The sequence below is a fragment of the Rattus norvegicus genome, chromosome 2 (assembly GCF_021556685.1).
Source record: "Rattus norvegicus strain SHRSP/BbbUtx chromosome 2, alternate assembly SHRSP_T2T, whole genome shotgun sequence".
NCBI classification, from domain to species: Eukaryota; Metazoa; Chordata; class Mammalia; order Rodentia; family Muridae; genus Rattus; species Rattus norvegicus.
The window spans coordinates 224,860,289-224,932,377 of record NC_141535.1 but is presented as its reverse complement, the minus strand read 5'-3'; the positions used below and the strand labels follow the sequence as shown (position 1 = coordinate 224,932,377).

The window sequence follows — 72,089 nt, the reverse complement described above, 5'->3', positions numbered from 1 at the left end:
TACTTGCTGCATTTCTCTCTCCTCTTTGCCAACCACCGGCCCCTTCTTGCCCTGGCTCCAATGCAAAGCATGGTTTTGCTCTGTCTTTCGTTTAGAAGATGGAAGTTATTGAGAAAATCTGCCAAGCGCATTTCTAATCTGAGGAGAGAAGTCTCCCTGACTGGTTTCTCTCCTTTTCTGAACACAAGATACATGTTCCGTGGGAAGTCCGCCTTCATTCACCCTGTTTCTTTAAAGTGGGCGTTAGGGTTTTGGCAAGTATTCAGTGACTGGTCTTAGAGTGTGTAGAGGGTTTTATTGATAAACTCTTGTATTTTTAATGTCAGGAATCTGTATAGTAATTTTTATAAAAGTCAGCATAAATTATTATATGGGGCATTGTATATCCAAGAAGAATATTCTAGTTTATGGGTCGTGTTGCATAATGCATAGCAATAACATTAATCTAATGTCCCTTATCTTTGCATTTTCCTTTACACTGCATTTCCAGAAAACAGTCTTAGCTTGTGATTCAGATAACTACCATGAGTGTGTGAAGAGAATCCTGCTATAAAGCCATCTCCTATTTTCAAACTGACCTCACCACCTGAATCTCACTGAAAGTGAAAATTGTAGTCATTCTCCAAGAGGGAGGTAGAAGTCTTTGATCATGGTTCTTTTAAATCATTGATAATGGGGGATTACATATGGGAAAAAAATTAACTATAGTAATAAAATAGTTCCAGAATAAAGAATAAATCAAGTTTATCAAAATATCCCATGGAATCCCATACACACACACACACACACACACACACACACACACGCCCGCACGCACACACACATACACATACATACACACATGCATGCACTCACGCACACACATATGCATATATATATCAATTCTTATTTTAAAATAAAAATAAATGAACACAAACATACCTAGATCTTAAGAAACACTACAAAGTAAAAGCTAAAAAAAAAAAAAAGAAACCCAGTGTTCAAAGATGTAAAATATGGTGGCATTCCTCAAAATAAAATGTTCTACATTGACACATTACTAAAAATAGACAAACATTTCTATCACTTGGTTCATTTCTTATGGGTCCCAAGTGTACTTTGTTTATATCTTCCTGTATTTTAATATTGTCCTATATCCATAATGTTTGCTAATGTAAGGACAGTGAGGAAACTATGTGATAGGGAAAGCATCAAAGGTTTTGGATATTATCCTCATTTTTACTGGTTGGTGGTGTTCAATATGTTTATTCTATAAACTAGTGCCTTCATTTGTAAGGTTGAAAACCCAAGATGTCTCTAACCTAGGGATATGACAAAGAGCTGGTAAGACCCATGTTAGTGACTGTTGAAAAATCTACCCTATCCTTTATTCCAAATAACTGTTCCAAAATCATACCTTAGATTTTGCTCTACTGTCCCTGTCATCAACAACTAGTAGCCCCAACCATTTCCATGGCAACAGTGACACCTGTTTGTTATGATGCTCTAATCCATGTTATTGGTCCAGAGTAAGTTCTCCTTGCATTTGATAAAGAAACTCAACCCCAAGTAATTGAGCTAACTATCTCTCCTTCCTGTTTTACCTCAGATCCTATTCTCTGCTTAGGACAAAATCACCAAGGCAGCAACCTGGAGATCTCAATGGCTCTTTTTCTCTTTGCTGCCATCCCCAGCGCCCCTGAAAGTTTTCTCAGTCTTACCTTCACACATCACTGTTGCTGCCATCGGCTGCTTATCTTCTTTTGAATCTCTTTGTTATCCGTATTCTATCTTCTCCTGTCAGTGGGACCATTGTCATCAAGTGATATGGCTAAAGACACAACTAAGTTGTCCACTCCTTAGAGTATAATCTTCTGTGGTCACACTGACATATAAAACGAACCACTGAGATCTTTAGATTGCTCCAAGTGCATACTAGTTGTCATAGGTTCCTTTCTATTGCTATGATTAACAATAGAAGCAAGGAAATTTAGAGTAAAGGATTTAGTTGGCTTACAGTCCATAGTCTATCATAAAGGGAAGTCATGGTAGGAGTGCAAGGCAGGAACCCGGAGGCACAGATTGAAGAAAAGGTCATTGAAGAACACTGCTTACTGGTTTGCTGTCCAAGCTCATGTTCACTGACCGTTGTCATACATTCCAGGCCTACCTATCCAAGGATGGCCCTGGCTACAGGAGGCTGGATACTCGCACATCAATTAGTGAAGAAAATACCTGACAAACTTGCTTCCAGGTCAATCTGATGGAGGTATTTTTCAACCAAGTTCAACCCGGCTGACCCACTTTGTACCGAGTTGATGAAAACCAGGATATTATTCTCTCACTGTAAACTCTAGTTATGGAGAATTTATAACCTGCCTAAGCATGAAATAATGCCTCTTCAGGATGGGTCATCTGCACAACTATAACTTTACCCTTTCTTTGGTCAGTCCATGGGCAGACAGTCTCTATAATACTAATTGCCTTTTTAGTGGGGCTTCTATGGGCTTTATACCTGATTCTACAACAGGTCTTATAACTCCCCAATTCTTCCTGTCTTTTGATGGAAACTTTAACTCTAAGTCTCAGTGACTTGAAGCCAACCACTAATCGCTCAACGTTCACATCAGTTATTATTGGAAACTGATGCTATAATCATTTTGTGATCTGAACAGTCTTTAATAGTGACAGTCACCATTTCAAGAGGTTGAGGCTCCAGGTCCACAAGTTCAAGGCCTGGTTGGGATTCAAATGTAGCCTGGGTAACTTAACAAGACCTTGTTTTAAAACTGACCTAACTAATTAATTAATTAATTAATAAGTAAATAAGTGAAGGGGCTATAAATGTATCCCAGTGATGAAGCAACCTCCCAGCATCCAATTCCTAATGTTGCTAAAAACATGAATTAATAATTGAATAGACTCATCAAGGCGTGCAAGCTGGATTTTGAGAGGTAAATAAAGGATTAGTCTGAATTTGGAAAATAACGCAGAGAAAAGGACGTCATTCCAGACTCAAGGAGAGTAGCAGCACTGAATGAGAAGCATGTTCCTGTCTATAGAGATGCTGGGAGTCCAAAACAAGCTGCACATGAAAGAACAATAAATACCCCCTCCTTGCTAGTGACTTTCTTCCAACGCAACCAAGTATACGGGAGGAAATGCACAGAAGCTACTGGCAGAGTCAATTACAGATGTCCTGGAAGAGGGGAACAGGGTCCCAAGCACAGCAAAACAACAAAGAAAATATATAGTGCAAACTCTAAAGACTCTCAGAGATACTAATTACTTGCATGATAAGTGTTGAATAAAAAATTCACTGAATGATTATTTGTGCGACACTAAAATCTGCACACACAAAAAATGGACAGTGAACAGTTAAATACAAAGGCTCGGGAACAGAATTTCTGCTAGCTCTATACAGGATTATGTTGTGCAGGCACTTAGCTGCTTCAGCTGAGACATGCTTTAAAGGGGAAGTGCAGAAAACACTGGGAAAAAAGGTTTTGTCATGTTTCCCAGGGGAGAAATGTGTTGCTGGTGGTGTTACCCAGAAGGCGGTCCTTTTTGACAAAATGGTGAAGACAACCGAGGGTGGATGCGAAGAAAACTCGTAGGCTCTGCATATAAATGCAAATAAACAACTAGACACAACAAGAGTAAGGATCCCAAGTAAGAATCTCCAGCAGCACCGAGGGGGAGGGGAGCTTCTATAGAAGGAAGGCAGAATGACTAAGAAGAAATGAAAACAGGAGGACTAAAGTGAGATAAGAAGGACAGTAAACAAGCGGGCGGTGGTATCAGCGGGAGAATGAGATGTTTGCAGAGGGAGTCTGTAAGTCTCCCACAAAAAGTCAGAACAACCCTGAGAGCTGTGGAACAGCATGTCTGCCAGAGTGGAAAGGCTCTCCTGGAAATGACAGCTCGCTCATCAATCAGAATGTGCAAGGATGATGTAGGCTCTAAAGGAAAACAAGGAAGTAAAACAGGAAGACGAGAAGGACTAGCTTGAGACCCACCCTAGCCAAATCAAGACTAATGCATTCCAAACAATTAGTTAGAAGTGTCTTTCATTAACCATACATGTACAAATTAATTCTTTGCTAAACTGATTATCATTTTAACGTTCTCTGTATACAGAAGTAGCTTCAGATAAATCAAATAGTTGATTAAGCTCCTAATCATGAGTGGCTCAAAATATTACAGCTGAGTATTGTCTAAGGGAGGAATTTGTGACTTCGTGGATGCAACCAAAGAAAAGACATGTAAAACCATATGACACAAAGCCAGGGATGGGAACTTTGGTGTCAGACAAAACTTTATGTCAATTTCTGCTGTCATGTCAAGTAGTTATGTAAGCCTTGTGTCAGTTTTAACTTCAGGACGATGCTTCCCCCCACAAAAGGCCCCCCAGTCACTGGAGTCACTTGAAAACTTAAATGGTTAATAAAAGTTGATACTGTGCCTGGCACACGCACGCACCCATGTCCTAAACTGTGGTTTCTATTAAAGCTTACTGTTCATGTGATTTCCATGAAGTGTGTAGGAAACATGGAGTGTTGATTGATCCTTACAGATTATAAGCTATTTCACAAATGTTAGATCCTATCATTATATGTAATTATTTATGATATGTAGGGATTGGCTTTTTAAGTGGTTGAGGGTTACAATTCTTAGATCATCCAGAATCCGTGTGTTTGCTGGCTTGCTATATAAATTCACAGCCTTATAATTATAGCAATAGGTAAATAGAGGCTATTATTTTGTAAACTAGTTATATATTTGTAAGTAATCTGTAGTATCATAATGTATCCAGTTATTTCAACTATTTTAAATTATATTTTCTTTCCTCTAAGGTCTACTGCTTGCTGTATTATAAAATATGGAAATAATAAGACAAAATATATACTTGATTACACAATACCAGGTAATTCAAAAATAAAATAAAACTATAAACACCAAGTATAGGGGCTTGAAATTAAAGAAAATAATCATTATATAGTAAACCCTATATATTATTTGTGTGTGTGTGTGTGTATGAGATGTTAAAGAGTATTGAAATTAAATTAAAGGACACCTATTTTATCTCAGTGTAACAACTAATATTTATATTTATTACAAATTTACAACAGTTGCTGTCTCTTTGGGCACCCTGTTTGTGATGGTGTGTTTATGCTTGACCCAGGGAGTGGCACTATTAAAAGGTGTGACCTTGTGGGGGGAAGTGTATCACTGTGGGGTGGGCTTGGAGACCCTCCTCCTAGTTGCTAGAGGATGCTCAGACTGTTCCTGGCTTCCTGTGGGTGAAGATGTAGCACTCAGTTCCTCCTGCACCATGACTGCCTGGATGTTGCCCTGCTCCTGCCTTGATGATAATGGACTGAACCTCTGAACCCGTAAGCCAGCCCCAATTAAATGTTGTCCTTTATAAAACTTGCATTGATCATGGTGTCTGTTCACAATGATAAAACCTTAACTAAGACACTATTACAGCATTACAAAGTACCCAGGATGAGTGGCACTGCCACCACAGTGATAAGAAGAGGAGGGTGACCAGCTCTTTCCCAAAATAAAGCACAAACTGTAGCTGTATATGTCACTCTCACAGTATGAAATGGAAACACTAAGTATTGTTTTCATTTTTAAAAATGCTTGCAAATGGTGCCCATTTTCCAAAGGCAGATTAAAAACATGTATTTACCAAAAATGTTCTTTATAAACCAACCGATAGCCATTCTATTTCTGACACTCTTTTCTCTGAGTTACCCACGTTGGTGGTGTGTTGCCAAGAGAGCTTTTGGGAGGTCTGTGGGCTGGCTGCTTCTGAGATGAGTGGAGCTCAATGCTGCTGTACATCAAAGCATCTGTCTAGGTAGCGAACAAGAACCAAGTACCAACTCGGGCATGTTTTTCTCTCAACATCTCCATACTTAGGTGAAGCATGAAGAGTGGCTTCTGAAATACCCAAGTCTCAATTCATGCTGGAGGCTGGATCTCCACAAAGCAGGATCTGAGTGGGAGGTGGGTGTACCAAGAATTTACTAAGAAGGAGTGTTACTAAGGAGTGTCTTTGTGAAGCAGGAAAAAGAAACAGGAACATACAGGAAGCCATGCTGCATGCCTAGTTTCAGACTCTGCTAACTCCATGAACAAATACATGTGAAAACCGAAATGGTTAGTCTCATATTTTCAAGCTACATGTTCTTGAGTCATACGACTTTTAGAAATAAATTAAGAAGGATCATATTTCACACATCCAGATCATGTTGTTTATTTATAAAAAGGTATTTAACAGTCTTAAACTCATATTGAGTGCATATGTGGATACCTAAAAATGCCAGAGTGAATAGGTGAGGCTCAGTTTGACCCTGATAACAGTTATCTTAAAAGAGTCGAGCACAAGGAATTCAAACCTCAGTGAGTGATCATTTTAGCTGGATAAAAAAAATCTTTGTAAATATAATTGATATCCCTGACTGAAAAAAATGGCTTTTAAATATTTTATTAGTGAGTTGGAGCCAAAACAGGCCAAGCTGCCTTTCACATTCTCGTCATCTGCCCCTCCCCCACTACCTCACCCAACAAATGAAAGAGTGAGCAATGTCAAAGTCACTATCACATCAAGTAATGTATTTGACTCAACATTGAAAGGTCTGAGTCTTCTATTCTCTATACTGGGTGTAGAAAAGAAAAGTTTGTGAGGTGTCACCCAGTTACCAGAAAAGCAAATGGCCAAACGCACCCTGGAGCAGCAAACTGGAGATCTGGAAGACTGTGGCGGCCCAAGGAAAGCATGCCCCATCCCCACCACAGGGTGTTTGTTCCATTCTTTACAACACAGACTGAAAGAGCAAAGATGCCTGAGGTCAAATATGTGAGCTCTTTTTATCCACAAGGGAAACATCTCTGTCCTCTGTCTTAGAACACCTATAAAATTAAAATCCAAACTACTCCACTCTCCCAAATCCCTGCATAAAGTGTCATCATGCACTTTCCTTTCTCTAACACTGTTCGCCATAACTCTGGCCAATTTCTAAGGAAAAGGTATAAGAGGGAAGTCAAACATCTATATTATTTTAGGAGATGGAAATCATGTATGGCAATAAACATAAACATGATAGATAGATGATAGATAGATAGATAGATAGATAGATAGATAGATGATTGATAAATGATAAATAGATAATAGATATAGGTAGATGATTGATAGATGGTAGAAAATAGAGATAGGTAGATAGATAGATAGATAGATAGATAGATAGATAGATAGATAGATAGATAGATAGATATAGAGTGAGCGATAATCTTACCTGCTTTCTAGAAAAACATAACCTTTTCACACTTTTCCCTACTAAGTGATTATGTAGAGTAAAAGAATGAAATGATACAAAGAAGGGAGGAATGGGAGGAAGAAAAGAATGCAGGAGGGAAAAGGGAAGGAAAGGGGGAAAGGGCTATTTTTAATCTTTGTAAGCTAAAACTTTACTGTGCAGAGCTTTGTGAATGGAGTACTAGGCAAGGAGGGATGAAATACGTCATTATGAATGGAGATCAAGTTACTGGGAGAAGCATGGTGTAAACTGTTTGACTGGAGAATCCAAATCATGATATGTTGTAGCAAAATATAAACCGTTTGTAACATACAATATATACAATTTATGGCCTTATGCCACCAAACTCTTGCCTATGCTGCCAAGGCTGATACTCTATGTGTTCTTTCCCTGTTCATCTTCTTCAACCACCAAGGACTCACTCACCTTACCACCGTCTCCATCAAGGCTTCTGAAAGAAGCAAATGGTGTCTGGTCTGTACTTTCAGGTTAATGATAGACATAACCACTTCAGAGCTCTTTGTCTACTCCTTTCCAGAGAGCTACCACAGACACCACATGCTCTTTAAATCCTACTGCTTTAACACTCTCTAGCCTTGATAGTGGCTCTTCACTTAAACCTGTCTCCTGAGCCTGATGAAATGGAGGCAGTGTAGCAGGTATGTTTTAAACTGTGGTTAAGTGGTCTATTATTATATCAAAGTTATAGTCATATCAGCAATGCGCAGTAATAGATAAGGACCATCTAAGGGACGATGAAAACCTAAGTAGAGAACAAAACAAACCCAGAAACTCCCTTTTTCAACTTCCTGTAATTTGATTCATTAATAGATTCTACTTCTTTGAGTACTTCCTGTGTCAAGGACTATATTAACTACTGAAAACATTTTCCCTAGTCCACTAGGAACAGATAATCTAAAGGGAAAAAAGCAGAGCATAAACCAAGCTATTTAGAACAAATGTGATAAGGACCACAGCAGTAACGTTAAAGGAATGCACTGTGGACTGAAGTTAATTATAAAATACTGCTAAGGGAAAGGGGTGCCTGACTATATAGGTCTCCGATTGGGTGATGAAAAGAAATTCAAGGACAGGAAAGAACCCAAATGATGTCAAGGGTTAATATTTGAGGATACCAACTAAGAATTTCTTCTTATAGAGCATTTCCTTTACTGTCTCCCTGCTTCTTCTCATCTCATATTGGAAGGCAAGATAAGATTTTACACCGTGAAGCCAGGGCTTTTCAGTGAAAGAAGCTAAGGCCTCAAGCACTCAACACCAGCTAAGATCAAAGTTTATGTTATAAACAGGGAATAAGGAGCCAGAGCTTCCTTCTCAGACTACATTAAAATTCCAAAGAGAACAGAAAATGACTAACGATATAGGAGAAAGCTAGAGTTTAGAGGCTAGTATGTTCCTTGAAAGATCACTGCATTCCATTGTGTCCTTTCTGTGGAAGGTATATTTAAACCCTGACACAGGGCTGAGATACCAGAACCACGATGGGAGCTAGGCAACGTGAGGATAAGAACAGGGAGAACAAGGTAAGAGCGGCTTTGCTAAAATACTTATCAGGACCAAGCAGTATTATTCTTATCGAATCTTATTTGAATAAGTTCCTAATTATAGAATTATCATGAAGGCATCCCTATTTTACAGACAATAACAGTAGGTCACAGAGAAGTTATGTGAGCTGAGTCATGACATTCATGTGAAAATAACTGAGTTGGTATTTGAATCTTATCATAGGCAGAACTCATAAGCATGATGTTGAGGGATACCCAGAGTTACCGAAGATGTTGCTTTTAGTACAACTTAGAATCATGATCAATAGAAAAGCAAGATCAATTACAGAAACAAAAAGCAAACTACTTTTAAGTGAAAGATTTATATCATCTGAGGAGAAACCAGAGTGCACCACAGGTGTTTGAATGGGTAACCTGTAGACATAATTATAGTATCACATCACTAATGTGAAGGACTTCTTTTAATCCAATTAAAGAGCTATTTGGTGGGTGAAATTACTGATAATCAACTTAAAAAGTTCACAAAGTCAAAACTCATCAAAAGATCCGTAGTTAACGATGATCAATCGATATGTGTCTGTGACCACGTGGTGTGACTTCATTGTCCTTGATCCGTCTATGTTCCTACTTATCCTGCCATTGTGTTCAGGACATAACAACTGTATCCAAGCTTGTGTGTCCTGTGATGGTTACTGAGTTTCCAACTACTAGCCTTCTATCCCTACTTCTGCATCCATTCCCCCTGGATACCCTATCCAGTGACTAAGCATGTCTCAATCATATATCACTCTCCCAATATAAATTTTGACTCCGCAAAACTCCCCCTGCTGTCTCTTTTCTTGTTTAGCACAACTGTCAAACTTAAAATCCCAAGCAGCTCTCTCTTCTTTCTTTCTCCACTCAATCTCCTACATCTCTAACCCATCCTTGGCATCTGCTTCTCTGGGGATCCAAGTAACTTGAGTGGTATGTGATGATAGTGAGTTGAGGGGAAAATATCTTAGATGTGGGTTTGGTTGGCTCACAAGTCACTCGCTCTACACAGAAAGACAGTCCATGGCACCAGTCCCAAATGATAACATTCTCACAGTGTGATGACAGGTGATGATCTGCTTTACAGGTGTCATGGTTCAGGGATTGGAAAGGCAGAGGGGTTGTCTGGTTACGTTAAATTAAACTCACACTAACAGTTTGCTGAGACAGAGAAACTGAGAAACTGAGACCCATTAACAAACTTGCCCCAACTGTGTCCAAATGTAAGAGCAGTTTAATTTAGTAGTGGACCAGTGATCTGATAGACTCAAACTCTAGAGATTTCAAAGCATCCACCAAAGCCAGACTTGTGTTAAACTCAAAGGCGAGATTTAGAAACCCCAGGATCCTTAAGGAAGGATGGGAAAATGCAGATGAGCGCTCCTGGAGGCTCCTGTTTTGTTTTTTTTGTTTGTTTGTTTGTTTTGTTTTGTTTTGTGCAATCTTCTAATCCCTCAGAATTTGGAAAGTTGCTTTACCACAATCTAACACTAGAGAATGCTGCAGTGGACATACGTCTTCCAGGCAACATTAACTGTATACACATCTTCTTGACTTCAGGCACCTAAACCAAAATCAATTCCAACATTATCTAGCAGACAGTTGTTGGACTTGGTAAAAAGAGGGATGAAATTATTTTCCAACGGACTTTCAAAAGTTAGCTGCCATGTACAAAAGGGAGCCCAGGAAGTAACCCTGGGGTTATTTAACAAAGTGCTTACTCAAAGGGGCTGGGAAGTAAGAACAGATAAGGAAAAAATTATCTACTTGACAGCATTTTCTCCAGACCTAATTTTCTTCCAATTTAACACCCTGACGAGATTCCTCAAGGAGAAGACAAGTTTGCTGCACTTAAAAATCAGCTTGAAGTTAGGGCAAGGACTGTAGGAGCTGAAGGGGTTTGCAACCTCATAGGAAGAACAATAATATCAACCAACCAGATGCCCCAGAGCTCCGAGGGACTAAACCATCAACCAGAGTACATAGGGTGTACCCATGGCTCCAGTGGAATATATAGCAGAGGATGGCCTTATCTGGCATCACTGGGAGGGGAGCCCCTTCGTCCTGGGGAGACTTGATGACCAAGGAAAGGGGAACACTGGGCTGCTGAGGCAGGAGTGAGTGGGCTGGTGGGGGAGCACCCTAATAAAGGCACAGGGAAGGGAGGAGGGGATAAGGGGTTTGTGGAGGGGAAACTGGGAAGGGGAATAACATCTGAAATGTAAATAAATAAAATAACCAATAAAAAATCAGCTTGGACAGCTATCTCATGAAGCCAGGCTGAAGCACAATACTCCCCAATCAAATCTCCCATCCTACATGCCCTGCTTGCCCGTGTCAGCCACCATGACACTCTGAAGTTTCCTCACTTTCCAGTCTTCCTCATGACAAGGTTTCGTTTCTGCTTTTGAGTCTCATAATCATCTTTGTTCCTAAGTGGACCCATAAGACATAGGAACAAGTACATGAAATAAGACTCAAAACTAAGGCCTGGAATGATGGTATATCCTGAAGGTTAGAAAGAGAAAATTTATCCTAACCCAGAGCGAAAGCTTGGAGACATAAGTTTGGTGTTGAACATAAACAAATACTTCGACATTAGAATAATTTTGGGTTGAGGGTAGGGGAAAAACTATTAGGAATCAGAGATTTTTTGAAGGTTGTATGTAAAACTTCAGAATCTGAGGTGTTGACATGTGCATCCTTTGTGTTAAGGTACAAGACAGCTATATGGAAAGACCCCAGTAAACAATGATGTGTGACAAAGACCATTAATTTTTTTTTCATGTGGTCTTGAAGCCTAGTCAGGGCCACTGCCATTTAGCTGTGTCAGCGGTGCTTAAGTCAAGACAGTGTAACCTGTTTGAAGTGGTTAATGTATTTGTAAACAAATGTTCTGAAACTATGAATCTATTGGTGCCAGATGAAATATCACTAGGTAATAATTACAGAGTCCCCTTTGCCACCAAAGGGAACGGCATTTTAGCTGAATTCCAGGTGAGAGAGGAATCTCAGTAGGAAGGCTTCTTTCAATGCTGGACAGCAAGTTTGTTTACATTAGACTTCTTTTTCTAAAAGGATTTCCAATTTCTAGAAACATGAGTTTGCTTAAAAAATGAAAAATACATATTTTATCAATCATGCCATTATAAAAAAATAAACTGAATTAAGTCATGCCTATATGAAGAGCATCTAAGATAGATGATAGGTGAGGCTTATTCCAAGGAATGTGATAGATAGATAGATAGATAGATAGACAGACAGACAGACAGACAGATAGATAGATAGATAGATAGATAGATAGATAGATAGATAGATACTTTTCCAATGAAATATGAGATGTCTAATAATTTGATAGTATGTCAGTGTTTATGGGACACAAGTTAGTTGTCTGAAGGGAACTGGCCTTTTAGAAATGACTAGAACACAAAATGATTCATTGAGTTGGCTTCCTTCTATAGAAGCACTATTTAAGCACTGATTTAACAAGAGATTATGGCAAACGTTGTAGATTAATAAAAATCATTAGTGACCCAGATGTGGTGGCACCCGGAGGATGAAGTAGAAAATGGCAAGTTCTAACTATCATGGGCTACACAGTGAATTCCCATTTCCCAAACAAAGACAAGACAAACACACAACAAAACAACAAGAATAGATATTTGAACAATATAACTTTAAATATTACAAAAATAGGTTTTTTACTCAACTATTCAGTTAGGCTTTTAAATACTTAAAGTTATGACTATTATCAATTATGCAAACATGAAAGCCCTGACTTTAGAATGCATAACATTTCCTTTTAAAAAAATCAGCATTCATATATTTGCATACTTACAATTTACTAACATATCAAAATGACAAATACTTTAAGAATTCATAAACACAGATAGGGACGTAGTAATAAGTCTAAGGGTTTATCTAAGATGTTACACTTAGATTTATGACTACTGTAATATACAAATGACAAAATTTTTCTACAAATGCTTTTATAGGTCAACCAGAAAAATAAATCAATAGAAAGTGAAATAAAGAAAGTTCACATGTAGATTTCACAGCAGCATCTCTGATCAGGGTTTTCACATCGATATCTTTAGTGAAGCTTTACCTATTCTAGTCACCCAAATTGTTTCTTAGTACTGAAGTTTTAAGAGAAACTTAACTCAAAATTTTACAAATAATTATTTCTTAGCATTGTTTGAATTTTAATCGCTCTACTTATATATTTTAGATAAAAAAAGACAGAAGTCACATATACTTTTGTAGTTTTTCCTCTATATTAAAGAATGAGAAAAGGGTTCTGTAAGTCTAGAAGTGCAGGGTAAAATACATCTTTATAAGGCAATTAAATACTTTTAGTTGTGGTCTTTTCCAGTTAAACATTTATGTGTGGGGTGACAGAGGGAACACGGGTTCTGATACTGGAGGACACTGCTTTCTCTGTCTAAGAATATCACAGGCCTTGCTTACCGTGTTTTTCTTTCTTTGCATTGTGCTAAGACCTGGTGAGCCTCCATTTCTCCATGCAAGAGGCCTACACTCTGTCTGCTCTGTGCCTGCACCTCTTACGGTCTTAATGAGTTCCCACCTGCCTCTGGACACTCACTCTCCTCTTTCAGTGGTCTGATTAGCAAGGGTGGTCCATTACCTTGAGTCAATAATTCAGGGACAAGAGCAAGTGCCATGCTGAGCCAAACCAGGGTATTGTTTTTGTCCCACTTTCTTTAAGAAACCACTAGAAGATAAGAACCTCTCTTGGTGCTGAGCAGAATTACAGAATATGTTATTCTGGAAGTGGATCATGTTACCAACCAGAGTGATAGCCTCCATTGCTTGCGGATCGTAGTTTGTCACTTAATAAGCACATCTACTTAGGCTGATGCATGAAGAGCAGGAGAAGACAGTGACGTGATGCTGACATAGACTTTACAGAAGCCACAGCTTTGTCAGCAAGGCCTCAACAAACACGAATCTGCTCATCTTACAAAGCACCATGAAATCAAACGCATTCCTGTGTCTTTATAGCTTAATTGACAGCTGCCATTCAAACAAACCACACGTGCAGGAGGGCTAACCTTTAATTAAAAGCTATTTGAATTGCCAAAGGAAGTGGCATCTTATTTTCTAAAGGGTTTCTGAAATGTGCCTTTTAAGTTAGTGCTGTCTTTCAAATACTTACAAAACACCTTCCATCTCACATGTAAGTCGACCTTGGCACATCAAGTGTGTAATGGTTATCCCAAAGGACCCTTTATACACTGGATTTAAATTTATCTCTGCTGGTGTCAGTCAGTTTGCATGATTTCTGTCCTTCTTCATGACCATGAGTCCCTCTTTCCTCAAATGTATCAAACTGACCAAGGTGGCCAGGGCAGGCACACTTCCTCCGTACCATGTGCTTCGTTTCTGGAGGTTGGCCTTGATTGTCCCATGTAGTATGTACATTTGTTGACATCACTAGTCAGGTACTGGGTGCGGCCCATCTTTTCGATGACAGCTCGTGCTGGGCTCCGTTTCTTCTTAGTAAGTGGGGACTCACATCTCATCTTCGTGAACTTGTGGGTTGTTAGTTCCCATGAGAAGCATCCTGAGAGGTTCAAGAATGTGGCGATTTGTGTGGGCTTTTCATTCTTCTAACTGTAAAGCCGACAGCGGTAGCATCCTGGTGCTTTGCCTTCGCGGTGCATGGAGTCTGGTGGTATTTTCAGCTTTGTCAAATTTTTCCAACTTTCTCTTCTAGCAAGCTTAGCATCACACATCCCCTATTGTGAGGTGTGCTTTATTACTATTAAACGAAATTATAGCGTAGAAAGGGGGTTGATTTCGTTTCTGGAATAGGAAATTTTCTCTTAAGCATGATTTTGTTTCTGGAATAAGAATTAAGTTCAAGATGTAGGAATGCTGAAATCAGAAAACCATTGGCTTCGTCTAACCCCGTGGTTCGATGGTAAAAACAACAAATGTAATGAAAAGGAAAACTCTATAAAAAGCCGTGTTAGAGTTAGTGGCTAAGGCCTGATTTGTATTTTGTGACTTTGATGTTGTTCTGTTACTTTTCTGAAAAAAAAAAACTCATTTCCTGTATAAATCCGTTCCTTGCATTCTATATAATCAACGTTAGCACAGATTTCTGTAAGGAAATGGACTGACTACAACGGATAGAATATTGCTGGAAAGCTTATCAAATTGATTGCAAGTTATAATCTTCATCTCAGAAACTGTGCTCGCACAGCCCTAGTCATGGGTAAAAGGCATTGCACGTGTCTGCCTGTTGTGTGTGTTTATGCATATACATGACTAATTAATAAAAATGAATCTTCTGAGTTAACCAAATCGAGTTATCAATTATACAGAAATTAATGACTCTATTAGGATTCTAACTAAGATCTCAGTTTCTCTGCTTCCTCTTGCTGCTGCTGCTACCTTAGTCATTAACCCTTCAATAAAAACTTCCTGTAGATACTCACTGGCGGCTCTCCCTCCTTGCCCCAAATGTCTTTGTAGCACTCTTTTTTGTTCTCTATTGTTAAGCCTTCTCTCAGTTATTTTTCCTTTTATTCATATTCTTTGCTAGTTTTCTTTACCTCTTATCCAATCCCACTTTTCTTATCATCCCATCCCAATTTTCTCTGAATAACTCTTCCTTCATTCGTTCCCAATAGGATGAAAATGTATACCACCACCTTGATCACACACACTGATTAAGAAGCATGACCTCCTTTAGCCTCCATCAGAGCTGTTTAAATGCTGGGCATAGGATCCTAGTCAACCAATTAGGTCCACCAAAACAAACCTAATTGTTGGATTGCTGCCAAAATTGAGAGAAATGAAATACAATATTCAGGAATTCCTACAGACAGGAAATCTCAGGCATGCTAGAGGACACAGTGGGGACATATGAGGGTCAAGATAAAGCTGAGCGCGCTGGAGGGAGGGAGCAGGAGAACAGGAAGTGTGTGCCTCTTAATTTGGCCTTTCTTCAACCTCTCCTCTCAGAAATAACTCCCCCTGTCTTTGTTTAACCTCTTGTCTGTGGTGTACTTTCCGCCTTCTTTGTGCTGTAACTATGGCACTATTCCCAACCGTTCTGTTCTTACAGGAATTATTTATAATCTTTAAGGAGTTAAGAAAGATAGTTATAGGGAATCTAATCGCCATACCTACGAATTCTAGAGCTGAAGTACAGAGATGGCAAAGTCGGAGACAAGGCTGTGGCGATAAACCTATATCAATTTTAGAGTACATTATTCATTTTTTCACTTTCAATGTACAACTCTTATAAATTACCATTTTCCTGTAAGCATTCACATAGATAGTGTGTCCTTCTTACTTCACATCAAGGGAAATTCCCTTTCAAACTCCAGGTTGTCCTACTAAAAACCACTTCCTCTTAAGTCTCTGAACAAACTAGTAAGTGATCTACTAAATTAGACCTACTTGCAAGTCATGTTTTACTTTTGCTAGTTAAAGTAACCATATGAGATAGTCGCCAGCCATTTGTCAAACTATGAAGAACGACTAGTCATTCAAGGAACCTTGTGATAGCGTGACTGGAATAACATTTCCAAATAGTTCCTGCCTTAACGTTTATAAAGTGAGTTGTATGGAGTCCACCCCATAAACAAAATAAAAGTTTATCTCCCAGACAAAATTATATCTTCAGGTTTACTTTGGGTAGCCACTCTAGAGACAACTGACGAATTCTAACTTAAAGCTACTTGATTTACATGATGACCACAGACAGTACCACAATCGAATGCAGTTCTAGTCTTTTAAAGACATAAGAGAACCAAAGCTGTTTCAAAAGCCTCAATCAGAAGCAGGTTTGTTTGCCTACTATGTGTTATTTCCAATAAGAACACAAAGAAGCTAAACATGGTCTATGATTTGAAGACTACAATGTACAATATTGGCAATGTATATGATGATTACTGATAAGAATTAATCATCACTCCTCCTTCTGTACACAGTGCAGACCAAATAGACACAGCAGGTCTGGTCAAGCTATTCAAAGGGACAAACAAGCAAAAGTCTATCGTCAGCCATGGTGTAAACCACATTTGTAAATTTTGTGCCAGCTTCCTTTAAATATATCCTTTTAAGAGGTTGGTATAATATGTACTGTGTCTTCTCAGGCTCACTATTTTGTCATATTGTGGGAATATGCTAAATAATTCAGCTTATAAACTAACCCTTACATGTTTCTGTGAACATTTATTTATGTGACTCTTTTCCTCAATGATAGAACCTGTAGGTAACCTTCAGCTGTGTGACAGCCCTTCCCAACCACACATTTACTTTATAATCCTTAGCAGTTTCACAAGAGTCTCAACTTTCACTGGGCAAGCATTCCAATCAAGCATTTATGTGTTTATCATAGCTGGTTTCTTGCTCTGTAGATGTCCTTAGGGTTACAAAGGACAAAACAATGGCCCTCTGATTCTTCTGATATGGAGCAGATGACAACTTAGTCCGTCCTCAGAACTATGTTCCTGGGCCCTAAGAAACTTCTGTTAAATAGTCAATTCAAAAATCAAAGACTAAAGAAGCGGGGGTCTTACATTTTTTGCTTTTCAAATACAAAATACAAACGCTTGTCTTTCTACCATCCTCCCTGGAGAGAATTTCAACTCCTAGTGAAAATGCATATAATTAACTCTGTAAAGAATGGCAAACTAGAAACAAGAAAGGAAATTAATGAATAATTTACATTAAGTATATTTTTCATCACAAGTCAACTTTTTCCCTTGCGAAGGGTCATTTGGGCAAATCTGAACATCTTATTCCCCATTTTTGTGACTGGAACTTGACAAAGATTATTTTTAATTTTCACTATCTATCCACATTCAATATCTATTAGAGCAGTTGAGTCCCTCGATATATCAAATAACTAATAAGAATATTGTTCACCTCTAAGGGACTAGCATCAAGATTTACATGCACAGAAATATGAAGTGAAGCCAAATTTAGTACAATTGTGCTTAATTTTTCAAACATCAGTTATCATATTAAATTTTTAAATCACTGCACCTATGCATTAGAGAAAAGATTAGCATGCGTAATTAATTAGAACTGTGTGTGGATAAACATTGCTAACTATAGGCATTTTGCATGTGATAGAGATTTGACTGGGATAACAAAAGATCAAAAGAATGAGTCCTGGGGAAGGGAGGGTATCTGGAGCCTTTCACTGGTTCTTAGATTTCCATTTATTTTTCTAGGTTTGTCGAGCTGGAATACAGGTCCCCAATTTAAAAACTGATTACAATTAAAGTAAAGATATAATTATTGTAGAAGAGTCCCAGACCTGCCTTTCATCTCTCTCTCCCAGACCTCTCATACTCAGCCCATCAAGAATCCCCCATATATCAAACTTAGAATGTCTAAAACACAAGTATACCTTTCCTGCATGTCAGCAAACATTGATTTCACTTCTCCAGCCATTTATATTAAGATCCAGGAAGACATTGCTAAGTCTTCTCTTCACTACATATTTAACCCTTCGCATGTCTACATCGAATGTCTACGGTCGTCTTGCCTTTACTACATTTCAGTATAAACTAAGTTGGCCTGATGCTATGGCTTTCACTATCACTGTCCTGATGCCATGTGCATAGCAATAGGTTTAAGGTTTTAAGCTGCTGTCCCTTCCTACCACTTTGGCCATTTACACTGTAAAGCTTATGAGTGGTTCTTGGGATTCCTCTCTTACCCTCAGTGACTTTCCATTAATCTCAGCAAATCCACACATGTGATCTACAGGGTCCTCTGTGATTGGACTCTGCAATCCCATGACCTGTCTCATTCCCTCCTCTTCTCTATGTTCAGCCACTTAGACCATCTCATGTTTTTTATATTTACAAGACAGGTTTTCCGCTCAGAATAGGACAGTACCTCCACACTGCCTTTAATGTCTAGAGTGGTCCCATTCTGCCTGGTGTTATCTTCTCATTTCTTTTTTTTTATTTTATTTTATTTTATTTTTTAACTTGAGTATTTCTTATTTACATTTCGAGTGTTATTCCCTTTCCCGGTTTATAGGCCAACATCCCCCTAATCCCTCCCCCTCCCCTTCCTTATGGGTGTTCCCCTCCCCATCCTCCCCCCATTGCCGCCCTCCCCCCAACAATCACGTTCAGTCTTAGCAGGACCCAGGGCTTCCCCTTACACTGATGATCTTACTAGGATATTCATTGCTACCTATGAGGTCAGAGTCCAGGGTCAGTCCATGTATAGTCTTTAGGTAGTGGCTTAGTCCCTGGAAGCTCTGGTTGCTTGACATTGTTGTTCATGAGGAGTCTCGAGCCCCTTCAAGCTCTTCCAGTCCTTTCTCTGATTCCTTCAACGGGGGTCCTATTCTCAGTTCAGTGGTTTGCTGTTGGCATTCGCCTCTGTGTTTGCTGTATTCTGGCTGTGTCTCTCAGGAGCGATCTACATCCAGCTCCTGTCGGCCTGCACTTCTTTGCTTCATCCATCTTGTCTAATTGGGTGGCTGTATATGTATGGGCCACATGTGGGGCAGGCTCTGAATGGGTGTTCCTTTTGTGTCTGTTTTAATCTTTGCCTCTCTATTCCCTGTCAAGGGTATTCTTGTTCCCCTTTTAAAGAAGGAGTGAAGCATTCACATTTTGATCATCCGTCTTGAGTTTCATTTGTTCTAGGCATCTAGAGTAATTCAAGCATTTGGGCTAATAGCCACTTATCAATGAGTGCATACCATGTGTGTTTTTCTGTGATTGGGTTACCTCAATGGATGGGTTACTCAGGATGATATTTTCCAGTTCCAACCATTTTCCTATGAATTTCATAAAGTCATTGTTTTTGATAACTGAGTAATATTCCACTGTATAGATGTACCACATTTTCTGTATCCATTCCTCTGTTGAAGGGCATCTGGGTTCTTTCCAGTTTCTGACTATTATAAATAAGGCTGCGATGAACATAGTGGAGCACGTGTCTTTTTTATATGTTGGGGCATCTTTTGGGTATATGCCCAAGAGAGGTATAGCTGGATCCTCAGGCAGTTCAATGTACAATTTTCTGAGGAACCTCCAGACTGATTTCCAGAATGGTTGTACCAGTCTGCAATCCCACCAACAATGGAGGAGTGTTCCTCTTTCTCCACATCCTCGCCAGCATTTGCTGTCCCCTGAGTTTTTGATCTTAGCCATTCTCACTGGTGTGAGGTGAAATCTCAGGGTTGTTTTGATTTGCATTTCCCTTATGACTAAAGATGTTGAACATTTCTTTAGGTGTTTCTCAGCCATTCGGCATTCCTCAGCTGTGAATTGTTTGCTTAGCTCTGAACCCCATTTTTAATAGGGTTATTTGTCTCCCTGCGGTCTAACTTCTTGAGTTCTTTGTATATTTTGGATATAAGGCCTCTATCTGTTGTAGGATTGGTAAAGATCTTTTCCCAATCTGTTGGTTGCCGTTTTGTCCTAACCACAGTGTCCTTTGCCTTGCAGAAGCTTTGCAGTTTTATGAGATCCCATTTGTCGATTATTGATCTTAGAGCATAAGCCATTGGTGTTTTGTTCAGGAAATTTTTTCCAGTGCCCATGTTTTCAAGATGCTGCCATAGTTTTTCTTCTATTAGTTTGAGTGTATCTGGTTTGATGTGGAAGTCCTTGATCCACTTGCACTTAAGCTTTGTACAGGGTGATGAGCCTGGATTGATCTGCATTCTTCTACAAGTTGACCTCTAGTTGAACCAGCACCATTTGCTGAAAATGCTATCTTTTTTCCATTGGATGGTTTTGGCTCCTTTGTCAAAAATCAAGTGGCCATAGGTGCGTGGGTTCATTTCTGGGTCTTCAGTTCTGTTCCATTGGTCTATCTGTCTGTCTCTATACCAATACCATGCAGTTTTTATCACTATCACTCTATAATACTGCTTGAGTTCAGGGATAGTGATTCCCCTTGAAGTCCTTTTATTGTTGAGGATAGTTTTAGCTATCCTGGGTTTTTTGTTATTCCAGATGAATTTGCGAATTGTTCTGTCTAACTCTTTGAAGAAATGGATTGGTATTTTGATGGGAATTGCATTGAATCTGTAGATCGCTTTTGGTAAAATGGCCATTTTTACTATATTAATCCTGCCAATCCATGAGCATGGGAGATCTTTCCATCTTCTGAGGTCTTCTTCAATTTCTTTCTTCAGAGTCTTGAAGTTCTTATTGTACAGATCTTTTACTTGCTTGGTTAAAGTCACACGGAGGTACTTTATATTATTTGAAGTCTATTATGAAGGGTGTCGTTTCCTTAATTTCTTTCTCCGCTTGTTTCTCTTTTGTGTAGAGGAAGGCTCCTGATTTATTTGAGTTAATTTTATACCCAGCCACTTTGCTGAAGTTGTCTATCAGCTTTAGTACTTCTCTGGTGGAACTTTTGGGATCACTTAAATATACTATCATATCATCTGCAAAAAGTGATATTTTGACTTCTTCTTTTCCGATCTGTATCCCCTTGACCTCCTTTTGTTGTCTGATTGCTCTGGCTAGAACTTCAAGAACTATATTGAATAAGTAGGGAGAGAGTGGGCAGCCTTGTCTAGCCCCTGATTTTAGTGGGATTGCTTCAAGTTTCTCTCCATTTAGTTTAATGTTAGCAACTGGTTTGCTGTATATGGCTTTTACTATGTTTAGGTATGGGCCTTGAATTCCTTTTCTTTCCAGGACTTATATCATGAAGGGGTGTTGAATTTTGTCAAATGCTTTCTCAGCATCTAATGAAATGATCACGTGGTTTTCTTCTTTCAGTTTGTTTATATAATGGATCACAATGATAGTTTTCTGTATATTAAACCATCCCTGCATGCCTGGGATGAAGCCTACTTGATCGTGGTGGATGATTGTTTTGATGTGCTCTTGGATTCGGTTTGCCAGAATTTTATTGAGTATTTTTGCATCGATATTCATAAGGGAAATCGGTCTGAAGCTCTCTTTCTTTGTTGGGTCTTTGTGTGGTTTAGGTATAAGAGTAATTGTGGCTTCATAGTAGGAATTCGGTAGAGATCCATCTGTTTCAATTTTGTGGAATAGTTTGGATAGTATTGGTATGAGGTCTTCTATGAAGGTCTGATAGACTTCTGCACTAAACCCGTCTGGACCTGGGCTCTTTTTGGTTGGGAGACCTTTAATGACTGCTTCTATTTCCTTAGGAGTTATGGGGTTCTTTAACTGGTTTATTTGTTCCTGATTTAACTTCGGTACCTGGTATCTGTCTAAGAAATTGTCCATTTCCTGCAGATTTTCAAGTTTTGTTGAATATAGGCTATTATAGTAAGATCTGATGATTTTTTGAATTTCCTCTGAATCTGTAGTTATGTCTCCCTTTTCATTTCTGATTTTGTTAATTTGGACACACTCTCTGTGTCCTCTCGTTAGTCTGGCTAAGGGTTTATCTATCTTGTTGATTTTCTCAAAGAACCAACTTTCGGTTCTGTGGATTCTTTCTATGGTCCTTTTTGTTTCTACTTGGTTGATTTCAGCTCTGAGTTTGATTATTTCCAGCCTTCTACTCCTCCTGGGTGTATTTGCTTCTTTTTGTTCTAGAGCTTTTAGGTGTGCTGTCAAGCTGCTGACATATGCTCTTTCCTGTTTCTTTCTGCAGGCACTCAGCGCTATGAGTTTTCCTCTTAGCACAGCTTTCATTGTGTCCCATAAGTTTGGGTATGTTGTACCTTCATTTTCATTAAATTCTAAAAAGTCTTTAACTTCTTTCTTTATTTCTTCCTTGACCAGGTTATCATTGAGTAGAGCATTGTTCAACTTCCACGTATATGTGGGCGTTCTTCCCTTATTGTTATTGAAGACCAGCTTTAGGGCGTGGTGGTCTGATAGCACGCATGGGATTATTTCTATCATTCTGTACCTTTTGAGGCCCGTTTTTTGACCAATTATATGGTCAATTTTGGAGAAAGTACCATGAGGAGCTGAGAAGAAGGTATATCCTTTTGCTTTAGGATAGAACGTTCTATAAATATCTGTTAAGTCCATTTGGCTCATGACTTCTCTTAGTCTGTCTACGTCTCTGTTTAATTTCTGTTTCCATGATCTGTCCATTGATGAGAGGGAGTGTTGAAATCTCCTACTATTATTGTGTGAGGTGCAATGTGTGTTTTGAGCTTTAGTAAGGTTTCTTTTACGTATGTAGGTGCCCTTGTATTTGGGGCATAGATATTTAGGATTGAGAGTTCTGGTGGATTTTTCCTTTGATGAATATGAAGTGTCCTTCCTTATCTTTTTTGATGACTTTTAGTTGAAAATTGATTTTATTTGATAGTAGAATGGCTACTCCAGCTTGCTTCTTCTGACCATTATCTTGGAAAGTTGTTTTCCAGCCTTTCACTCTGAGGTAGTGTCTGCCTTTGTCTCTGAGGTGTGTTTCCTGTAGGCAACAGAATGCAGGGTCCTTGTTGCATATCCAGTTTGTTAATCTGTGTCTTTTTATTGGGGAGTTGAGTCCATTGATGTTGAGAGATATTAAGGAATAGTGATTATTGCTTCCTGTTATATTCACATTTGGATATGAGGTTATGTTTGTGTGCTTTTCTTCTCTTTGTTTTGTTGCCAAGACGATTAGTTTCTTGCTTCTTCTAGGGTGTAGCTTGCCTCCTTATGTTGGGCTTTACCATTTATTATCCTTTGTAGTGCTGGATTTGTAGAAAGATATTGTGTAAATTTGGTTTTGTCATGGAATATCTTGGTTTCTCCATCTATGGAAATTGAGAGTTTTGCAGAATACAGTAACCTGGGCTGGCAGTTGTGTTCTCTTAGGGTCTGTATGACATCTGTCCAGGATCTTCTAGCTTTCATAGTCTCTGGCGAAAAGTCTGGTGTGATTCTGATAGGTCTGCCTTTATATGTTACTTGACCTTTTTCCCTTACTGCTTTTAATATTCTTTCTTTATTTTGTGCATTTGGTGTTTTGACTATTATGTGACTGGAAGAGTTTCTTTTCTGGTCCAATCTATTTGGAATTCTGTAGGCTTCTTATATGCTTATGGGTATCTCTTTCTTTAGGTTAGGGAAGTTTTCTTCTGTGATTTTTTTGAAGATATTTACTGGTCCTTTGAGCTGGGAGTCTTCAGTCTCTTCTATACCTATTATCCTTAGGTTTGATCTCCTCATTGAGTCCTGGATTTCCTGTATGTTTTGGACCAGTAGCTTTTTCCGCTTTACATTATCTTTGACAGTTGAGTCGATGATTTCTATGGAATCTTCTGCTCCAGAGATTCTCTCTTCTGTCTCTTTTATTCTGTTGGTGAAACTTGTATCTACAGCTCCTTGTCTCTTCTTTTGGTTTTCTATATCCAGGGTTGTTTCCATGTGTTCTTTCTTGATTGCTTCTATTTCCATTTTTAATTCCTTCAACTGTTTGATTGTGCTTTCCTGGAATTCTTTCAGGGATTTTTGCAATTCCTCTCTGTAGGCTTCTACTTGTTTATTAATGTTTTCCTGTGTTTCTCTAAGGGAGTTCTTCACGTCTTTCTTGAAGTCCTCCAGCATCATGATCAAATATGATTTTGAAACTAGATCTTGCTTTTCTGGTGTGTTTGGATATTCAGTGTTTGCTTTGGTGGGAGAATTGGGCCCTGATGATGCCATGTAGTCTTGGTTTCTGTTGCTTGGATTCCTGCATTTGCCTCTGGCCATCAGATTATCTCTAGTGTTACTAGAGGACAGTGGCTAGACTGTCCTATAAGCCTGTGTGTCAGGGGTGCTGTAAACCTGTTTTCCTGTTTTCTTTCAGCCAGTTATGGGAACAGGGTGTTCTGCTTTCGGGCGTGTAGTTTTTCCTATCTACAGGTCTTCAGCTGTAACACAGTTCCTGTGGGCCTGTGTCCTGAGTTCACCAGGCAGGTCGCTTGCAGCAGGAAGGTTTGTCTTACCTGTGGTCCCGAGGCTCAAGTTTGCTCGTGGGGTGTTGCTTACGAGCTCTCCGAGGCAGCAGCAGCCAGCAAGATCTGCGCTGCCCTTTCTGGGAGCTTCCGTGCACCAGGGTTCCAGATGGCGTTTGGTGTTTTCCTCTGGAGTCAGAGATGTGGGCAGAGTGCAGTCTCTTCTGGTTTCCCAGGTGTGTCTGCCTCTCTGAAGGTTTAGCTCTCCCTCCTATGGGATTTGGGTGCAGAGAACTGTTTATCTGGTCAGTCCCTTCAGGTTCAGGCGGTGTCTCAGATGCAGCAGACCTGCTGCTCCTGGGCCCTTCTCTATGGGAACCTCTTCTCATTTCTTAAAGCTAGCACTCAAGTCATCTATAAGTATTTAGCTGTACACTTAAAATTCACATATGTAAATATATTAATAGAATATAAATATGTCAAATATTCAAATGATGTGAAGTAGTGCTCCTGGGAAGCAAACCATGGGCATAATTTTAATACAGCTCTTAAGAATTGAAAGCAAGACACAATAAATCAAAACAGGACCTCAATTAAAGAGTGCTTACTTTTTTCTCTTTCTCTCTTTCTTTCTTTCTTTCTTTCTTTCTTTCTTTTTTCCTTTCTTCCTTTTTTTGGATTTATTTATTTATTTATTTCATGTATGTGAGCACACTGTCCCTGTCTTTAGACATGCCAGAAGAGGGTATCAGATCCCCATTAACGGATGGTTGTGAACCACCATATGGTTGCTGAGAATTGAAGTCAGGACTTCTAGAAGAGTAGTCAGTGCTCTTAAACACCGAGCTATCTCTAGATACCAGGTACCAAAGTTAACTCTGGATCAGATAAACCATTTAAACAGTCCCATAACTCCTAAAGAAACAGAAGCAGTTATTAAAAGTCTCCCAACCAAAAAAAGCTGAGGAACAGGTGAGTTTAGTGAAGAATTCTATCAGACCTTCATAGAAGACTTCATACCAATACTGTCAAAACTATTCCACAAAATAGAAACAGAAGGAACATTACCCAATTCCTTCTATGAAGCCACAATTACACTTATACCAAAACCACACAAAGACCCAACAAAGAAAGAGAACTTCAGACCAATTTCCCTTACAAATATCAATGCAAAAATGTTCAATAAAATTCTCACAAACCAAATCCAAGAACACATCAAAACAATCATCCATCCTGATCAAGTAGGCTTCATTCCAGAGATGCAGACATGGTTCAATATATGGAAATCCATCAATCTAATCCACTGTAGAAACAAACTCAAAGAAAAAAAAACATATGATCATTTGATTAGATGCTGAGAAAGCATTTGACAAAATCCAACACCCCTTAATGTTAAAAGTCTTGTAAAGACTAGGAATGCAAGGCCCATATCTAAACATAGTAAAAGCAATATACAGTAAACTATATGGAAAGAAACTTGAAGTAATCCCACTAAAATCAGGGACTACACAAGGCTGCCCACTCTCTCCACTATTCAATATAGTACTTGAAGTCCTAGCTAGAGCAATAAACCAACAAAAGGAGGTCAAAGGGATACAAATTGGAAAGGAAGAAGTCAAAATATTGCTATTTGCAGATGATATGATAGTATACTTAAATGACTCCAAAAGTTCTACCAGAGAACTACTAAGCCTGATAAACAACTTCAGCAAAGTTGCTGGATATAAAATTAAACAAATCAGTAGCCTTCTTCTACTCAGAGGATAAACAGGCTGAAAAAGAAATTAGGGAAATGACACCCTTCACAATAGTTCCAAATAATATAACATACCTTGGTGTGACTTTAACCAAGCAAGTGAAAGATCTGTATGACAAGAACTTCAAGTCTCTGAAGAAAGAAATTGAAGATCTCAGAAGATGGAAAGATCACCCATGCTCATGGATTGACAGAATTAATATTGTAAAAATTGCCATCTTGCCAAAAGCAGTCTATAGATTCAATGCAATCCCCATCAAAATTCCAACTCAATTTTTCACATAGTTAGAGCAATTTGCAATTTCATTTGGAATAACAAAAATCCCAGGATAGTGAAAACTATCCTCGACAATGAAATAACTTTTGGGGGAATCACCATCCCTGACCTCAAGCTTTATTACAGAGCAACAGTGATAAAAATGTATGGTATTGGTACAGAGACAGGCAGATAGACCAGTGGAATAGAACTGAAGACCCAGAAATGAACCCACACACCTATGGGCACTTGATTTTTTGACAAAGGAGCCAAAACCATCCAATGGAAAAAAGATAGTATTTTCAGCAAATGATGCTAGTTCAACTGGAGGTCAACATGTAGAAGAATGCAAATTGATTCATTCTTATTACCCTGTACAAAGGTCAAGTACAAGTGGATCAAGGATCTCCACATAAAACCAGATGTACTCAAAGTAAGAGAAGAAAAAGTGGGAGAAAGAATCAAACACATGGGCTCTGGGTAAAATTTCCTGAAGAAAACACCAATGGCTCAGGCTGTAAGATCATGAATTGACAACTGGGACCTCATAAAATTGCAAAGCTTGTGTAAGGCAAAGGACACTGTCATTAGAACAAAATGCAACCAACAGCTTTGGAAAAGATCTTTACCAATCTTAAATCTGATAGAGGGATAATATTCAATATATACAAAGAACTCAAGAAGTTAGACTCAAGAAAGCCAAATAACCCTACTGAAAAATGGTGTACAAAGCTTAACAAAGAGTACTCAGCTGAGGAATGTCAAATGGCTGAGAAGTATTCAAAGAAATGTTCCTTAGACATCAGGGAAATGCAAATCAAAACAACCCTGAGATTCTACCTCATACCAATCAGAAAGACTAAGATCAAAAACTCAGGTGACAGCAGATGCTGGTGAGGATGTGGAGAAAGAGGAACACTCCTCCATTGTTGGTGGGATTTCAAGCTGGTAAAACCACTCTAGAAATCAGTCTGGAGGTTCCTCAGAAAATTGGATATAGTATAGCTGAGGACCCAGCTATTTCACTCCTAGACATATGCCCAAAAGATGCTCTAACATATAATGAAGACACACGCTCCACTATGTTCATAGCAGCCTTATTTATAATAGCCACATGCTGGAAAGAACCCAGATGTCCTTCCAGACAGGAATGGATACAGAAAATATGGTACATTTACACAATGGAGTACAGTACAACTCAGCTATTAAAAACAATGACTTCATGAAATTCTTAGGCAAATGGCTGGAGCTATAAAATATCATCCTGAGTGAAATAATCCGATCACAAAAAAACACACATGGAATGTACTTTCTGATAAGTGGATATTAGCCCAAATGCTCAGATTACCCAAGATACAATTCACAGACCACATGAAGCTCAAGAAGAAGGACGACCAAAATGCGATGCTTCAGTCCTTCTTAGAAGGGGGAACAAAAATATTCATAAGAGGGGATATGGAGACAGAGTTTGGAGCAGAGACTGAAAGAATGGCCATCCAGAGACTGCCCCACCTGGGGATCCAGCCCATACACATACAGTCACCAAACCCAGACACTATTGCTGATGCCAAGAAGTGCATGCTGACAGGAGCCTGATATAGCTGTGTCCTGAGAGGCTCTTTCTGAGCATGACAAATACAGAGGTTAATGCTAGCCAACCATTGAACTGAGAACGGGGTCTCCATTGGAGGAGATAGAGAAAGGATTGAGGAGCTGAAGGGGCTTACAACCCCATAAGAACAATACCAACCAACCAGAGCTCCCAGGGATTAAACCACTACCCAAATTGTACACAGGGACAGACCCATTGCTTCAGCTGCATATGTGGCAGAGGATGGCTTTGTTGGGCACCAAAGCGAAGAGAAGCCCTTCGTCCTGCCAAGGCTGGACTCCCACCACACCCCCACCCCCATATAGGGGAATGTAATGGCAGGGAGTTGGGAAGAGGTGGGTGGTTGGGTGGGGAAGAGGGGATAATATTTGAAATGTAAATTTAAAAATATCCAATAAAAAAAGAGCGCTTACAAAGTGTAAAAGATGTTACACAGTTTCCCCAAATTCTCTGATTCTGAGAGAATCCATTAATCACTTTTAAGATGCTGAATCTGCACTCAATTCAACCACAGAGTAACAAAGGTTTATTTTTCATTGCAGATTTCTAGTAGCCCATGCTAATACTTAGCTATTCTGGGGCACAGCCTAAACTGGTGGACATGAATGCACAGAGGTACAGAGAAAGACTTAATGATAAACACACACAGGTACACACACATGCGTATACACACCCACATATCCATTCTCCTCGTGAGTGAAATATTTAAATGAAAAGCAAGAAGAGTTTTTAATGTATACAATAAAAATCTCCAGATCAGCATATTTTATGATGCTATCAGAGGGTAATTAGAACAACTTGGTTTTATTTCTTTTTGTAATGCCCCTCCCCCCACTGATGTGCAGCTCTCCTTTCAGCCACAGGATCAATTTTTGGAAGTGAGAAGAAACCAGTCCCCAGATTCTCCTACCAGAAATCTTTAAGGCAGTTAAAGGCAATTGTGTACTAAAAATACCTTATACTCAAGGTAGACTTTAGTTTTAAGCAGCAGGATTCTTGGGAAAAGATAGTAAAAAGTGCTTCCGATTTGCAAGCTGGAGCACCTGTCAGACACGGTCATGTGCACCACCACCCTGGAAGGGAAGATTTGCCTGAACGTGGAATTTAGTTTATAACTCACAATACATGCAAATTAAGAAACATTAACTTGAGAATTGGCTAAATAAATAATATAATATTAAAAAAACATCTGAGTTGTGAAGGACACAAAAGGAGATCCCAAGGCAAGATATCAGAACAAAATATTGGAAGCACAATTCTCAAATAAGTTTTTTATTTAATACTCACACCGCACATGAAACTAGACACTTAAGTTGTATACACTGTCCTTGATCTGAATAGTTTCTTCTCTCCCTGTCTCTGTCTCCCTCCCTCCTTCTTTAAAAGGGAGAGTGGAAGAACAAGTTCTACTACATAGAACCATAAACAAAAACTTTTAACACACTTGGGAAACTTGTTTTGTGTGTGTAGAAACCATACAGATTATGTGGCTCAATATTACAAAAATTAGAAATGTTTTCAAAAGGCAGTCTCTTTCTCTCCAAATCTTTGGGTCATTCAAGCTGTTGAAGAATCATCTCATTCCTGCAAATGAACCCCAGACATTCATATTCTTGTCAGGTTAAAGTAGAGTACTATTTGCCCAAATTCCAATTGAATATATATATATATATATACATATATATATATACATATATATATATATATATATATATATATATCTCACACTTCTGTCGCTTGAAGCCAAATATAACAAAAAGGCATAGTGACTTACCTGAGAAGCTGCTGTATATCTGGGAGTTTCTTGTAATTAGAATTATTGAAGTCCTCTTTCCTGTCCTATATAAGTCCATCCTGCTGCTGTGTTCCAAATACTTCCTATTTATAATGTTAAACCTTAACAGGGCACACATCAATGTATAATACACTTGTAAACCATCTTCTCATGTGGTATTATAGTCTAATAAACATGAAGTCTTTGAGTAGTAGTGTGTTCTGTGTGTTCCTATATCAAGGATTTCAAAGATCGGACTGAGTGGAGGTGAGATAGGGACTCAGCACACAAGTAATGAACAGCACGGTGGACTGTGGCATTTCATGACAAGAAAAACTAACATGTATCAAGTCAAAAGGAAGGGAGTGGCCAGAGACACAATTCCATGTGTCACATTTCTTCACATACATCCTCAAGAGTCATCTCTGAAGGTTTTCACTTACAGCACGAAGAAGTCTTCAGTGTTTTCTATGGACAAGGAGGAGGGGAAGCTCAAGTTCATTTTTTTGTCTCCAACTTCGAAAGACATTGAAAGTTTTCAAGAAAAGTATTTGCTAAATATATTTTTCTTCTTTATATAGGTTACATAGAGATGATAGATGAATGGATGACAGAGATAGATCTATAAATAAACACGGATGAACAAAAAGAAAAACAATAGCGTGCTTTAGGAAGGAGAAGAAACCTCCACGTCATAAACAGTATTAGATTTTCAGAACTGTGTTTATTAATTTAAATCCCACAAATAAAATTTTGCCATGGAAAAATGGAGATACTTTGAATACTAAAGTCCTTTATTTAACAACACAGAAATTTCACAAAAACAACTTTACTGGGCAAATTGAAGTGGTTTTTAATTTCTTTTTACAGTTTTGTACATGCCCCATAAGTGATTTTTCTTTAATAAATACACTGTTTTTCCAAAACTGCTTTTTAAAATAACTGCACAAGCTTACATACACCTTTACACAAATATCTATTAGAAAATGTAACCGATAACTGCACAGTTCAGAATGGGAGGACGCTGGGAACGGAGTACACTTGGTGGCCCATGTCCTGAAATGTCTGCTTGTCAATTGTGGAACGGAATCCTTCTGAACACAGTAGCTGTGTTTTACTCGCTAGGAATACAGATCTCAGTGTGAAATGCCAAATTTAATAAAAAACAAAATCTGAAACATTTAGCTGCTACACGAGAACCAGCTGTTGGATCTCGCCGTGAATCTCGCCATGATCAAAGACCCACTACAGCTCTCTGCTCAACATATTTGACCCTGAATTGTGCCCCATTTAACTGTGTCTCTCTTTTCACTCTTTGATTACTGATACTATCAGCTTAAGAGCTTTCTAGGCTCCAGCACTAATTGAACAACATCCATGCCAGGGGTTCTGACAAAGGATGGGACATTCCGTTCCTTTCATGATTACTTAATATTAATTCATAACAACCTTGTTGCCTATCACTCCCTGTGACTGCTTAGTCTGAAAGGGAAGGTTTGGGGGTAAGCAAACAGGAGACGTTTTATATATTCATACGTCAGGGGAAGATGTTTATTGTTTATGGAACTTGGATGGATTCAGTACTACTTTGTGAGCGTGTTGTGCCTCTGCTTGTATGAAGGCAAGAGGAGTCCAACAGAAAGTCACTTTAGTCTGAAAGGTCAATAAAGACGGAGGTCTGCATTACAGTATTTGGTCTTCTGGAGAGCTAAAGGGAGCATCTGTTGGACATCCTGTATGCCAGTGGTCCACGTATCCTCCTGTACTCCCCTCAAATGCTGCCAGGGAATGCATCTGCTGAAGACTGGATTCCTGTGTGCGGACTTCTCTAGCAGCTTTAGAAACACCAGTGTGTAATTTTTAAGTTGTATATATACAACCTACAGTCTGATTGCTAAATTCTAAATTTTATTGATATGGAAAACGAGACACTCAGTGAGCAAGCTGTTAAGAGTTACGTTTCATTTCTATTTTGGAATAGAGAAAAAATACACAAGCACACCTTCACTGACTTAAGGCTACAAGTTGTTGGTACGTAGATACTTGAGAATGAAAACTAGAGGGAATCTAGAAGGGTAATTTCTTCACCATCACCAGTGAGAACTCTATCTGTACCCTACATTTTGTAAATTGGGTTTAAAGGGAAATATAAGAAGAGTGTGGCATAATGAAAATAATGTCAATAATGAAAATGTAAGAAAATATTTTTTTAAAAAAAGAAAGGCCACACTGTTCATCATGGTGACAAACATTCCTTTCACTAAAAATAAATGAACTGCCATGTGAAACGACACATTTACAATACCCAGATTCATTGTCTTAAAACAAAAACCATGAAACAAACAAACAAAAAAATACATCAGGACATGCAACGCCACCTTGAGTTTTTGACTTTCCATATATTGCTATGATGTCCTTATGGTGTGCCTAATACAGCCTGAAGAAAAGTTTTATAATCATTTTTTTACAATAGCAAGGGAAGTCCCATTCAAGTGTGAAAATAAATTTTTGCATACTCATAGTTCACTAACAAATTGTCCAAAATAAGAATAAAGTAAAATAAAAATTGGAGAGAGAGAGAGAGAGAGAGAGAGAGAGAGAGAGAGGATATAAAGCAATAGAGAACTCATATACCTCTCATTGGTCCTACAGCAGAAACAGAAATTATAGCTACGAACACTCTAAGGGATACACATGGAGTAGAAAGCTATCTCGAAAGTAATATACAGCGCATTTTACTTTTTGATGAGCTCATTCCTCTCTTTAAGCCCGGGCAGGTGTGATACATAAAGCGTTTTCCTCACAGGCTGCTTGACCATACTGCAGACTCAGCACTGGTCTGCTAGCTAGGCTCATCCATCCCGCTGGTACCCTACACTGGCATCATACAAACCTACTATGCTCTCATCCAGGTGACCAATGATGGCGTACCTGACCTGCCTTTGGAAAAAAAATAATGTCATCCCTCCTCCACTTAAATCTAAAATGAGATTTAAAAAATATTCCCCAACCAGCCTTTGAAGCTCTTTAGACTCTAAAGTCCTCGCTGACTTATCACTCTGCTGTTGTTTTCCTTCTCACCCATCTTGCTAACCTGTCTGACAGGCATAAAAAACGGAGATGTAATTTAACATGGCAACTTTGTTATTCTACGTGTCTTTCCTAAACTATGTTTTATTCCTGAAACTGGTTCGTTTAGGCTAGTCTTAAAAATAAATCAATGAAAGTGTTTGTCTTATTGGGACAGGCATCATTTGAGAAGCATGACAGTCCTAGGAAAATCAAACCTTACCGAGTAACGCAGCCCGGGTTCTATAAAGCATCCTGGGGGGCAGATGGGCTGTGTTGGTTTTTTTTTTTTATGAAATTCCTTACAATGTGGCCTTGCTTCATGAAAAGAAAGCTTCCAGTGGTAAGAAAGGGAATGGAAGCAGTAGGTGTCCCACTGAGAGACTGAGGAAGGGAAGGTAAAGAAACAAAAAGGTCCCACTTTTAATGAATGTGTTTAATTATTTTGAACTTGAAAATAAGCCCAACCAAGCCTTAAAGTAGGCTTCAATGCATTTGAGTATTGTTTGAAACCTACCCATTCAACGCCACACATGGAATTAAAACATTTTGAATACTCTTCTGTTTTTGTTTTTATTTTTTTCTACCCCTCCCCGAAGCAAAAAAAAATAAGAATAAAAAAGCTTGAACAACCTGTGTACGGCTAGGAGGGGGAAAAAAAGTGGAGTCAGGCATGAATTTCTCTTTCTATGATCGGATATCGTTAGCCTAGAACACGCTTTTCCAATTTAAAAAAAAAAAAAAGATACAACTGATTCTGCATTTTCCAACTATTCAGCGTACTCCCTTACAGTGCAACCCAAACAAGTCAACTACACTAAATATTGGGAGGTAGACCCTCTGTACAGCTCGTCTGTAAGCAATGCAAATGCATAACCACTACTCTAATATAGTGCTCAAAAGATTAATGGAAACCTTCCTAGTAGCTTTCCCTCTCATATCAACACAACTGAAGGTAATTGCTGGATGCAGGGCTAATCTTTTCGTCTCGTAAAAACCAGCCAACAAGTCTCTACAGAAGGATGCATGAAAACCACCGGTGTTGTTTCTGCTCCTAAAAACAACTGGCAAAAAATATATATATATATTTAAAGCTAAAATTTATTGCTCCGGATTTTTTAACTTGCAGAACCATAGTTTTGTGTACAAACCGTTAATCTCCATAGTTGCTCAGACCTGATTGTCTCCTTGTGTCTAAACACACAAAATACAAGCCGCTGTCTGTACAGTTTACGGTACTGGAACACATATATATGAAAATGACGTATAGATATGTACTTTGCAAAGATACATCATTTTACAGTCGGGGGTTACCCAAACTTATTTTTTTTTACAGCCACTTTCAAAATAGACAACAGCTTCACTAGTATAGCTAGATACATCAAAGGAAGAATCAGTGTATTGAACGTAAATAAACCGGCCAATCCCCAAGCTTCCCTCTTATTTTTATGTGTCTTGTTGTTGTTGTTGTTGTTGTTGTTGTTGATTTCTTTTCCTCTTGGTTTTTTTTTTTTTTGAAGAAATCCCTATACATAAAATGAAAATAATTTCTGGATAATTTCTTCAATGGTGGACTAAGTGGTTTCTTAAAACAAGACATTAGTTTGCCCTTCATTTCCAAATGCCTTGAAAATAAGGTACACTACAGCTTTAAAAGAACCATCGGAATGCTTCAGCGCTGGGAACAGGTGTTCTCTATAAAAAGAAAACAAAGAAAAAAGAGCAAGAAAACAGGTTAAGCTTTCTTTCTTTGTCAATGTAAAATTAGATTTTCCTCCTTTGGCAATAGTTTTAGCCAACCATACAGAACACGAGGACATATATGGCAACATGTAATAAATGAGGAAATGCTCAATCTTAAAACTATGACAACCATGCTATTCAGTTTAATACCAGTTGACTGATCCTAATGACTGGAGCACATTACATACTTAAAATACATGAAATACATCCTGGGGTATGTGTAGCAATTAAAGAACGTTCAAGGTATGAACCAATGGGACGCACGACTGGTACCTGTATGTAAATTCTGTGGCTGCCTCACAGGAAACCCGTGTCACTTTAAGTTGGTCATCTTTGTGTTTAAACCCAGGTGGCAGAGTCACACCATGACATAGGAAATAGATCTTTCCTGATCTTCATTTCTCTATCTCTTAAATTGTAAAAGATCATAACCAGCTATACCTGCTGTCTTCAGTGTGATATAAGTCTTTCATGAAGCCAAAGTAACTGTGACTAGATTATTCTGTTCGTTACACTAACAAGCATGTCACCTGACAGTAACCTGAAGTTTTATATACAAAGTTGCAATATATATATATGTATATATATATGTATATATATATGCACATATATACATATGCAGCCTATGTAAGGTCAATGTCAGAGCTGAGTAAAGCATTTCTTTGTGGTGGCAAACTGATAGGCTAAATTAATGTTGCCAGCCAGCAAGCCACTTGTGTGTGCGTGTTTACATACTCTTAAGGTATAGATTAAAATATAGTAAGGTTTATTAATATGTTCTGTGTTAATATATATCCCTTAAGAGAATGTCCATAGCACTTGAATTTCCTATTAGAATTCACATGAAAACTATGCTACAAATTATATTACAAAATGCTCTAATGATTGAAGTTGGCTTTGATTTACTTTCTCATACATAAGTAATTTGGTTGGTTGCCATTCTCTTTTCATAATAAAGTTAATCAAAAATAAAACCCTATATTAACCTATGGCATTAGCTTAAGTCAGACATTCTACTTCTCTCTTTTGAGAATGCCCTTCCCATGCTTTGTGTGTGTGTGTGTGTGTGTGTGTGTGTGTGTGTGTGTGTTACTTTATTCAAGTGCCTTTGTCTTAGACCTGGACCTTAAGCCTATATCACCTTTATTGTTAAAAAAAAAGAAATTTAATAACTGTTTTGGAAGTTAGATTTCATTTGCACTATTGGCACTAACAATTATTTTTAAAGACTGCTCTCTAAAACAACCACAAATTTTAAATATTAAGACAAATGAATTGACTTAAGTTATATAATTCAGATTTGCATGCATGCATAAAAAAATGAAATCTTGCCTTCACAAAGCACAAAAAGGTCTACCACTCTCAATAAAATAAGCACCTATTTTGCTCTGTTTTGACTCCCCTTATTGATGAGGTAATCAGTTTTATTCTTTCCAGATCACTGTGCACAGTGGACTGTGCATTATTTGGTTTTGTTTGTAAAAAAGTCCTTAACAACTTTCTAAATTTAACTTCTGAATACTGAATGTACTAATTATAATTCTTGTTACATTTGCTTAGTCATTACTGAAGGAACTATATAAAGCAAACAAGAAACACACCCATTCTAATATTCATACTTACAAACAGGCACTCGAGTGACACACAGACACATGAGCATACACACATATGCACATACATGTATGTGCACACACACGTGCATGCACACACATGCATGCCATGAGCACACACACACACACACACACACACACACACACACGCAAAAACAAGAAGAGAAAACTGAAATGTTCTACCAGATGCTACCTTGCTTTCTCATGCCAACTAAGAATCAATTCTATGTAAGTAAGTTTATTTATATAAATGTAGTCATTTTTAACAAGATACATTAGATCCAAGTATATCCATGCAATTATATATCTACACTCAGATTCACATATGAAAAATAAACATGTGCATATATATTCATACATATGCACATTTATGCGTATATGTATGACAAAGATGCCAACTGGAAACGAGTTTATAAATATATACTTATGCAGTCATGTATCTTGATAAACAGATATGTTTATGAAGGTAAACAGAAAAAATGCAGAGTACGTTATTTAAATGAGATAAACTCCGTATGCCTTAGATACGCTTTTGAATCTATTTTCTGACTTCGTTCTTCCTGATCCCCGTTCTGCAAGTCCATGTTATTTTCAGTATTTAGTGAGAGTGAGGTTTTAAATGCTACCTAGAATCAAGGGTCAGTGCTATAAGGAGAAGATGGTTCTTTCTCAATGTTTGCTCACACAGGAGACCATGAAGGCAGCAAGGCAGAGGTTTCTATAGTGACATAAAATAGCACCCCGGTGAAGCTCTTCCGTGACATAACTCAACACTGTGCTGAGGTCAGAACGTCTCCCCAGAGAGGGAAATAAAGAAGGTAAGCAGAGAAGCTTTTAAAATGGCTTTTCGGGGCTGGGGATTTAGCTCAGTGGTAGAGCGCTTACCTAGGAAGCGCAAGGCCCTGGGTTCGATCCCCAGCTCCGAAAAAAAGAACCAAAAAAAAATAATAAAATGGCTTTTCTTCGCGTAAAGATCTTTGAAGTCATAAAACTTCATTAAAAAGAAATAAATAAAAAGGTTAGTGAGGAAATCGCCTAAACCACATAAGAACAAAGAAAGCCACCAGCGCAATAATTAGTGCAAATTATCAAGTAGTCACCAGAAACTTACAATCTCCCTCTCAATTTCATTTAAGGATTAAAGAGAGCAAAAATTCTTTAGAGTCCTAGAGTCCTAGGGGCTACACAAAACTACTGCCCTACCCAATTTTCATTAGGCTTGCCAGAAATTTACTTGAGGGTGAGGCTGAGCTATTTACAACCAAGCAGCTAGAAGCAACTGTTTCCACAGAAGTACTGTGTTAAATCACAGGTTTCTGATTAGTCTGCACAAATTCGGGCACACATCTTCTGACTTTGTCAATGATGGAGGTCGTCTCCGTAAGAGGACCACGTAAACTGGAGGCTCAGTACATCCACACCGGAGATTAGATGCCCTCGGCAGATACCTCTAAGTTAGATAAATTCAAAATCCCAGCTGGGGAATCGCACTCGATAAGATTACTGTGACTTCCTGGATCTCAGTGATGCTTACAGGGGATAGTTATCCTGAGTGACAGGAAGACCAGATTCCCTTGGAAGAAAATGGTATGGGAGTTAAGGAAGAATATTGAGGTGATCCTGTTGTTTGAGGCAGTCTGGCTCCCATGGAGCCAGTGGAGAAATCTGCAGGTCCCAACCATACCCCACTGTCCCTCTTCCTGACAATGCTATCAAGCATGCTGGGAAAAAAATCTTCGGACAGAAGCTAGATAGAAAATGACCTTCAGCGTTGAAAGAAGGGTATGTGTTTATCCTCTACGTAATGCTTCAAAGCAAGGATGTTCTTCAAGGACAGAGTGGCATTTTACATTTTCCCAACAACTTAGGGTAAATACTGTCTCTGGAGAAATGGATTACGGTATCAATTTTTGCTAACTTAATAAGGGACGGCAAACAAGACAGCCTCAAGCAAGGCAGAAGCCCCAAGCTCTGCTCTGAGAATCCAGAAAGGTTTCTCACTTCTGGCACCTGCCAAGTGAGCGTTGCTCTGTTGGTGTCTTGGGGTCAAACACTCATCCGCACACTGTTGTTAGAAGCACGGGCAGTTTAAGGAGAATTCACCTCCTGAGAGAGGGAAGTGGAGAACCTAAAACTGAACAAACGAGGGTGTGGAGTGCGGCCATTCAGATCAATAGATACAGCAGACAGATGTGAACACGGCAGTACTTACCACAGTGAAACATTTTAACTACAGAACACCTGAGGGTCCAAAGACCAAAGTAGAGATAAACTTAGGCACTGAAATCCCAAGGGTGACTCGAATGCATGAAATTCTAAATTGAGATAATGAAGGAGGTGTTGGAGTTTTCCACCGAGGATGATACTTTGCTGGTATTTGTTTGTATTACTTTCTAGAGCGAAGACTTCCATAAAACACCCGGGGCCTTCAGATTTCTACTGTGAAACAGGTGGGTCTAACACAATGATTTCGAAGAGTTAGAATTGGAGAATAACGCTATTCTTACATTGATTAAAAATAATGTTCCGTGTCCTTATTGGCAATTAAGGGAACGCGAGTCACGAAATCAGTTTCCGATTTTCATATAGCGATGGAGGAAAAAAAATGTTTTCCAGCCGAAGTCCATGCAGTTTCAGGCTGGGCAGAGCCAATGACACCTCCTTGGAGACTTTCTGGGATGTCCCTTTGCTGTGAAAGCCACTAAATAGGACTCCAGGATGCCTTAAGCCTTGAGTTTTGAAATCCTTGCTATATTAAAACCTACATATGTGTTGCTACAATTTAAAGACTTTAGTGGATCTCTGAGACCCTGCAATGAAAATTGCATAAATAAAAAAGACCAAAGGCAGCAGATCCTCTCCGTGGCCCTTTAGCATTTGACTGTAGCTTTTTATAGTTTTGAGAATACCTCTCGACTGTAGGATTTTATTTTTTGAGTAAACAAAGTCAAAAGGATTCCTGATGAGGAAAAATTCCTTCTTTTCTGATGTGATTTATAAAATAATCTTAAGATACCATTAAATGTGTTGTTACTTCCTAGTGAATTTCAAAATCTTCTTATAGATGTGAAACATTATACATTGCATGCATGAGAGCCTGGATTCTGCATTCACAACACCATGCAATATACCTTAACATACGTTTATCCATAACAATCTTTAAATAGTTAATTATGGTTTAGAGTGATATCCAGCGAAGGGAAGCAGATTTTGCCTAGGGTTTTTTCTTTACACTTTGACTTTAAATGTTACATTGTAAAAAGTATAGTATACTACTACAGCCACTAGAGAGTGTAGGTAGAGTATAATCAGGGTAGGAGAAAACCATGAATGTATGGCCAATGTTAATGTGATGCCTTGGAATGGACTGGTCATAAATGAAAGTAACCTTATAGTAAAAAATAACTGCTATGAAATATATGAATAGGACTAGGATTTTACTTTCTAACATTTTCTTGTCTTATTGTTTGGTTTTTTAGGGTCTTGCTATGTCTCAGTCTGGCCTCAAACTCAAGACCCTCCTTCCTCAGTCTGCAGAGTGCTGGGATTATGAACATGTATCACTTGCCCCAGCTCTCTAGTTTTAAAATACACCTCTCTTTTTTTTCTTCAGGCTTGTCTATCGGATGCATTTCTCCCATAATCGATTCCTTTAGCACATAACTATTTGACATAAGGAAGCTCTTTATTTTGGACAATGTTTAGATGTAAGTAAAAACAAGTACAGTAATACCACTGACTGGTAATATTTAATATCTAAAGGAGAACACGTACTAAATATGAGATCAGTGATTGGAAGGTGCCTTCCCCCTCCCTGGCTTCCAAACTGACATCTGACATTATAAACTGACACTTGGATCCCTCTGACCAATGGTGAAGGGCTAGCCAGAGCATTTTTCAGGCTCTCTTCCTAGCTCCTGTTACTCCCTCTACCTTGGGAACGCCTCTCTTCTCTCGCCTTCCTGCCTGCTCCTCTGGCACCACCGGCACTACCATCGCCGAGATGGTAATATCTAGAAGGCAAACCTAGCTAACGTAAACAGGACACACTTAGAGACCACACTACAAGGGAATTAAGTGCATGTGCGGGTAGAGCCAATTAGGGAAAGGAGGCTGAGACCCATATTTGGGGAGAGATTGAGTCAGAGGTAAGAAAACTGACACATGGACGCCATGAGCCTAAAGGACATGGACTTTCTGTCCCCAGCATCAAATGCAAACAATTTCTTTAGACTTGACTCTTGAAAAATGCTACATATAGTTACATTTGGCTAAAAAAAATACTTGAAACCACAACAGATCAACAGATAAGAAAGCTTACTGTGACACATATTACTATTTTAGGGATTTAAATGTTCTTGGACAAAAAAAAAAGTCACTCTGATACAGTTGCAACAAGCTATAGAGAAATAAGTAATTTTTTTCAGTGACCTTCAGTTTTCGAGAATATTTTTACAAAAATGATTCCATATGATTATTTTAATCTTATGTGTAAGCAAGGGTATAAGATTAACATTAGAATTAAAAAATGCAAAATATACTGGCCATGGTGTTGTGCACCTGTGATCTCAGCACTTTGAAAGTGCAAGGGACCCAGGTGATCTCAAGCTACAGTTAGACAACCTGGGCTACATAAAACTGTGTCTCACAAAAATAAATATGTAAAAATCAGGTTAATGAAATCTAAGTTACACTGTCAATAATTTAAACATACAGAATGTTATTTATAAATCTGCAAGCCTGTATTAGAATATAGGTATGCAAATATATCTGGCTTTAGGATCTCTTTATATTTCTACTCTCCGTCTCTAAAAATTTGATGATTCAATCTCTCCCTGATGCTACTATGCTAATTCCATCCAGTCTCTCCCTGATGCTGGTCTACTAATTCCTGTCTGCAATATTGCCTCTAGGAGAAAATAGCTATCAAAAAGTGATGAAGTTTTTTAATAATTTTGAATCTTGGGATAAACTTTTGTTACAACCACGAATTTCTATCAAGTCCACAACTCTTTTACTGAAAACAAGAAGAGATATTTTGCACAACCACGAGAAAATTATAGATTACTTACAGTACTTATCAAAGCTAGATTTGAATCGCCTTTAATTTTATTAAAATTAAAACCCAATAGTTACAATTATGATCCAGTCTTACTTATGGTGGTTCTCATTCCTACAGACATGGAGGCTGGAGAAAAAAAATTTTTTTGATGTTACATAAAGGTGTAAGTTGGCTAATGTTTTGATCGAAGTCACTAACTTGCAAGTTAGTTGTTCAACATCTCGTCTGGTAACACTCAGCCACTGACAGAGACCCAGCCCAGAACCCCCTGAGGGTTTTATGCTCCTAAATTAATCAGAGAAATTCAGAGACGTACGAGGCCTTGCAGATGTACCTCCCAATATTCTCTCTCTTCTCTTTGCCCTCTCTCTCTCTCTCTCTCTCTCTCTCTCTCTCTCTCTCTCTCTCTCTCTCTCTCTCTCTGCTTTCAACTAAGATTCACCAGTACAAGGAATTATTAGTCTTTGACCTCTTTGTCTTCCTCAGTAATTTTGAAATAAAAAATATAAAAACAACAACTGATTTAATGAGACTTGGTTTTTCACATGTGCCCTCAATCACTGAGAGTTTATTTGAGTTCATCCACACTAAGACGACAAACACATGAAGGATTCTGCTACCTTGACATCAGAGGATCGCCACATCCCAACAATACTCCAGTCTATAGGTTCAAATTCATCCTCAGAAAGTGTTTGTGGGTTTTTCTACATATTTGTGCAAACATAGTCTCATAAAAGAAATGAACAAGCCTACTGTTTTAGCCATGGTATGTGATTATAACACATAGTAAGCAATAATCTTCTCACCGTTGTTCTGGAATCTTTTCTAAATGCTCAATTCTGTGTTTTTCCATAACTTCCTTAAAGTGATGCTCACAGCTTTGAATACTTGGTTGCTTAGAAGTAAATGCTTTTAGTTACCTAAGCACTATCGTTAGTTAATGTTAAGGATCCATCGTCTCCCCTTACTCTTCCTATGTCTCTAATAGCTGCATTTCATCCTTAAATTGAAATTGAAACAGGAAAAGAAAGGAAAGAAGAGAGTTGGGGAAGGCTAGAAAGAATTCAGCAAAGGCAAGGAAAAGCTAAGCTCAGCTAATCTCCCTGGAACTAATTTCTCCATTGTGGTGAATGAAGAAAAACTCTGAATGGTTCTAGTGGGCCTGATCCCAGATCCATCTGGGATGGATCTCAGATCTCAAAGACTGAAAAACATTAACAATTGCTATTCATTCCTGATTTGAGCAGACTCAAAGTGACCTAGAGCTCAATGCTTTCCCAGTCTGCAGCATCCTGTAGCCTGCATGTGCTCCTTCCCGCTCTGTACATTCTGTGTTTCTTCTAATATTTACCTCCCCTCACTTAGAGCCTATAACATAGTCCTCAAAATACAGCAAAAATAATCTATGACATGAAGCACCACACACCGTGGTACTGGAGTCACCACATCACTGTGTCCCTTGTCCAGGATGGAGGACAAAAGTAAAATGAACCATGTCCACAAGTGTGCAATTGCTTCTTGAGTTGTCTAAACATTCAACTCTTCCATTTATAATTATTTCATTTCATAGATGGCAATGGAACGTAAGAGGTAACTAAGAACATCCTTGGATAAAAGACTAAGACCTTGAGTTAGGGGATCATAAAGGTACCTACAGAGGGCAGTTGGAAATAAAGGAAAGTGCTTCCTTAAACCTGGACACACTGTAACTGTATGTATCCACACCCACGTGTCTACTGAAGTTACATTCAAGCATTAGAAAGCAGCAGCTTCTGCCTAAAGGGGCGTTCCTCCTCATCCAGTTTACCACGTGTTTTGCCACACTCTTACCAGCTCTATAAATGCACAACACAGGCCCAAGTCTATCTTAGAATCCAAGCATGGCTGCTTACAGAACACATAAAGTTTACTCCCTATCTTACTAAAAAATGATCAAATATAATTTCCTTCATCGCTAAAGACATGCTCAATGGTGTTACAGCTATGGCTAACATTTTCCAAATTGTATCTGAAAGTAGTCAACAGCTTCACATTTGACACGCCTGCCTAATGCGGTTGAAGCCATCACTAAGGGGCACCACTTGCCCGTGGTATATCTATGTGTTTCCTGCTCTGTTCTACTTTACTCCACTTTCTCTCATCCTCTGGAGAAGCTGACGCACGGACTTCATGGACCTCTGATATACTACCCTTGTACTAGTCTAACAAACTATCATCCGTAACCTGAGAAACTTAGCATCGGTCTCAACTGAACCCCACATCACTCAAACCCAGAGAGACTCCACACGATGCAGCCTTGCAGCAAACAGAAAACATATTCTTGTGAGGATGGATCAAGGCAGCACTCTCTGTTCTGCTTTCTGTGAACTAAAAGAAAATTGCAGATTTAAGATTTAGTAAGTTTCGCAGCTGACCTCTCACTGATTTATATTTTATATTTGATCCTTTTCCTTATTTTAACTCCATCAAAATCATCACTTAGCCTACAGAAACATTTCCACAGCATAGTCATTTCCCAGCACAATAATTTTTGACCACTGATGTACCATCGCTAACTACGACCCTTTCCACATGATTACATTTCAGTGGTTTTCTTCCTTTAAGGAAAGGTATTTCACCACCTTCTACTTTAGGAAGTTTTAGAGAAAATAGGTCTTTTTCGGAATTTGCCAGATTTGCTGAAATCCACAGAGCTGCCCGTCATCACTCTTCCCTCTCTACAGGCATCTGCCATGGTCTCTCCTCATCCGACTTGATCTCTATCCCTCAGATGCTCCTATCAATCATTCGGTTATGGTCTGCTATGCTGAGCAGAGAATAGCACTTTCAGCAGTTTTCGCCCTGTTCAACACTTTCTGCAACTTTTTAGACTGCCCTCTAAGATATAAATTAAATGTAGGTCAGACTCAAAGGGGAGCTTGTTCTCTACTAATCCTGGAAGTGTTTTCACTGTACTCTGGAGTTATGCTACCAAGTGTTTTGAGGGCACGCATCAAAATCACATCAGCTGGGACACAGACCTCACTGAGAATTCACTCAGCACTAAGCTGGAAGCCACAGCTCTCACTCTCAAGCCAAAGGCGTTAAGTCAGATCTCCAACACTTGTTCCTTCCTTTTCTCCTGTTCTCTTCTCTGCCAACTTTCAAACTTCTGGAAGGATGAAGGGATGAACGTTCCCTCTTGACAAACGTTCTTCTATGTTGTGTTTAGCATCCTAGTTGTATGTTTTTTTAATTAAAAAAATAAAATACTTCTGTGGTTAGAATTCCACTTCTCTAAGGGCCTCTCGCTTTTTCCTCAAAACCGTCCTTACCTGTCTCACACCTAAACTAAACCAATGCCTGTATCTTCTACCTGGATAAGGTTTACTAATATATACATTTCAGTTTCCCAACACTAAATGTTTTCTCTAACTTTATAGAAAGCATTTAACTCTTTCCTCACATTGAGCCTCTGGAACTAAGTCACGTAGAGAAGCACTCTCTCAATAAAGTTGTCTAATGTCTCAGGCATTGCTTGAGACAAGAGCTGCTTTTTCATAGATTCTCTATGTGACAACACGGCCCTGATGTTGATTTTTAAACTAAAACATAAAGAAGAAAGAAAGAAATAAAGAAAGGAAGGAAGGAAGGAAGAAAGGAAGGCCAGGAAGCTAGTATTGTATTTCCTGAATATACTTTATATCTGATTTTACATAAAATAAATACAAAATGAATATGACTTACATGAAAAGTAACTGTTTTGCCATTAGTAAGAAGCTGCATTAAAACATTTGTAATAGATACCAAGAAAAATGGGGAGGAGAGCCAGTGAGCTTGATCTCCCTATGTATGTGTTCTCAAACTCCTAAAGGAGACTAAGACATGGGCTGTAAGTTTCACAAAGGGAGAAAGATCCTTCTAATGCTTTAACTTAGAGCTAACAAGCCTGCTAGGATCCCTCCGACCCCCGCAGAGCTAAGTACTCAACATTATTAAATATCTGTCACACGTGAAGTATGATACGGCGTAACTCAATAGAAAACGGAAACACACTGCTGAAATGGAGCGAGGGTTTTCAGTTACCCAGCAGAATAATTCAGTTTCTGGGCAGGTGTCTCTGCAAAAGATAGAACAAGATGTGACTTGGATAAAATCACTCCCACGTGCCTCCACGGGTAGCATGGAACTCCCAAGGATACCAGAGCACTGCCAAAGAGTAAGTATAAGGTAGGCATAAACACTGAAGTGGCGCTGAGGGGACAAAACTATGCACACACATACCCACAGCACTTATAGCCTATACGAAATAGATTCCTGCAAACAAGTTTTTATAAAAACGACGTTTCCAGACTTCTTCCATCCAAACCATCTAACATCGCCCTCCTCCCAGTGTCTGAGAAAACACACTTGTAACCAACACCCTGTACAAAGTATTCTGAGTTCACTTCTGCTTTCATAAATTAACTTATGAATAAGAGAAGATTTAATATTTTAATGCATCCTAACTTCAACCTATTATTTTACCTAGATATTGCTGTGTGGCTTGACCAAGAATCTCTTAGTATTTTGTATAATGTAAGAAGTTGAAACACACCTGGCTTATGAAAAATGTACTGAGTAGGACACCATATTATTAAAGTTTTGCAACGCAAATTCGGAGAGAATTGTTTTCTGGTAAAGGTAAACTTTATATTCAGATCACCTGGTCAACTCTGATGGAGTGATGGACCTTAAGAGGACCTGCAACTTCTTAAAAACACCTTTGAGCCTAGTCCTAGGAAATACTAAGGTAAGTAAATGTTTAACTTCATATCCAAAATGAACATCACAACAAGGTTTCAGAGCTCACAGCAGTTGCTGTCTCCAGTTTCCAACATGGTAGAAAATGTTGTACTTGGAGAAAGTACAGTGGTCCTCCATCTTCTGTGCAGACCTCTTAAATCCAGTCTTACAGATCACTTTGCCAAATGGCTTTACATCAGTCTCTAAGTCTGACTCTGTGAAACTCTGGCATTCCATCCAAAAGAAAAGTAGATGGTATGCAGAAAAGTAATTCAGTAATCAAATCATTAAAACTTTTCAAGGCAAGAAACTTTTACAACCTCCGTTGCCCAATAAACACCCCCTTCTTCTCCAAATATCTTCATCCGATTAAGTTGCGCCTAAAGTTCAATGTTATTTGATTTCTTTTCTTCGTTGTCTTTCTGAATGTCTTCTTGCCTTTTGTTTGATGACGTCTAAGTTTCCAAGAAATAGTCTGTATATGGTATTGTTTATAGATTTTTTTTCTCAATTTTATTTCACTACTTCTAATTGCCACATAAAATACTGCTTAGATTTTTTTCCATGCTGCTTAGACAGAAAGGAATATCAGTTTCATTTAGGAAGCAAAAAATATATCTTATTTTCATAAGCAATTATATTTTTAACTAACAGATGAAGTTGAATGGATTTATTATGTACAATTTGAGCTCTGGTGTGCATAAAAACAACGTTAACTCCTTTGGACTGATCTAAAGGGCAGAGCAGCTCCCTGGGTACCTCAGTGTCCTCACAATGAAACTGCCTCATATCTCTGACCATAACTAAACTTTTCCTTATCATTTATAGACTCTGGGTCTTCCTTTTACATTATCGCCTTGTTACATTCTAATGTAACAAAAAAAGTATCAGTTGGTTAGGAGTTTATTGGGGAAAAAAAAACCTCCTGTCCTATAGAGAGATAGAATGTGTCTAGTCCCCCAGGGACTTGATGTGCAGGACATTCAGAGGCGATACCCAGAGGGGAGCTTCCTCTTCTAAAGAGAAGGGGAAGGTGAAATGGGGGTAGGACTTGCATGAGAGGGTGCTGGGAGGAGAGGAAGGGCTGATGTTGGGTTGTGAAGTAAACAAATTAAAAAATACTTCCTGCGAGCATGTCTTAATTGTTAGACAGAAAACTCATTTTGAAACTACGACATGAAATGACAAACTGAAAAAGTTTCAACTTAAAATATGCAAGATTTATTATATTTTATCTATGCATATATACTTTTTAAAACAACCCAGTAGACTTTAAGACCTTCTGAAGTGTTCAGTCATTTGCTAGTTTTCTGCAGCTACGAACTGGATAGTGACACATCTACTTTAGATGTGGGCTACAAATTAATTTTCTTAGCAGGCAGCCATCATCATTTTGCACAAGTTACAGACACAGTGCTTTGTCCAGAATTTCACAACTGCCCTTGGTTGGGGCCCCCAGAGCTTAAAATGAATACGTAGTGTCTCTCTCCACTTCTAAAACACGTTTCTAAACCAAGTTATCTGGTTTCACTTGATAACATCAGAATGTTTTTCATCAAATCCTTCAGAATCTCGAGCTGGCTTCTAGAAACATTGCTGGGGGGCTGGTACATAGGCACACTTCCTATTTTTTAAGTGAGAGAAAAGAGAAAGAAAAACATAACCACCCTTTTAACTGTTTTTTCCCCCAGTTTTCCCATCTCTTCTCTATAAAGTTGTGGCAGGAAAGAGAGCAGGAGTGGGAGGCAGGGGAGCCTCCCAGAGGTACAGCTTCACTAATGTAATTCCATAAATCAACTAATGGGAGAGAAACCAGCTCTGTGTGGTCTCTAATGCTGTCCCACAGAGATCAATCATGTCACCTGAACAATGTTCAGGGACTAAGAGGCTGGGCTTGCCCATGGGACTTTATCCCTTGAGTTACATTAGATCGTGATATTTTAAAAAGTGAAATCTTTGTATCAGGCCAAAAAAATAAAGGTTGCATATATAAGTATTTACCTAGTATCATAATAATCCCCTAAATGGTCATATTTTAAATAAATCTAGGAACTGAATGTTAATTAAAGACATAGACTCTTAAAGTAAATTTCGTCCAGCAGGAACACAATGCATTTGTATCAACTGCTTTTAACAATTAGTGGCTATTGTTAATACAGTGATTGATGAAGGAGCCGTGGCATGTGCAAACACACAGCACACAGAACACAGAGCACACACTATTCCATGGGTATTGCCACACTGAACGTCAACAGGGAGTGCTACAACGTAAGTTGCTCTTAACAGGGAACTAAGCAGGGGAAGTCGCATTTAAAGGAAGGCTAGGAAAGGAGGCTTAAGAGAATGTGGGCAGAATCCCAACACATCCATGTGAATCTTCCTTAATCTTGATTTCCACAGCCTAAAAGCAATCTGACTGTGCCTCTGGTCTCTGAGATAAGACCAGGTCAAAGAGAAGGAGGGTTTGGAGTGCTAAGAGGATGAGTCGTGAGTAGTGTGTAGATATAAACCACTTATGTGTCTGAAAGTTAGCGCCACAAGTATCAGCTACTAAGTTTATGATTGAAATCCAACTCCTAGACCTGACAAGAGTCTACCCACTCTCAAAAACATCTCCTGAGATCATAATGGGCCAAATTAAAGATAGAAAAGCGGATCTGCAGGGGAACTTTTTCAGCTTCGGTTCAATCATTGAAGATCTGCTACCCTATATGCAAGCCCTGGAAGTTTCCTACAAGTGTAGCCTGAGGATCCATGTGGGTTTGAGGTAATCACACGGCAATTACTCTATTCAGGACCTGGATAGACACTCAGACAATTTAGAAACCTTTTTTTCCTTTTGTTTTGCCTAGTAGTATTTCATGGCCCTGAACTGTCCCGCATGCCCTGGTAGGTAGAAGGAACCCTCACTCCGGAAAACACCTGCAGTGGGAAATGTGCGTTCTCTCACCCACTCCCCACCTTCTGCGTGGCCACAACGTTCTGTGCACGCTAATTTTCAAAGACAAAATAAACGATTCTACGATGCTTGGAACTATGAACAAAAACTTTGAAAAGTTTGTGGGAAACCACTGAAAGAGAGACAGAGAAGAAATATACGAAGCCAGTTTAAATGAACACAGCAGCCTAGAAACATGGCTGAAAGCCTACTGGAGCTCGTAGCAAACTCCTCTGGAGTGGTTGCTGACTAAATAGATGAGGGTCATTCAGCTTTCCTCTCCACTACGTCCCCTGCAATGGAACAGGTGGCTATGCTATAGCTGAAGCTAGGGTATGACAATTCCAATGCTATACTATATACAATGCCAGAAATATAACTCTACAGATTACTCTTCAAAGGGAAAATAGAAGCCATACTGTCCTATTCACTAGACATTCATAGGCCACCGCCTCATCATAAGCTAAAATTTCCCATGGTCTTCCAACCGAAAGAAGTTATAGTAAATGAAAGTACAACAGAGAGCTCAAAAGTTAGTTTCTTGCCATCTCGGGAAATACATAACCTGCACTGTAGCTGCTGTTACCTTTGCTTGACCATAGTTTCCCACAGGAAGAACAACGACATACCCTGTGAAACAATTACAGTTCCCAAGAAGACCTGGTTTCTTTAGGAGGAGGAATACATGCAATGTTGTGACAGAACTGCAGTCCATATGCTGCTAACTTTGGAAATCCCAGTCCCTTGGCCTTGGTTTGAACCAAGATGATCCGTCTTCTTTGTAGTCAAAACAGAAGCAAGATCTTTAACTTTTATGTTTATTCTTTAAAACTCCAATTCTCAGTGCTCCAAGGAAGGCATCCCTAGGTCATGTTCCTGATTTTTTAAAAGAATGTGCAAGTAAGTATTCCTCAGGACGGATTGGGGCAGTCACTCTCAACATCCAGTCTAGTCCACAGAACCTTCCCTAAGAGTAAACCCATTGCCCTGCCTCACATTGCACAAGCAGCTCACCAGATAGCCTTTCTCTCTAGATTTCATCAGAGACTGTGATTGCCTGTTCATACTTCCTTTCTGAATGTCACCAAAACAATATACCTGTAATTTTGCATTTTTTCCTCCTGTGTTTTGATTAGGCTATCATATAAAATGTTCGTCCCATGTATCAATATTAATTTAAAATGCAATTAAAAGCCTAATGTTACCATTACTTTAGTGAATAATGTCTGTTTTAAAGACCTATAGGAAAAGTAAACTATCATTTACCACATATGGCACCGACCAAAGCCTTCCTATGTTTAGAGTAATTTTGCAACCACAAAATGGTTACTTTGTCAGATGCTGAACCCAAGGGAGATGTAAAATCTAAAACAACAACAAAACAACCGAGTTTTCCTGGAACTACGTAAATTATTTTAAAAATAAGCTCCCCGTTAGGTCACATTAGTAAATAATTATCATTTTACTCAAAGTCACATCTCAAAAATGTGACTAGCAGCTCCCTACACTCTCTCTGCTGGCTCAAAAATTATCAGGAAGGCAAAAAAAAAAAAAAAAAAAAAGACAGGAAACAAAAAACATCCTGTTAGGCTCAGAAGAAAATTATTCTAGAAGAGGATAAAAATCCCCTTTGGAATCCAGGCAATTCAGCCCACACATGCACGCGCACACACACACACACACACACACACACACACACACACACACACACAAAGATGGTATATATACATATGTATGCGTATACTTTAAGTTGTGTACAACATGAGTAGTGTTATGTCTGGGCTATACTAAGTCCATATATATATATATATATATATATATATATATATATATACATACATATATGTATATATATATGAATGATAAATATGTTCAATATTTGGGGCAGAGCTTTTTGTTTGGATGTTTTCCTGATGGACCAGTTTAAAACAGCAGGGAAAATATTAAGCATACTCAGATGCAAAACTTCGGGTTCTTAGACCAATTGCCTTTTTTTCCAGAGACTAAAAAAGGAGGGGCACTCTCTAGCCGAAGGGCGGTCCCGACTGAAGTGCAGCTGAGAGGGTGGTATTGAGGCCAAGTCCTCCGCCAACCACCCATGCCAGTATGTTTCAGCCTGCAAGAAGCTTCAGAAAAGGGGATGCTGCGTCTTGAATCCAGACAAGAAACCCTGTGGGGGAGAGGGCAGGGGGGTGAGGAGGGAGGGGGCAAGACTGGGAAACAAGAAATCATCTCCTCTGACCTCTAGCGAAGTGCCAGGTTTTTTCTTTAGCTCTTCACATTTTCTAAATTTGCAGATCTGGTGTCCCGTTTTGCGGTTCCTGCAACTGCTGCAGACGCCACAGTTGATGAGCCTCTTGCAGGGCACGCAGACCCCACACCTTTTCCTCTTCTTCTTGGCCGGGTTGGCTCCGCCAGCTCCCCCCGAGGAGGACGAGGAGGAGGAGGAATGATTCTGCGGGCAGTCTGCCAGATTGGCAATTTGAAACGCACTGTCTGTGACGGCTGCTGAGGCTGCTGCGGGGGAGTGAAGGGCTGTCATGACGATGACCCCTGGAGGTAATGAGATGCCCCCTAAAGCCGGGATAGCGGAAAAAGTCCCCACCCGCTCGGGGAGATTCATTATCTCTGCTTCAGCAGCGCCGCATTTGAGCTTGTTCATGCATTCCCCCGCCAAAGGTCTGCAGTGTTCGGGGGATAAGGTGGAGAGGAAATTAGTATTTGCCATTTGCAACGACGGCTCTGGCGGACAGCCAGCCTTCCCCAGACGCTGGGAGTCGTTCCGGTGGTGCATGCTGGTCCTGCCGCCGCCACCGCCGCCGCCGCCGCCGCTGCCACTGCCGCCGCCGCCACCGCCACCGCCGGCGGCGGGGAGGATCGCCGAGGAGGAGGCGGAGGAGGAGGCGGCGGCCGAGGAGGATTTCCTGCCGGCTCCGCCGCCCCCACCCCCGCCCCCACCGCCTCCGCCGCCGCCCCCGCTGCCCCAGAGCATCGCGGTGGCGGCGGCGGTGGCCGCGTTGTCGCAGTTCCACGGGGACATGCCGATGCGCGCAGCAGCCGCGGCGGCGGCGGCGCTGCTGGGGAAGATGGGGGTGGTGATGCGCGCGATCTTGGCTGCCTGCGGGAAGGCGCCCCCGTTGGTCTTGTAGAAGGAGGTGGCAAAAGAGCGATAGCGCTCCATCTCAGAGTTGTAATCCACAAGGCTGTTCAGGGCCCCCTCGGGCAGGTGGCTCTCCTTGGGCAAGCCCGGGGCCTCCGGGCTCGGCCCCGGCTCCACGCAGACATTGGTGTTCATGGTGCAGGGGGGGAAGAAGGGGTGCAGGGTGGAAGTGGGGACCGCCTGGTCCGACACCTGGGTGGGAAAGGGGGAGAGGTGGGGGGAAGGGAAGCGGGTGATGGTGGGGTCGGGGTACGGGCCGAGCCGTGCAGGAAAGTGGGATCCGGGTGGGGAGAGCAAGGTGAGGGCTGCTCTAGTCCTCTCTGGGGCGCATGTCCACAGACGGTGAATTCCCAGGCAGCGTCTTCCTTTGCATTATCCTCCAACTGTTACAACTAAAATAAAGAAAGTCATTCCAACGAGCTGCACGAGGAGAAAAATTAAAAATAAATAAACAGCCGCCCTCGTTACCCCACCGCAGACACCACAGAAAGCTCCCACGTTCTCTAGTCGGGTCGTTTGCATAACAATCATCAAGACGTGACCCCCTTCGCCCCCCCCAACACTCCCAAGCCCCTGCTCCCTCCCTCCCTTCCTCCCTCCCCGCAGCACACCACACAGCTCCTCCCCCCCTATTCTTGTAACCCTCCTGAGAAAAAATGTATTAATAGCTAGAGTACCCAGGGAAAGAGGAAAGACGGGGGTGACAAATGCCGAGGGAAAAGGGCAATTGGAGTGCTAAAGACATGCAAATCAGGGGTGGGAGGGCGATACTACCTATAAGCAGAGGGCATTTAAACATTATGAAATGTGTGAACAAGTGCTGCCTGGGCATGCAAATGCTGTAAAGTAGAAACAGCAATGGCCCTATGAGGAAAACGAACCGGAAATTAGCAAATGAAGTACTGAGAAAGTCTACAATACATCCGAGCATAAACTGTAAGCAAACACAATACAACCCAGAGCTACAAGACTGCCCACATACAATCTGAACCAAAGAGGCAAAGGGGGTTGGGGGGCAGGGGTGGGGGAGAACTACCAGCTGCCACAGTGTCCTTCTGTGTCTGCTGTCATTAGTTTGAATCCCAGCACAGCTGGCTCTGTTAGGATCTTAATTCATTGGACCAAGGACAGGTCTCAATTGTACAAGCCATTTGGTGGCAGGGGCAAGAAGGTGGTGTATTTCTTGTTTTTAAAAGGGAGGGGAGATGGAACATAGGTAGGTAGGTAGGTATAAATATATAGATAGATCTCAAATACAAGTAATGCCACAGCTTATAACTAAGTATCTGCTGCTCCTATAAGAATACCAATTATTTCTAATGGAGATTGCTGTCTTCCCAAGAAAACAGGAAAGCAAAGGACTTAAAAAAAAAATCATTCACTAACACTGGTTTTTGCATAAAGAGAAGGGAGATCCCTTCAGGTGTTGTTTATCCAAAGAGCCATTAAGATAATTTTCCCCCTTTTGCTATTTTTTTAAAGAGGAAAGTTTAATGCTAGCTGGGTATTTGCATTTCTCTGCTTAACAGGCCACCATGAAGCTTTAGGAAGAGGGATCCTGTTTGCTTATTAAGGGTGGGAGGCACATCACAGCCTTTTAAGAATTAAAGGGAAGATGTAAAATGTATATTCACCTTACAAAAACAGTTTCTTTGTTTCCTTTTTTTTTTTTTTTTTTTTTGCCAGAGTACCTTTCTCAGGCATCTTCTGAAGCCTAGAGATTGGTGTGGAAGGTGGAGTTCAGGGAATTAAAGCTGAGGGCCTAATAGTCCCTGTCTCAAAATTTCAGAGTTTCAAATGCATATCAATTATAGTAATTACGCTTATAATTAGATTAATGAATCATTATGTCCAAACTCCAATTTTGAAAACTTCAAGGTCTACTGATGAGGCACCCTAAAAAAAATGGGTTTATGTAAACAAATCCCTATTAGGCATAGTAAATCAGGATAAGGAACCCCCCTCCGGCTGGATTAGAAGCTAGCAGGCATCCTTCAATCACAGCAAGTCCCTAATCACTCAGGAACCACCTCTGTGGTTTCACATTAGGGAAAACTGCTCCCTTCTGAGGCCTGATGACAATACAAAGGTGCCCCCCAAATCTTCCTGACTAAATATCCCTGATACTCTCAAGGGTATGGGGGAAAAGACACAGTAAGAAAACATAAACAGCTTCAGTTTCTGTGGATCACATTGAAGATGCAAGTGCTACTCACTAGAAAACTAGTTATGCCAGCCATGCAGTAGGCATCATCCCACTGAGTGGAGGGAACACTAACATTTTAGTCTTTTGACCTTGTTCCAAATAAAGAAGGGGTTTAATATCCGCCCCCCCCCCCCCACTTCCAGATCTTAGCATGGTGTTTCCAAACAAGCTGTCCTTGCTTCTCCAATTGCTACCACCTCCCCCTTCCCACCTCTAGGTTCAATGCCACCAGAAACTGCAGAAAATGATTGTGCCCAGCATCCAGGTCATTATTGTTTAATCAATGCATCCCTGGAGCATGAAAAAAAAAAGGTACCTAAGCCACAGTTATTGTTTGGCTTTTATTTAGCAACAAAATAAAACATACACACCAATGACTATAGTTCTAATGCCAAAGCTAAATTAAACATCCATACTTCATGATCCTGCTTTGCCTCTGAACAATGTGACTGTACATGCCTAGTACTGTATGTCTGGTCTACCAGAGACATGGAGATCAAAGGTCATATTTAACATTCAGGAGGAGGGGCCGGTGCAGATTAATTAATTAATTAATACAGTCACGGTTTTTATTGCTGGAGTCCAGCATTAATCTACTTTTACAATCCCACCGGACAGCAAACATTTAAGAGAGAAAGAGGTGGGGGGAAAGCCAGAGGAAGAGAAAGAACAATCACTTACCAGTCTCTTTTTATTTGGGGAGCCTTAGAATTTGCAGACGCTGCCAGTCTGCCTTTAATTAGTTGCACATCACCCCCTAACACAAAGAAACACAAATCCAGATGTGTCTTGGCAGCTCCCAATTACAACTTTAATACTTGTAAACAAACTGTTGGGAATGGGGGGGTGGGGTAAATAAATATGCGGATGAAAAAAAATACCTGTAAATGGCTTTTTTTTCTTGTTGCAGAGAGGAGGAGGAGATGGTGTTAGTGGAGGGGGTGGAAGGAGGAGGAGGTGGGGGTGGAGAGGAAAGCGCCGAGTGTGAGCGTGTGTGGGAGAGCGCGGGGCTGTTGTCGGTGGTCTCTGCTCTTCCCAGCGCGTTGCTCCCGGTCCGTCTCCAGTCGCTGTGTGCGAGGGAGGGAGGGAGCCGGGGAGTCTCTCTCTCTCTCGCTCTCTCTCTCTCTTTCTCACCCTCCCCCCCCCCGTCTGTTTGTGTGTGTGCGTGTGTGCGGTGGCTGGGGGAGGGGAGCGCGGAGAAAGGCGAGGGAGGCGGTGCGGAGCCGGGGGCGGGGGCGGGCCGCGGCGCCGAGGTGAGCAGGACGCAGGGCGCGGACACCTCCCGATGATTGGCTGCAAATTACACCGGGAACAAGAGGCGCACGCGGGCCAGCGCTCCTTTTCACAAATCCCCAGCTCGCCGGCGCGGCCACGTTTCCCGGCTCGCCCGCCGCCCCGCCAGCCCCCGGCTCGGCGGAGGATTTTCTTTTTTTTTTTTTTTTTCTCTCTCTGGCAGATAATTGTTTGGAAGGGATGGAAGAGAGGGCGTTCCCGCCCCTCGCGCCCTCGCTCTCTGCGGGTGTGTTTGTGCACGCTGGGCGGGGGGGGTGTGTAAATAAACTTGTCTGGGTTCCCTGGCTGAGCAGGGAAGAGCCGTGCCAGACACAGAGGGAAGGTCCTGTGTGGTGCAGGAAGGCTCTCAGTTTCACATCCCCATCGCCTGCTTTTAAATGATCTTCCTGGTGGGGCCGGGAAAGACACTGTAAAAGAGAATCGTTATCGTTCTAAAGTAAGGGGTAAAGGGACCGGTGTTCTGGTGGTTCGAATCCCTGAAATGTTATTATGCCAGAATGTTTAAAGAAAACAAAAATGATGCGATGCTTGACCGGTCTCAGTCTGTGGCTGCCTTTCTCTCGTCTCCCACACCGCCTGCCATTCCCACTGTGTCCGCGTCTTCCTGCCCTACATGGCTTCACCCTCCCCCTTTCCTCTTTTATCCGGTAGTTCCAAGGAGTCAGATTTCTATCCCACCTCCCTAATTTTAACTCCAAACTTTACTTTTATATCTAAACGATCTCTTTTAACTAATTTTAATGTGATGGACATTTTACTTCCCATCACCCAGGGAAAATACTTCAAACTGAAAGATAAGTATTTAACACACATCGCATGTAAATAAAACTCATGAAATCCAACTATGAATTAACCTCTTCCTTACCGTCTCAAAGAAACCGAGATATACAAGACACATGGTGTACACCTATTGAGCTGCAGACTGCCAGAAACGGGTATGAAATAGGATGTTAATTTTTAAGTCCTTTTAAATATTACTCTTTCTCCCCAACCCCTTCCCACTTGGATGGGATTTGAGAAGGTGTTTCATACTGTAGCCCAGAAATTTCTGGAATTTACTATATAGCCCAGGCTAGCCTGGGTCCCTCCTAGGCAGTTATCCTGGCTCAGACGCCAATGTCCTGGGGTTCTAGATGTGCACTACAGCATCTGACTCTGAACGAGCCTTCTAAGAGCAAACGAAATCAGACTCAGCTTTAAAGTAGAATCAAGTTACACAATGTAACAGAAACCATATTGTGGAGTAATGCAGTATCGTGGTTTCAGAGAGGGAAGAAAAACATGGGTTATTTGTTTTATGAGAACATATTACTAAAAGACAGCGTAAACTATTTTATATTTGAATTTTCAAAAGATTTATCTTGACCTTGTCAAGATTTGGTGATGTGAAGGTTATGGATAGCGGATAAGATGGTAAGAACGTTGGTGTGCACACTCAAGATGATCTCTCAAGAGGTAGGTAGCAGTGGCTGAAGTAGTTGCAATATGCTCGTCTTTTTTGTAGACATAGGCTAAGTTTGTTTAAAAAATAGTTATGTCTTTTCAGGCAAAATAATTGGATAATTAATGAGTTATTTCTACATTTCTGGGAATGCCTTGCATATGCAAGGAAAGAAAATTTCCACTCAATGTTTGTTTTCTTTTCCTTTTTTGTTTTTGAGCTGAGCATCATATGAAATCTATCAGCAGACTGCAATCAGTTTTAATGTGTAAATACGTTCTACGAAGATCCCTAAGTATCTTTTCAAGTATACGGATATATAAATAGTGCTTGTTTGTTTTGTTGAGACAGGGTCTTGCTATGTACTTCAGAGTAGCCTTGAACTTTGCCTGATGAATTCTAAGATTATAAGTGTGTGCTATCACACCTGGCTTCCAAGTTTACAAATATTTAAAAGCATCGGTTTAATCTTTAATGTTACTGTTGATGACTACTATTGATGAACTATCTGTACCAGGCATCTGCAGTATCTTATGTTATTCTCATACTTCTTTTTCTTTCTTTAAAAAAAAATAAAAGTGAAAAAAATTCCAGAGAAAGTCAAGAAATTTTAGACAATTCTACCAATTGAGCAAATTTTACAAAATCCAGTGTCTCTCCAGTGCCATATGGTTATAACTTCAGTCTGAGTTTTATGATCAATAATTAATTGATCAGTAGACCCTCTCTAGACATTAGAATCTTAGATTTAATTATGATTGTGGAGCCATGGCTAATATGATGCCAACTGAACATGCAGGGAAAAATTATAAACAGTCCATGCCCTTTCCACCAGAAAATTAACCATAGGCTTCCCCAAATGCAATAAAGTAAACTTCCTTTCCTTGCCTATTTCCGGCCTCATTATTTTTTATATAATCTTAAAAGCTTGTATGTCTGACATCTCTTACACTAGTCTTCGCCTTATATTGTCCCCAAGATAAAATGCCAGAGCTTTGAAAATTCTTTGCCAGTGTTAATTTTCAAGTTAGTTCTCAACAAGATCCCTAATTCTATGAAACACTAAAACTTAAGAATTTCTCTTCTAGATGCTTACCACGACTTTCAAATGGTTGCAAGCTGTTTGTATCTTTAGCATGCTTCTGTGGTCAATATCACTGTCATTATCCCTATATTCCCATAGTGTGAAACCATAGAAATACACTGGTCATCCTAAGGATGGTCATTCGAGGCCAGAGGGTCGCTCATCTCTGAGGGATGCAGGGATCCTATTTCCTTCTAACCTGGGACTTCAGGATCAACTACTTATCCTGTGTTCAACTGGCAGAAGGGCACAGAGGAAGCAAGGCTGATCGGTCTTCCAGTCAAACACAGTATCCAAGTTAGCATGTACTTGCCAAGAACTGGGAACTTGCCACAAATGGCTGCCAAGATCCCTGGTGGCCACCAACTGATTGCAACTCTGTTACTTAGAAGACAAAAACATGTGAAGGACATCTGGAAGCCTCCATCCATTGTAACACTAGCAGAATACATAGCTCAGTGTCTTACCTCCAGATTCCTTTTCCTCCTGGGGGCTATTTTACTAATTACTCCCCTTTGAGATTACCACTGTAAGGCATAGTTCCTTAGTGATTTAATGGGAAGTTTAACATCTAGGAACGATTGATGCTTCCTTAAATATTTAAGGACAGGTTAGACAGAGCTAGGTGTTCAAATAAAGGTTTCCTAAACAACAAAGAAAGCAGAAATGGTACCGTTAAAGGAAATGCCATGAACCTGAATTAAAATGGCTTAGAGATAAATTTTAGGCGATGCCAGCTTCTATTTGTCCCTCTAAGTACTCTATCCAAACCCACTTCCTCAGACATAACATAGTTCAGCTTGCCATTATCAGACAGAAAAATTAACAACTGTAATCCAAATACTGCTACTTATCCTAAAGACCTATCCCTCTAGTGATCATATAAGAAGGAAAAAATATTTCACATTCCTTAATAGTTTGTGTTAAGGAAACCCTTCCAAGTTTACTTGGTGCTATGAATCCACAGTTGTCATTCGATGAGGCTAGATCTTAAAAAACAAAGGTCTATACACATTGTCATTGCCTTCCACTTTAATTAATGTGGCAGCATCAGCATCAGCATCAGCATCAGCATCAGCATCAGCATCAGCATCAGGATCAGGATCAGGATCAGCATCAGCATCATCAGCATCAGCATCAGCATCATCTCCACACTGGACTTCATATTCTAAGCTGATGCTTTCTTGAAGTTAACACAGGAGTCTTGACTTACAAGCTGCCTGTTCATCTGTCTTCATTGCCCTAACCATGCCGTTCTAATGACAAGATAGTTTCTTCTATGGTTTGGATGACCTCAGTCAAGGCTGAAGACGGTGACAGTTGAGGGTAAAGAAAATAACGGGTTCACTTGGTTAAACCTATTTCCCTGGCCTCCCTATTTTTAAATCCAATAAAGAAATTTTTTCATAAAGTATTTGCCAAAACCCAAGTTTGTACACAGTTTAGTATTAATCCTTCGTTTCTAATAAAACAATTCTCTGTGCTTTTCTAAAAACGAGCGTGTCCAGTGTTTATTTTCAATGAACTATTTTAGAAAAAGCACAAGTCCATTTTCCTTCCTTGAGAGGAAGAATTCTAGATAATATCACTGAATTGCTAAAAGTTCAATCCAGACAGGATCCCCACCCCCACCCTGTGCTGACCTTTGCTGTTCTGTAGTTATAGCAACAAGAAGACTTCCTTCTGTCTGTCTGCTCGGTTCTCTTTCTGAAGTGATGGCAGTCTCTTACCTGTTGGTATGTAGTATAGAGAGTGTTTTACGTGCACTGGTCTCTTCATTTAATCTTGGATTTAGCGAAACCAGAGTTTACATTCGAATTTTTAAAAAATAAATGCAATTAATTGAAGTGAATTTGAAATGGTATACATAGTATCATAGAATATCGATCATTCCTTTAGACAATGTTTCACATCGTCTTCAAGCTTCCTTAAATAACTCCAAGTTTAATGTCTCTGTATACTCATATTATATCTTAATCTAAGCATACAGAGAGAAAAAGTCATAAAACAGTCAAGCCCCTTTCTAGGATAGTCATCTGACATAAGAATGTAAGAGTGAGAAGCTAAACTAGGCCTCACAGTCTTACTCTGACCTTGGGTATTTTAAGTCTCATTTAACCAGTCTGAAATATCACTTTAATTATAGCAATTACCTATCTCACAGGGTTTGTGAGGTTTAATTAATGTTAGCAAAGTGTTAAAGCTATTTAGTAGAACAGTACCATAGAAGCAAACTACCTGAAAATACAGCCTCCCACCTCTAAGAGTTGTTAATTTTGTACTGCTTTTCTTTGTTTCTTCAGAATGAATGTTGCACTCACTCCCTTTTAAAGCTTTCGCTTCCATATTGTGGTCTTTTCTTCTTGGAATTTACCCTGGATGAAAACATTCCTCAGTCAGACAGGGTAGGAAAATAAGAGACCTATTTGGCAAAGAGACATCATATTCCTCTATTCAGAATTATAAATTGACAATTGACAATTTGAAGGTAGCCCCCAAAAACATCTTTTATTTGGGTCCACGGAGTTAGACAAACTGAATGAAATATTAATTTTCCTTCAAATGTCGGGAGATTTGTTTAATCAATTCCCGGTGGTGGAGCTGGTACCACTTCTGGGGATGGAGCCTTAAGTTTTCCAGTATTTTTGGTATATTTTATTATCCAACACCTGTCCATATAAACACTGGAATCCTGAACTCAGTCTGTGCCCATTTGTACTGACTGCTCACAACATAGCATTGCCTGGCTGGGTAGAGCATTGGAGGCTGACGTCCAGTCCAGATGTGAAAGTACTTTAGCAAATGTATTCTTTGACCTCAGACAGAAGGCTATCAGAATGATGTTGAATCCATGGCAAAACAGTTACTCTAACTGGGTGAAATTATGAGTTCAGAGTAGAACTGGATTCAGGCAAGAGATAGCCATGGCTTTCCAACGTCATGGATGACATGATTCTTCCTGTGTCTTACTGAGCCACCCTATGACCTCGGCTCCTCTCACAGACTGTTTCCCTCACACTCCACTGGCACTAGGTTCAGGCATCACATTCAGGGAAAGAGAAAGGCTTTGCTATGTGTCTAAATAGTTAGTGTGGAAAAACTTGCCCAGAAGCACTACTGCCAATTCCTCTGAGTTAAAATTAGATCACGTGGACACATGTAAGCCAGCCACTCTGAGACAATGAGACTGACATTGTCTTCCAAACAAGTGTCATTTGCAGGATGAAAGATGAGGTCCTCCTAGAGAAGGGGACAGCGTGGAGGATAGAAACCGTGTTTCTATGAGGGTCCAAGGAGACTCTAGGAGACACACTGTTGTTGGTTAGATAAATATCATTGTTAGCTGCCTCATGTAGTTCATCTGTCATTTGATTTCTACTACCTTAGAAAGGTTACCCAGGCCTGGGCCTCACAAATCATGTCAAATTTTCCGCAAGAGGCAGTTACTTTGTGTTAATAGTAGGGGTCAGTTCTTTATTTGAGAAAATTAGTAAATTATAATATCACTTATCAATTCCTATAAACAAGGATTATTTTGGAATAGCATGGCTTTCTGGGAAGTTTCGATTTCTCCAATAACTTTATTGAGTCCCATCTCCCATTCATGACCACAAGACCTTTTATACTGTGCAATCCAAATCATGGACTGACTAGCTGAGTGTCAGAAGTATTAGGGATATGTTGTGGTTTGCCCTGGAGTTATCTGTATTTCGATGCTAATTCCACTGCCCCAAGGACAGCTGCATACTCAGGACTCAGGAATCAGGTGACTTCACCAGAACCTTCTCCCCATTGAATTTGTAAAATACTGGTGAGGGGCAGGTACAGGAGAAGGAGGCCTGTCATTGGAGGAGAAGGAAGAATGAGCAGGAGAGAAGTTTGAAGGAAGAGGAGGAGACTGGAACTAAAAAGGAGAAGAGTAAGGAGGGAGAGAGAGAGAGAAGCAGTAGCAGGACAATATGGCAGATGACATTAAGATCCCACTCTGTGTATTTACAGGTTATTTTCAATGTTCTTAAGGGATGGATGGCACCAACATTGTATGTTTAGGTGGGCAATTATATCTTATCTATTGGATCTAAGGTTATTGTGTTGTGTGTTCTTTCATGTGTAGATTTAAGTGTAATGGAGTGTGGGGCGGCTGGTCTGGGCCACCATGGAGTTGGGATGTGTGTTTCTGGCATGGAAACATCTTGAGAACTAGATAGTCAGAGAGATTGCTGACAGCTCAGAAAGAGGCCTTCAGTAGTGTGATAGGGGATGGAGCAGAGCAGGTGAGACGCTTTGCTGACTGAGAATTAAGATATCCAACAGATATCTTCGGGCACCACGGTGCCGGACCTAGCAGGGATAAAAGACAACCTATACTTTTTTTATTTTTATATTTTACAACAACAGATGGCACCCAACGTGGGTCTCGAACACATGACCCTGAGATAAAGAGTCTCATGCTCTACTGACAGCAGGATATGAGCTAAAGTTCTCTGAGTGCAATGAGAAAAGCAAAAAGAATATAAAAATTGAAGGAAATTAGGTTTAAGAGAAATCATGAAATTTTTAGCAACATAGCATAGTATGCTAGATCTATGTTTTGGTCCATTTTAAACATTTCCCCATAATGCCTTCTGCCAGCCAGCCCTCAAGTCTCATGCCCTGACGTAATTACAAAGTATCATAAGCAAAGTAAATAGCCAGTCTTTAAATGTTCAAGTTGATCCCCAAACTGACTCAAATTTGCAAAAATCTGGCATAATTTAAAAGTAAATAAATAGAAGCAACACTTAACAGAAGGTTCCCGACATAAGCAAAGCTGTGCACGTTTTGTTTATTTACGGGATCCTGCAAAGTGTCAGATTCACTTAAAAATAGTCAGCGTGCGAGTGATTGATTTTTAAAAACTGAATAGAGTTCAGTAACATGAGCATTCTCAAATTAAGTGGTTTAGTAAGAGGAAAGGGGAAAACGGCTTTTGGATAATATTGTACTCTGGAAAACATTTGTCTATTCAGATATTTTTTGAAGGTCAGCTGTGAGAAAATAGCCACTGTTTTTACTGTTGTTGTTTTTCCAAACATGCATTTGGATTGGAATTGTACAAAGAAAAACTCTCACCACACGTATAACACCTGGATGTCTCCTGAGATTGAGTGTTAAGTGGAAGTGTAATTATTCTACTTTAATCTTTTTCATTACATAAAATTTTACCATATACTGAAAAGATGTAATAAGTTAGAAACTCTATGCCAGTGGCGTTTTTAATTTACTGTTGTCTCTTCACTTGGCCAATAACCATTTGCTTTTCCTCTCCACCCAGAATTATTCTTTCACACATGTTCATCAAAGCAAATATTTCTTGAACGTTTACTAGGTGTGTGAAATAATGTCAACTGGTGAGAAGTTGCTCTTAATTTAATAGAGTGCCCAACAACATTAACACACACACACACATACACAGACACACACTTACACAGAGACACACACACAGACACACACACAGAGAACACACAGACACACACAAATACTCGCGTGCGCACACACTACAGGGATGAGAACATTCAAGAAGCAAAAAGAGTGACAGTGAATGAGATACCAGAAGAACAGAATTTCATTGTATATAACCTTTAAAGTTACATGAGAAAGGGGCATTTCCAATGTTCAGGATCTCTGCAGTCGGCCATGACTGGTTTGCTCTGGAAGGATCCTGCTGATTGATTTTGGAGAAGATGACCTGGAGGGAAGGGACATTCTGTTCTTAAGGACATTTTAGATTCTCTGAAAGACAAAAGAGACTTATGGAGGCCACAGAGTGGATGTCTGTAGTTGATTTAAGGGACACAGGAACTTCTTGATGCAAGGAAGGTGACTCCGAAAAGTCATTAGAAAGGGAGATAGTGTAAGAAAATCCCCCAAAAGGAAGGTGCTTGTGCATTAATAAGTGGTTCACAGATGTCACTTCCTCAAAGAAGCTGATGTAGGTTCCACCTTTATTTTGTTATCAGCAGGTCTACTTTGCTAAATTCCTGTTATTCTTACTGCTCTGAGTGTGACTCCCTGATCTATGTCTTCTCATCAAACACCCAAAATATGATTGTTTCATAATTTATTTTATAGGAAATTAACTATTTTATGTGAAAATTATGAACTAGAGACTCTTGTCCCATATTTCAACTTACCCATTTAGAAGCCAATAACTGAAGACTTCTGCCCCCATAAGAAAGGTTTCAAAGTCATTTTAGTTCCATGCAGAATTCTATAATCAGTAACACCTCTCTTTTGTTCTCCAGTAGTCAAGACGTCAAGAGCAGGTCAAAAGTTCCAACACTTGCACATTCACTGTCACACTCACTTCCTGTCCTGATGACCAGGATCACTGATGTGTCACTGACTGCACTTGTTCACCCTCCTTGTAAGTGACAACCAGAAACTCTGGATTCACAGGCAAGACCTCGTTTATTTCCACATTTTAGTTTTCATGTGGTTCTATATACATGCCACCTAATGGCCATCTCCCATGTGCCTCTAGCTCCCGAGAGTAGACAGCCATTATTATCAAAATCAGCTCTTTCCTCTTCGGGGATCATACTGATGTCATTATGACACACTACCACCATCTGCACTTCACTTAAGTCATCTAGAGATCCTCTCCAACCCTTCAGCTCTCGGCTTGCTCCACCACAATTCCTTGTTAGATTCTGAGGGTTATCAATTCTTGAGTGTGTAATTCTTCTAATGCAATGATCATCTACCATCCTTTGAAAATTCTGTGGCCACACTCTAAACCAACCATTTCTAGATTGCCTTTCTAGGTCATTTCCTTACATCTCTGGTTCTCAGCTATCCCATAATCTCCACCCCAGAATGTACAAGTCACTGACCACCTCCTTCTCGTTATCACTTCATACCTTTGCTTCCTCATGTATTCATTATAAAAAAAAACCTCTTGCAAGCTTTCTCAAATTTCCATTATTAATCAATTTGAACACCCTAGACTTGGCTTTTTTATGCCTTGACTCTCTCCTGACTAACTTAGTCAGAGAAAATTCTTCAGCCTGATTGCACAGAGCTTAATGGTCTCCTTCACTCCTGTATCTGTGGCTAGGAAAAAAAAATATATTGTATGAGTCTCCATCTCTCTTGAATTTTTGTTACAGTTCCTCAGGTAGGCCTTTTTAATGATACAGCATTATGACACCCCCACCCTTTCTGTTTTATATTTTCTCTCTTCAAGCCTATAAAACCACCTCCCCACTCTTTATTCCGGGTTCTACTTCACTGAGTTAATTCATAAAAACCACAGGAAGAAAAATTGCACAAGCCTCATCTATCACATTATACTCTCCATTTATCATCTGTGGTCAACATTCTTTTTTCCTCTTATTAGAAGGAACACTGGATGTTCCTAGTTAATGTTCAAACCTCCTACATTTTCAGTATGCCAAGTCTGCTCTAGATTTTATTCAGAACTTCACTATAGAAAGGCCCACTTCCCATCCCAAATTATTCCCGTCAACGGTTTCATTTCCATCACCACACAAACACATTTCTTCGTCTTCCCAGTTAACCCACTTTGTTCCCTACAACCACAGAGCCATGCACTCATTTGCCAGCAAAATTTTCCCAAAGAAATATGAAAGGTGATGTGTTCTTTTCAGCTTTGTGCATTGAGCCAGTTTCAGCTACACTCAGGTAAAGATTTCCAATGCCTGCCCTTTGCTAGATTCAAATATAACTTCAGTCTGCTTTTTTTTTCTTATTCATAAGTGTCATCTGACGTGTTCTTACCATGGCTTTTTAAAAAACCACTCCTGTGATTCTTTTCTTAATGGTGAACTGGTTCAGGGTTAGACCTAGATAAGTTTCTTCTTACCTTTCTCTATTCACCCCTTTCCTCGTTTTATCCAATCTAGTGACTTTAAATTTCACCCATATGCTAAGGCCTCCAGAAAGCACTTCTCCATTCTGGACTTCTATATCTAACTTACTAAAATTCTGTATTGATTATCTAAAGGTGGGCACCTTTCTCTCTCAACAGTCCCCTCAAAAAAAACTGAATGTTTAATTAATGGATGCAATTGCGTTATTTCGGATCAGAAATCTTGGAATCATCCTCCATTCCCCTTTACATCTATGATGGTTCTGTATATACTCAGCTGAAAAAGGGGCATCCAGCTATCTGGCAAAAGAGTTATGAGATTGGTGTAACTTCAAGGGTGATCTTGGGAAAGCCCAACAGTTGAATATGTGAAGATCTCTCCTACCAATGCTGGAGGACATCATGCAGCATGAAGAGAAGAAAAGTGTGGAGGAAGGGAAAAATACTTCTTTTACCTTGGTCTTTGTGATGGGTTGTATATGTTGGGCCAGGGAGTGGCACTATAATGAGGTGTGGCCTTGTTGGAGTAGGTGTGTCACTGTGGGTGTGAGCTTTAAGACTTTTTTTTTTTAAATTTTTCTTCTACTTTTTATTTTCTTTTTATCTTTATTAACTTGAGTAGTTCTTATTTACATTTCGATTGTTATTCCCTTGCCCAGTTTCTGGGCCAACATCCCCCTAACCCCTTCCCCTCCCCTTCGATATTGGTGTTCCCCTCCCCATCCTCCCCCCATTGCCGCCCTCCCCCCAACAATCACGTTCACTGGGGGTTCAGTCTTAGCAGGACCAAGGGCTTCCCCTTCCACTGGTGATCTTACTAGAATATTCATTGCTACCTATGAGGTCAGAGTCCAGGGTCAGTCCATGTATAGTCTTTAGGTAGTGGCTTAGTCCCTGGAAGCTCTGGTTGGTTGGCATTGTTGTACATATGGGGTCTCGAGCCCCTTCAAGCTCTTCCAGCCCTTTCTCTGATTCCTTCAACGAGGGTCCCGTTCTCAGTTCAGTGGTTTGCTGGAGCTTTAAGACTCTTATCCTAGCCGCCTGGAAGTCAGTATTCTGCTAACAGCCTTCAGATGAAGATGTAGACCTCTCAGCTCTTCCTGCACCATGCCTGCCTGGATGCTGCCATGTTCCTGCCTTGGTGATAATGGACTGAACCTCTGAACCTGTAAGCCAGTCTGTTAAATGTTGTTCTTTAAGAGTTGCCTTGGCCATGGTATCTGTTCACAGCAGTAAAACCCTAACTAAGAAAGTCTGGGGTATCCATTAGCACTTGCTATCACATTTCATTACAGTCTTGGCACTGTGGCTCCCCATGTTTTGTGAGCCTTCAGCTTGAACACAGTATATTATAGGACTTCTCAGCCTCCGAAATCATATCAGCCAACCTTCCATAATATGTTTCTCCTCTTGGTTCTATTTTCACACAGAATCCTTACTTATATAATCGTGTATTCTCTTTATAAGTTTAATCTTCAAATCTCATTTTTGCCTTTTCTAAAATATAAGAGAGTTATTTGTTTATCTTGTACGTTGCTAGCCTACCAACAGTGAATTGACCCCTCCTTATTGCTCCTAATTCCAGCCACTGTGATCTTCCACACATAATTGATCTATTTTTACCCATAAAATTTATTAACATTTCTAGTAAAATTTGCTACAGTGCCTCATCTTTTCTTTTCCATTCCCATGAAGAAACCATTTACTCCTCCAGCGATGGTGTGGCTTTGAAATTGGCTGAGCACTTCTTAGCCTGTAACCTCCACTAAGAGGCAATTTTCAATATTATTTCTCCTTCTACTGGGATTCCCACATAAAATGGTTCACTGAAGAGGATGAATGGCTTAACCCACCCCCCCCCCATTTTTCAAGTTGTAACTACTATGAGGTGCCAACAAACTGTAGTGAGCCCTACAGGATCCACCACATCCTTGCCTGTTGTGACTACGTCACAATTCATTCCTTTGACAAAGCATTCACCTCTCTTCTTGTACTGCCGAATTGGTCCTCAGAGGAGTAACTACCCAATACCCTAAAAATCTCGTAAACTGTGGCCTGTGAGCTTTGTACTAGAGATATTATAGAAGGCAGAGTCTAGGGTGACCTGTCTAGATGATGGCAATGAAAACCTCTTCAGAGGGCACAGAAGGAACACTGCTGGGCCCTGGTATTTGCAATGAAGTTATTAAAATTTTCAGCAGCATAACATGGAGAGTAGATATTAAAACTGATTCTGCGGCAGGTGCACAAGCTCAAGAGTTTGAGAAATTGTGACAATGGTGATTTTTAAGGAGTTTTGAATAGGGTGGCAATTTCTGGGGATCATTGATATATTGGGGAATGGTGAGGGAAACCCAAGGCTGACCAATTACTAATATGAAGATGGTCTTCTCTGGCCAGTGCACAGAAAGGCTGAAGTTACATTTTGATTAAAGAGGAACTGAGTGCAGGGAACCTGTAATTCCCAATGCTAGGAGGAATCTCAAGCTCTAGAATGGGAGGAAGTGGAATTCCAAAACCTATGACATAAATACCACAGTCGAAGCACTGCAGAACTTCAGATCTCCAGAGTTTCTCGAGTTCTGAAAACTCCTTAATTTGAAGACTGGTCTATGTGTGTTGTGGTCCTTTCTTTGCACGATTAAATGTGCTTTCTGTGGAATAGGCTGCCATTCCCATACTGGGCCGTCCCCAGTCATGTCTTCTGATTCTGCCTGACACTAAGCCAGTAACTACTTAGGCTACTGGAATCAAATCACAACGTACACAAATAGCAATTTACTAAGGTAGCAAAGGGGATGCAACCAAAGGAAAAACTAGTCAATGTATGTGATGAGGATTCAGGACAGTGGGCATGCTTTACAAGTGTGAAAATGCTGATTAATTATTTATTCTTAGGAGAGTGCCCACACCCTGGTTAAAGGATTTGAAATTGGTGCAAAATGTCTGGAAGATGATAAGTAAGGTGCTAGAGTAAGGATCTCCTAGACACCTGAGAAAAACTGAGGGGCTCTCCTCTGGTAGGTGCCAGTGTTAGAATTGTTTCAGGCTATGGTTGTAAAACATCAAAGACTCATGTAAGTGGGCATTGACTGAGTCAGAGAACCCACAAGACCACCATGATCTCTGAGGGAAAATTCCATGTACCAAAGGGAAAATGAATGTGTTAGTGGCCCTGATGCTAACCAGCCTCGTTGATAGCAGTGGGACTCATAGGGGTCCTAATTAATGGAGACAAGGTGGCAATGCTGCACTGTCAAACTCCAGTTGGTACAATTATTATAATGAGTAGTAGCATCAGAATGGCAGGCAGGCAGAAGCCTACAGAGAGCTATAGTGGTAGAGAACCGAGTAGAACACATGTAAGAGCAAGATGTGTGCACATCTGAACCAGTTACAGCGAATGAAGCAAAAATGAAGGAAGAAGGAAGCTGGAGGCAATTACTCAGATAAAGAAGTTCCCATCCCTTACTCACAGCCCATGTTTGACTCTGTTTTCACACCTGGGGATGGCTGATTGAACTAAGGCTTTTCCCCATGAAGAATGAAAGCAAAAACACCACAAAGACAAAGCAAGGATTCCTGTAGTCGCTTCCCATCAGACCTTGACACTGGCTAGTGTAGTTATACACAGGAGTGAAGAGAAAAGGTTACAAAAGATGTATTAGGCACAGGGTCTAAGTTCATATAACTTAAGAGTGCTAAACATCATATGGCCAACTTGTTATGAGTAAAGTATTCTTGATAGTCAAATCCCAGCAGAGGCTCATGGTGGATTGACAAAGACCAATAAGTTTATGGGCTTATAAGTTTGATAAAAGGATGCACAACTGAAGTAAATACAATTTATCTTCTGAGTGGCTCTGTCACAGATCTCTGGGCTCTAGGCTAAAAGTCTCACCCCTTCCCCATCCCCGCCCCCTACCAACAAAGGCCAAAGTTTCTACACTGGTCACTGACTATGGTGGTAGATGTTAGATGTGCTGACACTGAGACCAAGGCAGAATAGGCAAAGATTATTGCCACCCAGAAAGATATAATAGATTCAAGATCAGTTGTCCACATTGCATTTTCACTTAGTTCTTAGTCAGCTCCTTACAAAAAAAATCCAGAAGGATCCTAGGTTCGTAATTTACAGAAAACTTAAAGGAATAAAACCTAACATACGCTTGCTTTGCTGGTACGGCTTAGCTATAGTTCATGTCAAATGGATCTTATTTGGCTAGGTGTTATTTTATACTCCAAAAATTACTATAAGAAACTTTTTATGTTCCCTTTAAAAGACAACAGTATATTTTGACAGTCTTAGATTAATACTAAACTGTTTGTTCCTGAATTAAGATTGAAAGAATTTAAGGTATAAATTCTGAAGTCAAGTGGGTTATGTCTCCGATGTGGGAGAACACTTCCTATAGGGCTCTGTGAGCTTCTCTTAGTATTTAAACCAGGTGTCAGGAGTCCATGTCTGTGCTAATACCTATATGTTCTTTCTTTGTTGTTCTTCCCAGTAGAATCCTTCAAAATAATCCTAAATGAAAATTCCGCTGCTCGGCCCAAGATGGCTCAGGGTTAAAGAGTACTGGCTGCTCTTCCAGAGGACCTGGGTTCAATTTTCCACACCACCATGGCAGTTTCCAGATCTGTGACTTCCGGACAATCCAATACTCTTACCCAGACATGCACGCAGGCAAAAAAAAATTTATTTAAAAAAGAAAGAAAGAAAATCGTAGTCCGAAACCTTGCTTCCATGGAACAAGACTTTGCAATGTTCAACTTCACACAGAATTAACTCATTTATCATTCTGTTGCTTTATTGTTCTTTCTTACTTGTATAACATGGGAATCTTGAGAGTGGGAATCTTGATTTCTTTCTTTCTCGATGTGCCCTGCCCCCAAATCCAAGGGCAGATCCCAGTTTACTAAAAACACTAAGGAAACATTTAAATAAATTCATGCTGCATACCAAGACTTGATGTATTAACTTTATGCTTTGGAAATTATAACTGCTTTCATAACGCTATGGTGCCTCTAAAACTCCCTTCCTTCCATGCCATCTTCTGTGTAACTCAAAACTTACGAAATCTACCCTTGAAAACTATAGGTCTTATTTAAAATATATGCCGTCATCATCTCGAGAATTGATGTTCATTTTTAAAGGTTCGCAATTTTCTAAATTACATACCACATACATCCAATTCTTCTACTCCGAAAGATGAGAATAATGGAGAGACAATGTCACAACACAGATGAGTACTATTCATGATCAATTTTTAAATGATCCTTAGCATTGCATCAGCACATTTTAAAGTTTACCTCAGCAAGACATGAGTTCTTCTTGTGTATGCTAGTTTTAAACTTTGGTTTCTCTTGATTACCCCACACTACTTCTAACCAGTTACCTCATGACTTAGAGATTCTGTATTTTTCTTTATACATCTTTAATTATTTAAATAATGTTTACCCCTTTTGGCTTTGGACATAGTTTGGACATAGTTTGTTTTAGTTATTGTGATGGGCAGGCATACCATCCAGATGTCTTCTCCACTCAAAAGCTGGGAGTGCAGTTTGCCATAGGCTCTGGGTCCCGTGAGTTATTCTGTTACTTGCCAGGAGCTATTTCCCTGCTGGTCACCCGATTACCCAAGTGCCCACCAACATAAAATGATTCTTCTGCCCAATGTAAGGACACTATGATGACCATTTTAGTTAAGATTCTTTTTTTTTTAATTTAGAGA

General features: G+C 39.8%; 1 protein-coding gene and 1 long non-coding RNA gene across 7 annotated transcripts; one reads left to right on the top strand and one right to left on the bottom strand.

Annotated features, from left to right (window-relative positions):
* Nucleotides 1–30,815: 30,815 nt before the first annotated feature.
* On the bottom strand, nt 30,816–55,738 carry Cxxc4 (CXXC finger protein 4). 5 transcript variants are annotated; one of them, XM_087635481.1, is made up of 5 exons: nt 55,545–55,738; nt 55,345–55,420; nt 52,376–52,849; nt 51,540–52,128; nt 30,885–34,875 (listed from the first exon to the last, which is right to left on the bottom strand). In XM_087635481.1, exons 4-5 carry the CDS (start codon nt 52,089–52,091, stop codon nt 34,831–34,833), a joined length of 597 nt encoding a protein of 198 aa, XP_087491607.1. In that variant the 5' UTR covers nt 52,092–52,128; nt 52,376–52,849; nt 55,345–55,420; nt 55,545–55,738; the 3' UTR covers nt 30,885–34,830.
* Nucleotides 51,380–71,320, top strand: LOC134478856 (uncharacterized). 2 transcript variants are annotated; one of them, XR_015676974.1, is made up of 4 exons: nt 51,380–51,469; nt 51,595–51,856; nt 67,340–67,522; nt 70,866–71,320. It is a non-coding gene; the product is annotated as an uncharacterized LOC134478856 (long non-coding RNA). The 2 variants fall into 2 exon arrangements; XR_015676973.1 differs by lacking the exon at nt 67,340–67,522.
* Nucleotides 71,321–72,089: the final 769 nt, after the last annotated feature.

Bases quoted from the DNA above. Each gene is read 5' to 3' on its own strand.
- Cxxc4 (XM_087635472.1), bottom strand. From the start codon at position 52,592: ATGAACACCAATGTCTGCGTGGAGCCGGGGCCGAGCCCGGAGGCCCCG. The intron at 34,876-51,539 runs GTCAGAGGAGAT...TTCTTTTTATAG, and splicing joins AACCTGGCACTTCGCTAGAG to AGAACACCTGTTCCCAGCGC.